Source organism: Phyllostomus hastatus, unplaced genomic scaffold (assembly GCF_019186645.2).
Source record: "Phyllostomus hastatus isolate PE091 unplaced genomic scaffold, TTU_PhHast_1.1 phas_contig_948, whole genome shotgun sequence".
Lineage (NCBI taxonomy): Eukaryota > Metazoa > Chordata > Mammalia > Chiroptera > Phyllostomidae > Phyllostomus > Phyllostomus hastatus.
The window spans coordinates 10,355,251-10,424,817 of NW_025333993.1; the positions used below are offsets into that span (position 1 = coordinate 10,355,251).

At 56.6% G+C, this 69,567-nt stretch overlaps 5 protein-coding genes across 5 annotated transcripts; 3 read left to right on the forward strand and 2 right to left on the reverse strand.

The window, feature by feature from the left end:
* Positions 1-292: 292 nt before the first annotated feature.
* On the forward strand, positions 293-472 carry LOC123827897 (keratin-associated protein 19-7-like). The gene has a single exon (XM_045852343.1). It carries the CDS (start codon positions 293-295, stop codon positions 470-472), a length of 180 nt encoding a protein of 59 aa, XP_045708299.1.
* A 6,869-nt stretch (positions 473-7,341) lies between these two features.
* LOC123827894 (keratin-associated protein 19-7-like) lies at positions 7,342-7,521 on the forward strand. Its single transcript, XM_045852340.1, has one exon. The coding sequence runs from the start codon at positions 7,342-7,344 to the stop codon at positions 7,519-7,521; it is 180 nt and encodes a 59-aa protein (XP_045708296.1).
* Positions 7,522-32,815: 25,294 nt separating this feature from the next.
* Positions 32,816-33,274, reverse strand: LOC123827954 (keratin-associated protein 15-1-like). Its single transcript, XM_045852395.1, has one exon. It carries the CDS (start codon positions 33,272-33,274, stop codon positions 32,816-32,818), a length of 459 nt encoding a protein of 152 aa, XP_045708351.1.
* Positions 33,275-42,886: 9,612 nt separating this feature from the next.
* Positions 42,887-43,618, reverse strand: LOC123828097 (keratin-associated protein 13-1-like). The gene has a single exon (XM_045852688.1). The coding sequence runs from the start codon at positions 43,585-43,587 to the stop codon at positions 43,120-43,122; it is 468 nt and encodes a 155-aa protein (XP_045708644.1). The 5' UTR covers positions 43,588-43,618; the 3' UTR covers positions 42,887-43,119.
* A 20,691-nt stretch (positions 43,619-64,309) lies between these two features.
* LOC123828112 (keratin-associated protein 13-1-like) lies at positions 64,310-65,086 on the forward strand. Its single transcript, XM_045852743.1, has one exon. The coding sequence runs from the start codon at positions 64,348-64,350 to the stop codon at positions 64,816-64,818; it is 471 nt and encodes a 156-aa protein (XP_045708699.1). The 5' UTR covers positions 64,310-64,347; the 3' UTR covers positions 64,819-65,086.
* Positions 65,087-69,567: the final 4,481 nt, after the last annotated feature.

Sequence of the window (69,567 nt, forward strand, 5' to 3'; positions counted from 1 at the left end):
GAACTCCTGCAGTCTGGTATGTGCGGGCTTTGAAGATGCTGCAATATCTTCTCATAAAAGAGATGCCACATGTTTGAGGCACTGGTGCAAGCTGAAAGGCTTTAATGGGAACAGAGACCTCATCCTCAGATGCTGGGGTTGCGTCAGCCGGGGCCACGCACAGAGACGCAGCCCAGGAGGCACGTGTCCACGGCGTGCTCTGCGCCTGGTATATAAGCGCCCCTGCCCACTCGCTGACAGACACACTCAGGACCTTGTCTTGAACAGCAGACACACTCTCTCTCCTGACACCATGAGCTACTACGGCAGCTACTACGGAGGCCTGGGCTATGGCTATGGCGGCTTTGGTGGCCTGGGCTATGGCTATGGTGGCTTTGGTGGCCTGGGCTATGGCTGTGGCTACAGAGGCTATGGGTGTGGCTGCTGGCGCCCGTGCTGCTATGGAAGGTACTGGTCCTCTGGCTTCTACTGAATGAGTCTGTGACCACCTCCAGTGTGCACACCTGGACTTTCTGGGGCGCCGGTGCACCTGGACCCACGCCCACCACCTGCAGGCTGCGTCTCCTGCCCGCATCACCCCACTGCTGTCTGACAACCCGGCTTCTGACAACCAGGGGTGGGAGGCTGGGGCACTGGATGCAGGGGACCGCTTAGCCATGGTCCTCGGGTCCATTTCTGGCAGGAGGGAGGGTCGTCCCGTTCCAGCCAAGCAGCTTCTCTCCAGCTCTGGGGTCTGACAGTGAACTTGTCTGACGGGGGCGGCCTGTTCTGAGCCTCAGTCCCGGTCCTCATGAGGAACCTCTGGGCTGCGTCAACAAGGTCATCGACTGAGGACCTGTTTTCTTCCTGTGTTGACGGAGTTTATCAGTATATTTTACGTCCTGTGCACTTCTTCCTTTTCTTCTTACTTCCTCCCTTCTCTCACCCCTTCCTCCTCCTTCTCTTTTTCTTCCTCTCCCTCCTCATCCTCCTCCTCTTCTCTCCTTTCTTCCCGACCCAAACATGGGATTTTGTGTCTAAAGGTAAAAGGGCTCTGTGATGATAATCAAACTTCAGTCTAACATTTTAATTTATGATTTGTTGGAAATTATATTGTTAATTTCAAAGCAAAGCAATAAGGAGAAACTGTCGTTTGCATGTAAACTACACTTTCTTTTTTTAGAAAACATGAGAAAACAAAATACAAGCATTATATGAAAATGTTAACAACTGTAACCTCTCGGTAATGGGTGTGTGCTATCTGCTGTATTATTTAGTCTTCCTCATTTTTGCTGTGTTTAAAATATCTTATAAAATAAAGAATCTAAAACAAAAGCAAAAACCATTTTTCTTGGCCTCCAATATTTATTGTTATTTTAAATTTGTGAAGAGTGACCCGAGAAGAAAAACAGCTTCCATCACTGTATATCTCATGTAGAAATTAGACCCATGATAAAAATTTCCTCAGAAATCCTGTTTAAGGTCAGACAGTTTCACTGGTGAATTCTTTCTGTTCAAGAGAGTAATAGAAACACCTGTATATTTTTTGCAATATCTGAAAACAAAAATAAAATGTCATCAGCAGGGAGAACCACAAGCCAGCATTTCTCATGAAGACATGGGGAAAATTAAGACGTGTGTGAAACTCCCCAGAACTTGTGAACAAATTGAACGTAGCAATGTATGACATGGGAAACACGTTCAGGACCAAGTGAGTTTCACTTGAGGAATGGAAGAAAAGCTCACCTTTAGAAAATCACACCAACGTACACCATACACACAGATAAACTCAAGATAGATAGAAGACTTAAATATATAAATCGCGACACCAAAAACATCCTAGAGGAGAACACAGGCAGGAAAATCTCAGACATTCCCTGCATCAGCACCTTCACTGACATGTCCCCTAGAGCAAGGGCCATAAAGGAAGGAGTAATCAAATGGGATCTCATCAAATTCAAAAGCTTCTGCATGGATAAGGAAGCATCAACAAAATGACAAAAGAACCAATCATACAGAAAAATATATTTCTTTTTTAAAATTTCATTTTAATTGTTGTTCAAGTGCAATTTTCTATATTTTCCTCCCATCCCAGCCCACCTACCCAGCCCTCCACACCTGGAAAATATATTTCTCAATGATACCTCAGACAAGGGTTTGATGTCCAAACATATGAAGAACACACAAAAGTCCTGACCAGGAAAACAAACACTACAATTAAAAAAGGGGCAAAGGACGAGAACAGACACTTCCTCAAGGAGGACACACAGAGGGCCCAGGGACATATGAAAGGATGCTCAGCATCACTAGCCATCAAACAGATGCAGATGAAAACCACAATGAGATATTACCTCACAGCGGTCAGAATGGCCGTCATAAACACATCAACAAACAACAAGTGCTGGAGAGGACTCGGAGAAAGGGGACCCCAGTGCACTGCTGGTGGGAGTGCAGACTGGTGCAGCCCCTGTGGAAAACAGTATGGTTTCCTCAGAAAACTAAAAATGAAACGGCCTTTTGACCCAGCAATTCCACTGCTGAGACTCTATCCTAAGAATCCTGAAACACCAATCCAGAAGAACCTATGCACCCCAATGTTCATAGCAGCACAATTCACAATAGCCAAGTGCTGGAAGCAACCTAGGTGCCCACCAGTAAGTGAGTGGATCAGAAAACTCTGGTACATTCACACAGTGGAACTCTGTGCAGCAGAAAGAAAGAAGCAGCTCCTACCCTTCTCAACAGCCTGGATGGACCTGGAGGGCACTGTGCTCAGTGAAACAAGCCAGGCGGTGAGGGACAAATCCCACATGATCTCACCTGTAAGTGGAACCTAAACAACAAAACAAGCGAGTAAAATATGACCAGAGACGTGGAAATTAGGAACAATCTAACAATAGACAGAAGGGAGGCGGGAAGGGGACAGTGGAGCAAAGAAGGGGGAGGGTCCGGGAGGAAGGTGTATGAAGGACCCAGGGACACAGACCACAGGTGTCGGGGATTGAGTGTGTGTGTGTGGGTGGGGGGTGCGTAGGGGAGGGGAGAGCAATGGGGGGAAATGGGGACAACTGTAATTACACAATAAAAAGCAAGTAAATAAAATCACAAACAGGTTAATATGTTAGTTGAGGAAATGCCCAAAACAGAATCTATCCGTAGATTATCTCAGCCTGTTAGCTCTAATGTCCTTGTTCCACCTGAGTCTGGTTCTGGTAACTCACGGCTGAGGTTTTTTCTTGCCTTTTGGCATTTCATAAATAACACGAATATTTACATTCTTGTTGCTGCTGACAGTCAGACGTGTTTTGATTGGGTGCTGGGCCCCGAGGCAGACGCCTGCCTTCGGTGTGAGGGTGGGTGTCAGCCCCCCGGGCAGCGCTGTGGAGAAGGGGGTTCTCCAGCTCGCACTGAAATCGCATCCTGAGAAGATCAATCAAATTATCCAGAATTTGCAGGAGGCCAGGTCACTGGGGCGCAGCCCGGATCAAACCCCTTCAGCCTCTCAGATTTCCAGACCATCTGCCATCTCCTGGCTGTTTGTCTGCCAGGTCCCCTGGTGCCCTCGCTCTGCACCGTCATCACGGGGCACTTTTCTGTTCTCTTTGCAACTAATTACCCTTCTTCGAAGGGGCACCCGTGGCTTCAGTCGTGTATTTATTTACACAACTACATCATGGCCCCGTTCACTGTGTGTCCCCCCGGATTCCTCCGGGACAGACAGCGCGGCAATTGGGTTGTGCGTCTGTCCCCGACCCCAGCGACCTCAGGGAAGAGCGCCAAGGGTTGGCCCGCCCTCCGGGTTCATCGCCGCATTTTGCAGAGCGGTGGTCGTTTTCATTTAGAATCGTTAACCTATGAATTTCTAGTTTAGCTAGACCTGAAAAAACAAACTAGTAAACACGGTGGAGTCCAACTGCCATAGAACATTAGGGTGGATGTTAAAGACTCAGGCTTGTTCACTCAACCTAAGGATGGGTTTGCTCAACCAGTGAGGGGTGAGGGGAGGGGTCGCACCTGGGGGTCCTCCCCACTCTCCTGCGGGTCAGGTCTGCGCTGCCCAGGTCAGAGAAGCACGTGACTCTGCCGGACAACTCACTACCAGGGGAAGGCTAGGTCTTCAGTTGTGAGTGTGCAAACCACCATTCACTTTGGTATTGTTATTGCTGAATTATTGCGTTCTTGATTATCATTGCTGTTGACCTGCTTTTGCCCACCCCTGGATACTTCTTAGTTTGACAGATCCCCACCAAACCTTTCTGTGTTTTAATGGTGGACAGCCTTTCTCCATGAGCGGAGGAAAGGCTTTGTGGAAGGAGAACAAGGGTCACACTCCTTGGATGAGGCGTCGACACTCCTGCTCGGCAGCGGAGTGACTGCGGCATCGGAGTCGGAAATCAGTGCCTCTGCCCAATGCCAGGTGGGGGCTGCATCACTGCCTCACGCCCGAGAACGAGCTTTGCTATCTCAGGAGAGCGCATCCAGGCAGGTCCCGGTGAGGATGCGAGTCCTCACCTGCACAGTGCGCCTGGCCCAGGCGGTGCAGTGACACCTGCTGGTTGACTGTGGTCCTGTGTCTTGAGCTTGACCTCAGGACCCTGAGATGCTCCAACTACCAATGAACGGCCTTTTATTCTTAGAGTGATCAACTGAAAGGGAACAAGCTCGGAAGAAAGAAGAGAAACGCAAGGAAATACTGATGTGTGGGGTAAGAATGTCTGAAGTAGAACAGAAAAATAAACGTAGAAGAACAAGGTGAGTGAGTAGCTGCCACATCCCAGTGTCTGCTCGCAGACAGGAACCGTAGTAAAGGGAAAAAGTGCCACCCAACGCTGGGTGAAAATGTTTTCATCACCCGAGTCTGACGGACAGCAGCACCCCTCAATGCAGAGAACTCCTGCCCACCGACAAGAAAATACCGGTTGAAAAAGCCCCGTCCCCCCAGGACAACGCGGTCCAGTGGGACTTCCGGAGGAAGGCTGTGTGGGTGGCCGGTGAACGTCTGCAAGGACGCCCAGTGTCCCTGCACACCGAACCAGCACACTGGTCAGCGGTCGGTGACACCGGGCCGAACGCTGAGACTGGGGGATCCGACAGGGGACGGAGCGGGTGGGACTGTGCAGCCGCCACCACCCAGCAGGCTGCTGCCAGTTCTGTGGCCACAGCGAGGACCTCGGCAGACTGCCGGGCAGTTCCTGTCCTGTGTGTGTGTCTGACGGAGGACAGGCTGCCCGGGGGAACACAGAGGGATCTCTGTGAAAAGGAGGGCATCGGTGTGATCCGTGTACGACAGCCAGAAAAAGAAAGACGGGGGAAAGGAAGAAAGAAAAGAACCTTGTCAGGACCCGAGTTCACCAGAGCAGCCTGGTTCGCAGAGGGAAGACAACACCGACCCCACCTGCAGCAGCCAAGATGCTTCCCACAGCCTCCGCGGGGCCCGGCGGGGACAGCAGCTGGGACCCTGTGTGAGCCCCTGCCGGCGGCACCCAGAGGAGGCCAGCTTCTGGGGGGTGCCGCTACTCGGGGGCGGTCAAGAGAGAAACTGGGGGAACTGGAGTTTGGTCGTTCAAGGTGACCTGAGAATACAGGAAGCACATCATTCACTCCTACATTTAATGTGTTACAATACGATTAATGTGGGGATTTGGACAACAGCACACAAATGAAAGGATGGGCTATACATATTTTTTCCCTAAAGAAATAAAGCGATTTGAGCCGATTCCCTCTTTAAATTCCCCGGGCACTGGCAGAGCCACGCACGTCTGCGAGAGGCGTGGCCTCCCAGGCGAGACCCTGGGAGGCGTTTCCTCCGCCCGGCGCGCTCTCACCGAGCCTCTGCCGCACGCTAGTGACCGGGCAGCGGTCAGCACGTCCTCCCGGGAAACGCAGCGTTCGGTAACTTCTTATAAACTCCACAAAAGATGAACAGAATTCTTGAAGTCATGAAAAGTTAAGAGGAATTGTAGATGCTTCGTTCAAGATAAGTGAACATCTGGAGGTGCTTACCACAGGGTTCGGGTCCGCCTGGGTGTGGGTGACGCGCTTCGTGGGGTAAGCCGGAGGGATTTTTGTCTCCATCAGTATTTCCCCCGGCCCCCGCCTTTTTCGCTATACATACCTGTTTTTGAGATTCTGAAAATATTCCCAGTGTTAACAGCCTCTTACTAAATTGACCAAGGTCTTTGGACATGACGTGTACTTCAACATCAAAGCTCTTAGTGAATATTTAACATTTTAGGAGTCTAGTTGCCCATTTTTAGAAGGAGAAAACTGAACTCACAGCAGGCAGAGAGAATATAAAGGCGGCTGTACGGGTGGCGGTGGGGGCGGATGTAACAGTGCGTCCGAAGGGGTGACATGGAAGCGTTCGGGGCCAGAGAGAAAGAGCAGCTGTTTCCCTTCCCCACCTGGTCCCCGGCCCGTGAGGGCGGGAGGGGCCCCGTGCTGTGTGCAAACAGACTACTGGGGGCGCCGGTCTCCCTACGGGTCCGGGGAAGGCAGGACGCGGCGCTCGGGACACCGGGGAGCCGAGTGACCTGCATTTTTGGTGGCACGGTGAGCAGAGCACATGCCAGCCAGGAGTCAGGATGTGGAAACAGGGTTGTGAATGTTTTTATGCAGCTTTGAAATAGACGTTTGATTTCTATAACCTGCCTTTCCCATTTGAACATGGTCACCCCATGTTACTGATCCAAATATCTTTTATTTTCCAAACTAGTTTGTAAAACCAAAAACAGGATATTGTTCGAGGTGGCCAATGTTAAGAATAGCAGAAAAAGGACGGTTGTATTTCCACATCTCGTCCCAAAGTTCTGTCTAAGGGTTCACAGGGGGCAGGTGGACACCCTCAGCCTCTGTGGTGTGTCTTGGCCTTGAAACCGGCTGAACCAAGAGGTATCAGGTGCCTTTGAAAGCACAGGGTTAATTGTAGCCTCCATTTGGGCAATCTGTTTCATTACACCGTCAGGGAGACATAATAGTTCAAGAAAAGCCACAGATGAAGCAATACTTAGTTTTAAAACACAGCGCTACCAAGTGTGCAAGCCCATTACGCAGTGTGCTCGCCCAGGGAGAACTCCTGCAGTCTGGTATGTGCGGGCTTTGAAGATGCTGCAATATCTTCTCATAAAAGAGATGCCACACGGTTGAGGGCACCGGTGCAAGCCGAAAGGCTTTAATGGGAACAGAGACATCATCCTCAGATGCTGGGGTTGCGTCAGCTGGGGCCACGCACAGAGGCGCAGCCCAGGAGGCACGTGTCCAGGGCGTGCTCTGCGCCTGGTATATAAGCGCCCCTGCCCACTCGCCCACAGACACGCTCAGGACCTTGTCTTGAACAGCAGACACACTCTCTCTCCTGACACCATGAGCTACTACGGCAGCTACTACGGAGGCCTGGGCTACGGCTATGGCGGCTTCGGTGGCCTGGGCTATGGCTATGGTGGCTTTGGTGGCCTGGGCTATGGCTGTGGCTACAGAGGCTATGGGTGTGGCTGCTGGCGTCCGTGCTGCTATGGAAGGTACTGGTCCTCTGGCTTCTACTGAATGAGTCTGTGACCACCTCCAGTGTGCGCACCTGGACTTCTGGGGCGCCGGTGCACCTGGACCCGCGCCCACCACCTGCAGGCTGCGTCTCCTGCCTGCATCACCCCACTGCTGTCTGAAACCCGGCTTCTGACAACCAGGGGAGGGAGGCTGGGGCACTGGATGCTGGCGACCGCTCAGCCATGGTCCTTGGGTCCACTTCTGAGCAGGAGGGAGGGTTATCCCGTTCCAGCCGAGCAGCGTCTCTCCAGCTCTGGGGTCTGACACTGAACTTGTCTGACGGGGACGGCCTGTTCTGAGCCTCAGTCCCGGTCCTCATGAGGAACCTCTGGGCTGCGTCAACACGGTCATCGGCTGAGGAGCTGGTTTCTTCCTGTTTTGCCGGAGTTTATCAGTATATTTTACGTCCTGTGCACTTCTTCCTTTTCTTCTTACCTCCTCCCTTCTCTCACCCCTTGCTCCTCCCCCTCTTTCTCCGCAGTATCTCTCCCCTCATCATCCTCTGCATCTCTACTTTCTTCTGGACCCAAACATGGGATTTTATGTCTAAAGATAAAAGGGCTCTGTGATGATAATCAAACTTCAGTTTAACATTTTTATTTATTATTCCTTGGAAATTATATTGTTAATTTCAAAGCAAAGCAATAAGGAGAAACTGTCGTTTGCCTGTAAACTACACTTTCCTTTTTTAGAAAACATGAGAAAATAAAATACAAGCATTATATGAATATGTTAACAACCGTAACCTCTCGGTAATGGGTGTGTGCTATCTGCTGTATTATTTAGTCTTCCTCATTTTTGCTGTGTTTAAAATATCTTATAAAATAAAGAATCTAAAACAAAAGCAAAAACCATTTTTCTTGGCCTCCAATATTTATTGTTATTTTAAATTTGTGAAGAGTGACCCGAGAAGAAAAACAGCCTCCATCACTGTATATCTCATGTAGAAATTAGACCCATGATAAACATTTCCTCAGAAATCCTGTTTAAGGTCAGGCAGTTTCACTGGTGAATTCTTTCTGTTCCAGAGAATAATAGAAACACCTGTATTTTTTGCAATGTCTCAAAACAAAAATATAATGTAATCAGCAGGGAGAACCACAGGCCAGCATTTCTCATGAAGACATGAGGAAAATTAAGACGTGTGTGAAACTCCCCAGAACTTATGAACAAATTGAAGGTAGAAATGTATGAAATAGGAAACATGTCAGGACAAAGTGAGTTTCATGTGCAGAATGGAAGGAAAGCTCACCATTGGAAAATCACACCAATGTACACCATACACACAGATAAACTCAAGATGGAGAGAAGACTTAAATATATAAATCGTGACACCAAAACCATCCTACAGGAGAACACAGGCAGGGAAATCTCAGACATTCCCAGCAGCGACACCTGCACTGACATGTCCCCTAGAGCAAGGACCATAAAGGAAAGAGTAATCAAATGGGATCTCATCAATTTAAAAAGCTTATGCATGGATAAGGAAGCATCAACAAAATGACAGAAGAACCAATCATGTAGGAAAATATATTTCTTTTTTTAAAATTTCATTTTAATTGTTGTTCAAGTACAATTTTCTATCTTTTCCTCTATCCCAGCCCACCCACCCAGCCCTCCCCACCTGGAAAATATATTTCTCAATGATGCTTCAGACAAGGATTTGATCTCCAAATATATGAAGAACTCCCACAACCCCACCCCAGGAAGACAAATAATCCAATTAAAAATGAGCAAAGGACCTGAACAGACACTTCTCCACAGAGGACACACAGAGGGCCCAGGGACATATGAAAGGATGCTCAGCATCACCAGCCATCAGACAGATGCAGATGAAAACCACAGTGAGACACCACCTCACACCGGTCAGAGTGGCCATCATCAACACATCAACAAACAACAAGTGCTGGAGAGGACGTGGAGAAAGGGGACCCCAGTGCACTGCTGGTGGGAGTGCAGACTGGTGCAGCCCCTGTGGAAAACAGTATGGTTTCCTCAGAAAACTAAAAATGAAACGGCCTTTTGACCCAGCAGTTCCACTGCTGGGATTGTACCCTAAACCTGAAACACCAATCCAAGAGAACCTGTGCACCCCAATGTTCATAGCAGCACAATTCACAATAGCCAAGTGCTGGAAGCAACCTAGGTGCCCACCAGTAAGTGAGTGGATCAGAAAACTCTGGTACATTTACACAGTGGAACTCTATGCAGCAGAAAGAAAGAAGCAGCTCCTACCCTTCTCAACAGCGTGGATGGAGCTGGAGGGCACTGTGCTCAGTGAAACAAGCCAGGCGGTGAGAGACAAATCCCACATGATCTCACCTGTAAGTGGAACCTAAACAACAAAACAAGCGAGTAAAATATGACCAGAGACGTGGAAATTAGGAACAATCTAACAATAGACAGAAGAGGGCGGGAAGGGGACAGTGGAGCAAAGAAGGGGGAGGGTCCGGGAGGAAGGTGTATGAAGGACCCAGGGACACAGACCACAGGTGTCGGGGGATTGAGTGTGTGGGGGGTGGGGGGGGTGGGTAGGGGGAGGGGAGAGCAATGGGGGAAATGGGGACAACTGTAATTGCACAACAATAAAAAATAAGCATATAAAATCACCAAGATAAATTAATATGTTAGTTGAGGAAATGCCCAAAACAGAATCTATCTATAGATTATCTCAGCCTGTTAGCTCTAATGTCCTTGTTCCACCTGAGTCTGGTTCTGCTGATTCACGGCTGAGGTTTTTCTTGCCCTTTGGCATTTCATAAATAACACGAATATTTACATTCTTGTTGTTGCTGACAGTCAGACGTGTTTTGATTGGGTGCCGGGGCCCCAGGCAGATGCCTGCCTTCGGTGTGAGGGTGGGTGTCAGCCCCCGAGCAGCGCTGTGGGGAGGGGGAGTCTCCGGCTCGCCCTGAAATCCCGTCCTGGGATCCCGGGGCTGAGGCTTGAGAAGATCAATCAAATTACCCAGAATTTGCAGGAGGCCAGGTCACTGGGGCGCAGCCCGGATCAAACCCCTTCAGCCTCTCAGATTTCCTGACCATCTGCCATCTCCTGGCTGTTTGGCTGCTGGGTCCCCTGGTGCCCTGGCTCTGCACAGTCATCACGGGGCACTTTTTTGTTCCCTCTGCAACAAATTACCCTTCTTCGAAGTGGTACCATGGCTTCAGTCGTGTATTTATTTAATTACATTGTGGCCCCGTTCACTGTGTGTCCCCCCGGATTCCTCCGGGACAGACAGCGCGGCAGTTGGGTTGTGCGTCTGTCCCTGACCCCGACGACCTCAGCGCAGAGTGCCAAGGGTTGGCCCGCCCTCTGGGTTCATCGCCGCATTTTGCAGAGCGGTGGTCGTTTTCATTTAGAATCGTTAACCTATGAATTTCTAGTTGAGCTAGGCCTGAAAAAACAAACTGGTAAACACGGTGGAGTCCAACTGCCATAGAGCATTAGGGTGGATGTTAAAGACTCAGGCTTGTTCACTCAACCTAAGGGTGGGTTTGCTCAGCCAGAGGGGGGGAGGGGAGTTGCAGAACCTGGGGGTCCTCCCCACTCTCCTGCGGGTCGGCTCTGACTGCCCAGGTCCGACAAGCCCTGGACTCTGCCGGACAACTCACTACCAGGGCGAGACTAGGTCTTCAGTTGTGAGTGTGCAAAACACCATTCACTTTGGTATTGTTATTGATGAATTATTGCGTTCCTGATTATCATTGCTGTTGACCTGCTTTTGCCCACCCCTGGATACTTCTTAGTTTGACAGATCCCCACCAAACCTTTCTGTGTTTTAATGGTGGACAACCTTTCTGCATGAGCGGAGGAAAGGCTTTGTGGAAGGAGAACAAGGGTCACAGCTCCTTGGATGAGGCGTCGACACTCCTGCTCGGCAGCGGAGTGACTGTGGCATCGGAGTCGGAAATCAGTGCTTCCGGGGCCTCAGCCCAATGCCGGGTCCCGGTCCTGTGAGGGCGGGAGGGGCCCCGTGCTGTGTGCAAACAGACTACTGGGGGGGCCAGTCTCCCTACGGGTCCAGGGAAGGCAGGGTGAGATGCTCAGGACACCGGGGAGCCGTGTGACCTGCATTTTTGGTGGCACGGTGAGCAGAGCACGTGCCAGCCAGGAGTCAGGATGTGGAAAGAGAGTTTTGAACATTTTTACGCAGCTTTAAAATAGACGTTTGATTTCTGTAACCTGGCTTTCCCATTTGAACATGGTCACCCCATGTTACTGATCCAAGTAACTTCTATTTTCCAAACTAGTCTGTAAAACCAAAAACAGGATATTGTTTGTGATGGCCAATGTTACAGAATACTAGAAAAAGGATGGTTATATTTCCACATTTCGTCCCAAAGTTCTATCTGAGGGTTCTCAGGGGGCACGTGGACGCCTTCAGCCTCTGTGACGTGTCTTGGCCTTGAAACCGGCTGCACCAAGAGGTATCAGGTGCCTTTGAAAGCACAGGGTTAATTGTAGCCTCCATTTGGGCAATCTGTTTCATTTCACCCTCGGTGAGGCATAATAACTCCAGGAAAGCCACAGATGAAGCAATACTTAGTTTTAAAACACAGCGCTACCAAGTGTGCAAGCCCATTACGCAGTGTGCTCGCCCAGGGAGAACTCCTGCAGTCTGGTATGTGCGGGCTTTGAAGATGCTGCAATATCTTCTCATAAAAGAGATGCCACACGGTTGAGGCACCGGTGCAAGCCGAAAGGCTTTAATGGGAACAGAGACCTCATCCTCAGATGCTGGGGTTGCGTCAGCCGGGGCCACGCACAGAGACGCAGCCCAGGAGGCACGTGTCCAGGGCGTGCTCTGCGCCGGGTATATAAGCGCCCCTGCCCACTCGCCCACAGACACGCTCAGGACCTTGTCTTGAACAGCAGACACACTCTCTCTACCAACACCATGAGCTACTATGGCAGCCACTACAGAGGCCTGGGCTACGGCTATGGTGGCTTTGGTGGCCTGGGCTATGGCTATGGTGGCCTCAGTGGCCTGGGCTACGGCTCTGGGCGTGACTATGGAGGCTACAGGCATGGGAGCTGGCGTCCATGGTTCTATGGCGGATATGGAGTCTCTGGTATCTACTAAAAAATTGCTGAAAGTAGACGCAGGTGGGAAACCTCCAAAGTGTTTGGTCCCACCTTGGGCTTTCATTCCCGAAATGCTCACCCCCCCTCCCGCTGGGAGCTGTGTACCTGTCGTCAGTCTGGGTCTGTGGACACCTGGAACCTCCCCCCTACAAAGCCATCCTCCCGGTGCACGTTCCACACCAATAACCATTCTGTCTGAACACATTTCGGTTTCCGCTTCTCGGCACCACGGCAGCGATCTCATCTGCCTTGGCAGATGCCAGAGAGCGCGTGTGTTTGTATTTGTCTAATGAATTGATAGAATATGAGTAAACTGGCGTATTGTGATGTGTCTGTTCTCATTACTCGGCACGGTGTAATGCAGATGTTTCTAGTCACCGTGTTACACAAGTGTGAGAGCACACGGGGCAGTGTTAGGACTGATGGACAGTAACTTGCCCCGTCCACTCACTCAGGGCATCAGCCTCCGTGCGTGTCCCTCAGGGTTCCCTGGAGTCACCGAGGGTGTGGTGTCACCGTATCACATCCTTCTGCGCCACTTTGTGGCGAAGTAAATGTCTCCTTTGTATGACTCTGTGTGGGGGGCGGTTTCAGGGCCCCAGTGACCTGCAGAGCAGGTGAGGGGTGTCCCGCACACCTGTCCCCCTCAGGTGCCACCTGCCGCATCACTCAGGTCTCCCACCGGACGGCACATGTGCTCCGACTGACGGATGAGCCCAGAGTTACTCGTTCACTGTGGGTCCCTTCTCGGTGGTGCGCCCGCGGGTGTGGACACGCAGGTGACGATGGGCACCCACCATTGTGACGCACAGGTGACACACAGCGTGTCTTCTCTGCGGTGCACCGCCTCTGTGCTCCTGCTGTGTGTCCCCCGCCCCTGCCCCGCCCCCGCTGAATGTCCGGCCGGACCCAGCCTGGCCCAGGGCCTTTGCTCCTTCACAGCCCGTGTCCTGAGCGGAGGAGGGGCGGCCAGGACGCGCCGCTGACTCCCTGGGCAGGGGCGACCCGCCATACTCGGGTCTGCGAGGTCCCCAGGCTGGTCGGTGGAGCTCGGCCGCCCGGCCCGGGGGCCTGGGGGAGGGCTCTGGGGACAACGGCGGTGGCGGTGGGGCGGCGCGCCGTGTCCTTCCACGCCCCCTCGGCGGGCTCTCCCTGGGGCCCAGACGTTCTCACGAGCGGACGCAGGCGTGAAGCCCACCCTCGTGAGCACGCGAGTCGGGGCCCCACCGGTTCGCCTCTCTCGGCCGCCAGACGGGTCGGGGTCCGGAGCCTGGCCCCCTTCCTTCCCGTCCGTGGTCACCCAGGAAAGTCGTCATGTGCCCAAAGGGACTCGCACTCAGGTGCCTCCCACCGGGTCGCTGCGTGGAGCTGCCGCCCCTGGAACGCGGACTGCGCAGTGGGTGGGGCGCCCCGGGGGCCTCGCCGACTGGTCAGTCCCAGGACGGCCTGTTCCGCGGTGTGTCCCTGGCCCGTCTGGACCCTGCAGTGGTGCCTGGGAAACCCTGTGTGCCCGTCTGTGCTCGGCGGGAGGGACGCCCCCGTGCGGGAACAGCCCCCCCGGAGGAACTGTTTGGACTTCAGATCCGCGCAAGGAGAGGGGGAGAGCAGAGCAAAGTGGGGGAGCTCACAGGTCGGCCGGCCGCCCCCCCGGCTGGGGGGTTGGGCGAGAGCCGGAGTGAGGGCGTGTCCCTGAGTCGTCAGACGGGGGTGGGGGGGGCTTCGCTCCAGAGGACCCTGGGACCCTGCCCCGGACGTCGCCTTCCAGCGAGGTATCGCCTGGCTGGTCCCAAACCCCTGGGACGAGACAGAAGATTCTGCCCATCACCGTGTGGTGCTTTACCCAGAAGGTGCCTCGGAGTGGCCTGCAGTTCCCTGTAATCGCTCTCTGTGTGATTAACGTCTCTGATTTTTTATCTTTCGTTGTTTCAAATTTAACACCGTGCGAAGCGGTTTGATCTCCGAGGGATGTAATACCCAGAAGGCTGAGGGCGTCTGCAGCTTGCCCTGAGAAACATGAACCGTCTCGGGCCTTGCAGAGGACCCCCGCTCGCACCGCGTGACCTGTCTCCCCACACGGGCTGAGCACCGCGCCCGCTGCGGCAGAACCCGGTCTCACCGGAAGGCCTCTTCGGATTTTGATCTGAACCGTCCAGAAGCTTTTCCATTCCATTTGTGCCCAAACACAACGAGCGATTCTCCTGAATGTTACAGCTTTTAGAAGCTTATCGTAAAAGCTGCATTTATGTTCTTGCTTTGATTGTTGAAAGATTGGGGGTCAGAAACGTATTTCTTAAAATTGCAATCGCTGACAATGGTTCTGTCGAGAGAATTTTGTTTGTGTCTGTCACGGCAGCACGACGCGTGGTCACATGGGTCTTCCTGGGGAGAGCGGAGGGACAGCTCCTGACTGAAGACGCAGGCCTTCGTGTGGAAGGAGGCACGGGACGCTCAGTGCGCCCCGGTGTGCGCGTGAAGAGCGGGCATCGTTCGGGGCCGGTGTAAACGGTGAAGGATAAAACTGGAGGGGGAGTAATTGCTTGAAACGTGGACACAAAAGGGAAAATTCTTGCCTCCCCGGAGAGGGTTTCAGAGACACAATCGCCGTGATCACCTCTCAGCACTGATCTCCACTGGTCACGAGGAATCTAATGATGAAAATCAATGTGAAAACCCTTTAATCAATGAGAAACACCCTCTTACTCTGCAAAGGCGGTTTAGGGAGTTTATTGTCGTACGTGTATACAGAGTAAAAATTCAGGCCCCCTTATCCGTCTTTCGAGTTTGAAGAAAATGTGTCTGCATGGGCACACGCAGGGTCTGGCACCAACAATGACCCCTTTTTGTGACAAAATCTTTTATGACAAAACCTTCAGCACGTCCTTCTGTAGCACAACAGGGTCACACTCAGGCGCGCCATGGGACGCTGCAGGCGAGGTGTTCAAGGGAGAACTGTGGGCACCCGTCGCGCCACCCGTCCGACCGCGCTCAAGCCGGCGTCCCCTCGGCCGGACCCCGGACGCACGCGCACAGGTGCTCCCCAGGTGTGATCGCTGGCCCCCAGTTCGGAGGACAGGTGAAGCGCTGGCTCCACCCATGGCCGTCGCGATGAACCTGGGGACTCCGGGCTTCCTGCCGGCGCGTTTCCAGTTGCGCCGCTTCCAGGCGCCTGCCGAGGGCTCCGGGGACCGTGTGGACTCGTGCTCCGGGCGGTGGCCGGTGGCGCCGGGACCCACACAGCCACGCAGGCCGGAACTGGGCGGCGGGGCCTCCGGCGTCTCCTCTCTGATGTCCACACCCGGCGACATTTCCGAAGGCGCACCTGCCTTGTGCCACCTCCTTACACGCACACACTCACCCGTGTTCCAATGCCCCTCGTCACCGTCGGTCACTGGCACTGGGACTGTCCCTCCGCCCCGCTCCTGCCCGGTTCCGGGACTCACGGCCGCCCCCGCCCTGTAAGTCCTTTGTTCCGATGGCCCCCCACGTGCCTTCCCGGCCTGGTACGCGACGCTGCTGTTACCAGCAGAACAAGGCTGGCACGGAAACACAGAAGCTAGTTCGGTTAGAGGTCGGCTCGCAACAGAGCGGGGGCCCTGAAGCTGGCCCGGCAGCTGCGAGGTCAGTAAACCTGACCGAAAGGACCCGCATGATTCCCCAAATGCCCCGCAGTCTTCCTCCCACGGCTGCCTTTGTCCTGGGCTCGGGTGGGGCGCTCGCCACGCTTCGTGATGAGATCCCATCAGCTCTAAAACACACCACCTGTGGTCCCTGCTGGGACGCCCCCCCACCCACAGGTCCCCGACGACGTCTCGCTCGGAGGCCCCTGCCTGAGCACCCGGGGCCTCGGTCCCTCCCCTAGCCGGGCGTTCTCCTCGCGCTGGCTCGTTCCCCTGGGTGCTGTGTGTGAGATCGCGTGCTCACATAGACTCGGTCCGCTTCACTCGCCCCCGGACCCCCGGTGCCCGGGGAGATGCCCGGCCCCCAGGAAGTGCTCCACAAGATGGGGGCCGAGTAAATCCGTGACAGCAGCCATCTGTCGTTCTTGATTCCTACTCCAGATTCTCCGTTACATTAAGCGTTCTGTTAATTATAACATAATCTTTGTTTTTATTGCTGTTCAAGTACTACAGTTGTCTCCATTCCCCCCCACTCTCCCCCGCACCATACCCCCCCTCGGTCCCGCCCCCCTTTGGCGGTGCCTGGTGCTGGCGTAACGGCGGACGCGTAGATCGGCGGAACAGGGCAGAGGGCCCGGCAGTACACCCAGGTCTCTGCAGTCGGTGAATATTCAACAAAGGGGGGAGAAGTATAAAATGGAGTAAAAATAGCCTCTTCTACAAATGGTGTTGGGAGATCTGGACAGCTACATTCAAAAAAATGAAACTCAACCACTGACTTACACCGCACACAAAAATAAACTCAAGGTGGATAAAAGATTTAAATATAAGTCGTGGCACCATGAAAGTCCTTGAAGAGAACACAGGCAGGGAAATCTCAGACATTCCCAGCAGCAACACCTGCACTGACATGTCCCCTAGAGCAAGGACCATAAAGGAAAGAATAAACAAATGGGATCTCATCAAATTCAAAAGCTTCTGCATGGATAAAGAAAGCACCAACAAAATGAAAAAAAGAACCAACTGTATGGGAAAATATATTTGTCAATGATACCTTAGACAAGGGTTTGATATGCAAATATATGAAGAACTTAGACGACTCCACCCCAGGAAGACAAACAACACATTAAAAAGTGGTCAAAGGACCTGGACAGACACTTCTCCAAGGAGGACACACAGAGGGCCCAGAGACACCTGACGGTGCTCAGCATCACCAGGCATCAGACAGATGCAGATGAAACCCACAGTGAGACACCACCTCACACCGGTCAGAGTGGCCGTCATGAACACATCAACAAACAACAGGTGTTGGAGAGGACCTGGGGAAAGGGGACCCCAGTGCACTGTGGAGGGAATGCAGACCGGTGCAGCCCCTGTGGGAAGCTGTGTGGAGTTTCCTCAGGAAACTAAAAATGGGATTATAATTCCATTAATGAAAAATAAGCGTTTATTTTCACTTTAAGCCTCTTTCCTCTCAGCTCTGCTTGCCCGGCAGGCCTGACACGCCCGAGCGCCAGACCCCGGGAGACGGGCTTCGCTGTGGCCGTGAGCGAGCGCCGGACCGAAGTGAGCTTGGGGCGCTGCCCTCGCCTGCAGGTCCTGAAATCGTGGGCTGTGGGACAGCAGAGGCAAGTCCGAAGGTGGAGAGTTTCCAGCCTGAGCCCCGGTCCCTGCACCTGAGAACACGTGATAAGGCGGTTGGGAGAGGGCCCCATGAGTGCCGCTGTGACTTCGCCGCCTAAGGAGCAACCGCGTAGACACCCTGAGTCTGTGCGGGAATAAGACCCACGCTTATCCACCCGAGGGCTGAGGGAGAGGGGCTGCGAAGGCGGGGTTCGCTTGTGCGCCCCGGGGTGGCTGCAGGTGGGCCCAGGGAGGTGGGGGAGAGGCCCATCCCACCTGCCTCCCCTCCCCCTCTGGGCTAGAGCAGGTGTGCTCTCGTGGCGACTTGGGGTGTGGCAGCAAGACAGACCCCGGCGAGAACACCAGACACCCGTGCCCAGGACTGGGGTGCCCCTAATTCTGTCTCCTTTTTCTGGCCAAAGCTCAACGAGGCATGGCTGAGCTGGAGTCCGTGGGGAGAACACGACAGAGCTCTGGGAGGAGAGTGTGTCGGCCGCGGGGCCACCCCTGCCTCCTGCCCTGGACCCCACGGTCTGGGATTCTCCTGGAGGGGCGGGGTTTGGGGGCGGGGCTCACAGGGTCGCCTCTCGTGTCCGCAGGGAAGCCAGACCAAATGCAGCTCAACCTGAGGCGTGTGAATCTCAGATCAACAAAAACGTGTCTTAAAAGTAAGAATGAGCAAAGCACCGCATGAAACATATTTATACCCCAGTTTGTCATTTATCTGAGATGCACGTTTAATTGGAGCTCCGTGTTTTTATTCGCACCGCACAGCGTCCTTCCCAGTCGGGCCTTTCTCCTGGTATTTTCCTGTTTGGAGCACGTTTCCCAGTGTGTCTCCAGGGGCCACCGGGACTCAGCGGTTCTGGTCCGCAGATCACGCTTCTCCTGCCCGGCCCCCCGACCTCCGCCCTGGCTTCTCCGTCCCCCCGGCACTCCTCCGGCGCTGGAAAGCCGGTCCTGAAAACAAGTCTTCATTTCTCTCCTCTGCTTGCTAACGGGTCACTAGTCATCCTTCACTCTGCCGTCGAAACCTTCCTCAACGAGACGCCGTCGTCTTCATCCCCGAGTCCGCCCCTCCTCGCGTCCCTTCCTCTCGCCCTCAGGACAGGGCCTGGGAGCGTGCGTCGCACTCAGCTGCGCTCCGCTCACGTGCTCAGCTCTCCCCTTGGTGGCTAGAGACCCAGGGACCCAGGCGGCCTGGGGGGCAGCATCAGCCCCACTGTTGGTCCCGTCCGTGGTCTGGCGCCATTCACCTGACCTCGTTAACCCTCATTTCTGTCATCCGCAAATGCCGATGACTCGGCTGTTTCTCCTGCGGCGTGGCGAGGATTCACGGAAGGGTGACGCCGACGCCGGCGAGGCACGGAAGGGTGGCCAGACGCGGGGTAAACAACAGCTGTTCGCTCTGACTGTGGTGATCACCTTTCTGCTTTCATCTCCTCGTAGTAACTTCTTTTCTCTCTTTCATTCCGTAGAAACACTTGCTCTCCCTCCAAGGCCTAGCGCCTAAAAACCACTCTTATATCGCGGCTCAGAAGGAAAAAAGCCAGTCTGGGATCAACGATGTTCTTCCCACGGGTTTTATTTTTTCTACGACTGCCCTTGTCCCATGCGGTGACGCTGGCCTGTCGCTCCTGCTCCGCGGCGGGCGGCTCCGAGGACGGCTGCATCCACCCAGCCCGACGCTCCTGCTCCGCCGGCACCCGTTCCCGCTCCCACGGTGGGTGCGGTGTCTTCCTCCCACCTCTCACTGATGGCTGGACGGCCGGACGGCTCTCAAACTCCATGTGTTCCCGTTGTCAGGTGTGTTGATCCTATGCTACACTTCCATGGTAAAACGGTAACGAAGATGATTTGCTAAATACTTCTGAACAGCTCGCATGGCACGCCAGGTGGCTTCCTAGGCGCACAGTGAGTGCACAGCGCGAGGACCACGGACTACTGGAACCCCGCCCCAGGGGTCCGCACTCAACCTCTCTCCACCGGCCTGCCTCCTCCAAGGCTCGGGTCAGGGTCTCAGGAGAGCGGCGATGTGAAAGGAAATGTCTAAGCTGTCGCCACTGTCTTTACGGCACATGATATATAACAGTATAGTAGTTTAATAGTGATACACTGGGAGAGAGAGAGAGAGAGGGTTCGTGCGCACACTGCTGGTTTCTTTGCCTGGAGACCCCTGCTGGATACGCCCGCCAAACCATCTCCCGGTTTTCCGTAGACAGCGGTTTTCACTGAGCCGCAAGAATCTGTAAAACATGTGACACCTGACTGTTCCTCCAGGGGCACCGACCTCTTTTTCCCTTAGATTGTCAGATAGAAAAAGTGACAACAGCCAACACAACAATAGCCACCTGGTGTGAATGAATCAACATCCTACCTATTATTTTAAATCAGGTTGGCAAAAACTACCTGTTCTGGTGTGTTAGCACTAGAGTGTCAGTAACTAGTTTGTGTGCGCCCCGAGATGAAGAAGGTTGAAGATCGCAGCTCCAGAGGATGAGAATCCCCCCAAATCCAATCAGATCCCCACATGACACGCGGGCCGTGACAGGTGATGCGGTGAGAACAATCCGGGTGTTTGCGGGCTCCACAGGAGGGCGGGCTGCACGTCGTCACTCCCAGCCCTCCCCGGAACGGCGTGTGCGCGCTCTCTCTCACACACACACGCCGTGCGAGCACGTTGGGAGGAAGAGAAGGCACGGATCTGGACTAGACGTCGGTGTCGCGAGGGCAGGCTCGCGGGTGGTGACAGTGGCAGACGGGGGGCCCACGCGAGTGAGTGCCTGGGGGCGGACGTGGGGGGGTGGGCCGAGACCGAAGGGAGTGGATGGGGCGTCAGCCAAGACCCAGACCTCTGCAAAGTGACGCCCCAGCTTGGGGTTGGTCTAAGCGTGTCGTGGGGAACCTGGTAGAGGAGGGTCTACCCTATTCCCCTTCCCTGCCCCCCGAAAGCTCCCTGAGTCGGCCGTGCGGCCACGCGGGGAACACACGTGTCTCCTTTCCTGAGTTCACGCCCAGCCCCCCACACGGCAGCGGCAGCGGCGGTGCCCGCGGCCGAGCTGACCCTGCGGCTCGCCCAGCGCCCTGAGAGCCGAGGGCCATCGTAGTGACCACCTCACCGGAAGATCGCGTTCAGTGAGCTCACACGTCTGAAGTTCGAGCTCCGTAGTGAGTGTGGATAAACACTGTTCTCCCCACCACCATCGCCAGGGTGAGAGACGCCACCTGTGCCCACGGGTCGGCGGGGGCGGGGGGTTGTGAGCCCTTCCCTGGAGGTCAGCTGAGAGTCCCGACCCTGCACAGACTGTCACACGCACTCCCGTGGGCCGAGCGCGCCCCGGCCGTCTCCTGGAACTCGGTGGTGCCGTGCCCTCACGTCGGGGATGGGCTTCCGGGCACCAGCCAGGGGTGGGTGCAAGCGCAGGCTTGGAGGACGGAGCCCCCCAAACTGGCACCCGCCGACTGAGGGAGCCTGAAGTTAACACGCGCCAACACGCACTGACACGTGCCAACACGCAGCAGGCCCCCGTGCTGGCATTGAGGGGACAGGGAAGGGCTTGGGGGACCCGGGCCGTTAGACATGTGCAGGCTGCCGGCCTCGCCGCGCCGCTTCGGAGGGTTTGCGAGGCCGCTGCGCAGCGGGACGCGGGGCTCACGGGTCCGGCCTTTGCCGCCCCAGGGCACCCGCCCCGCCGCCGAGACTGAGCCCGGGTCACCGAGGGCCCCGCGGCCACCACAGTGCACCAGGGGCGTCGCAGAGGCGGTGGGTCAAGCCGCTGTTTGTGTTCTGGCCGCGGCGACGAGGACCTGGGGCGCAAGGTGAGGGCGACGTTCCGGCTCCGGCTGGGGGGAAGGGAGCCCGCCCCAGTGACCAGCTCAGCACCCGCGACGCAGCCGCGAGCGCCTGGTGCTCCCTGAGCCAGTGCCGCCGTCGTCCCGTCACGGGAACTAACTCACATTTGCCGACCAGGGTCTTTAAAGGGACACATCCCCCCCACCCCCACCAAGTGGCTGCAGTGCGACTCGCTCAGTAGTTAACCGTAGAGTAAACTTCAACTTCAGCGCCGTACAGATCACCCTGCCGTCCCCCGGCTGCTGGGTCCCCACCTCAGACGGACCCCGCAGGGGTGGGGGGGGAGGGCGTTTTCCTGGGGGGAAGGAGAAACAGCCTCAGGGGGCAGCCTGGGTCTCAGAGGAGGCGACGGAGGTCCCTTGGGAGGAAGCTTCACCGAGACCCTCCTCCCAAGGGTGGCGCTCTGCGGTTCCGGGCGGCGTTCCTTATTCTGGCGTCTGAGACTGAAAACAGCGAACCAGCGACTGGGCCTTGGGAGCGGCCGGGGCGCTAGGGAGAGGCGGGGTCTCCGGCGCGGAAAGCACGTCCGCCCGAGCTCAGGTTCACTGAAGCCTCGCTGTGCGACAGGCAGGGCCAGGCTGGTGTTTACTTTTCATTCCTTCTCGAATACTTGTGATGCGCCGAACATTCAGGGCCCGGGCTGAGAGCACCCGTCTTCATGGTGAGAGACACACGTGTGCAGAAGAACTAGCCGCCTGGTCTCCACGGAGACTCAGCAGCAAGGGAACGCCGGGACGACGGCGCCCCGTACCCGCGCGGCCTGGTTGGTCGGGTCCGTCCTCGGGTCTGGGAGGCCGGTTTCACCTGCTGCTCCCTCGGCTTCGTGGTCGCGCTGGCGCGGCGACGCCGTAACCTCTGCTCGACCCTGACCCCTGCACTCAGTGCATGTCCTCCGCGCGGGCTGTGTGCGGCCGGCTCCTCCGCACTTGCACGCTTCTTCTGTGTGGAACGGATCTTCTAAGGGAGCCGAGATTTCTTGTTTTTGGCAACAAAATACGCGTCGTTCCCATGGGCACCGACCCTCCCGACCGGGATCCAGCGGTGTTTGTCGCCGTTTAAGCGACGCAGCGGGCAACGCAGCAGGGACTCAGCCTTCCAGCTCTGAGCAGAAACTGTCCTCCCGTCCCGTCCCTTGCAGACACGCCCACGGACTGTCTGTGGCGGCTTCAGCTGGGAGGCGTCCGTGGGGTCAAGGTGTCCGGCTTTCGTTCCACAGAGCGGCCCCGTGCAAACGTCCTGCCGCGTTCGCACCGCCGCGTGCTCACGCCCACGTGCTCCTGCCCACGTGCTGCCTTCGGAGTGGCTGCCCCGCGCCCTCCGCGTCTGTGGGATAAGGGGGCGGCCCAGGCATTTTTACGGTCCATGACCCCGTTTCCGCCGTCACTGCAAAGCAGAGTTTCCTTGGAAAATACAGCCAGATGCCTTATGAGGAATATTTTTGGATTAAGACAAATGGCTAAGAATTCTTACGACCATTACAGATTATTACCGAATGTATATGCTTTCATAAGTTTTTATGTTATCATAAAAACATTTCTCAAATGTTGATTATCCGTCTCTCTCCGTGGGCTGATGACCTGATAGGGAACCTGTGGGGTCTGTGAGGAAAACGCTACAACTCTCAAGTCAAACGCTTTCCCCCCCAGCTCCGCGGAAAGCACACGCCGCGGAGAAGGCCGTGTGGCCGCGCTTGCCGAGGAGCCCAGAGAGCGTTTAAATCCACGACTCGCAGTGACTTAGATGGACCAACTTTTATTTTCAAGACGGTGTCTTTCCCTTTAGGAACTGGCATTCATTGCTAAAAACACAAAGGCGGACTTATGCTTCCGGATGAGTCCGAGTTACGCGGTGCAGGGCAGCGGGGCTGCCTGGCCTCAGACTCGATCACCTGGGATGCATGGGTCTGAATTTAAATGAGAAACTCTGCTGCCTGAGACCGCATAGTTTGCAACAACACGGAGAAACCCGCAGAAACGTTATGGTGAGTGAAGTAAGCCAGACACGAAGAGAAACACTTCCTAATATAATCACGTCCACGCGGGATCTGGAAACTCCGCCCCCACGGTGAGAGAGACAGGCGGGGTCCCACGGGAAGGGGACGGGCGAAGGTCCGAACCGCCGGTCACAGGATGAGCGAGTCCCGGAGGCCCCGCGGACAGCACAGCACGGGGATTGCGGTTAATAATAAATAATGTGACCTTGAGCTTCGCTAGGAGGCCAAGTCCCCCCTGCTCTGACCGTAGAAAGTGAGGCAGGGTTAGCTCGACTGTGATAATCACTTCACAATCCATACGCATGTGAAAATATCTCGTGGTACACCTCGAAGATCTGTAACGTTTATGATTTGCCAACCACGTCTCCATAAAGCTGTGAAGAGTTCACCACTTCAATGTGCGATTTCACATAAAAACCCCTCCCCCCCGTGTCACGCACGCACACGTGGGGAGGAGGCCAGAGGCCCCTCCCGCCACAAAGTCCACTCACGCTGCTGTCCCAAGGTCACAGGCAGCGGTGGCCAAGACCACTGCTCACCTCTCAGTCTCACCGACTTTCTTTTTTTACTTGTCTCATTCCTTTCTTTTTTTAAAAAAAAAAATATTTATTTATTTTTAGAGAGAGGGGAAGGGAGGGAGAAAGAGAGGGAGAGAGACCTCAATCAGTTGCCTCGAGAACACCCCCCACTGGGGACCTGGCCCACAACCCAGGCATGTGCCCTGACCAGGAATCGAACCGGCGACCTTTAGGTTCGAAGACTGGCGCTCAATCCACTGAGCCACTGCCTTCCTTCATCGTATCTGCCTTAGGTCACATCGTCTTTTCCCCTCCACTCATACTTCTTATTCTTCCCTCTGACATTTCAACTGAACGTGTCCTTTACCAAAAGAGACAAAAAAGAACCCCTCTGCAACATGTTTGCTTCCGTAAGTTCTTCCTACGGCGTGCTGCGTCTCAAATTCATGACAGAAAGGACACAGAACCACCTCAGATGTTCTCTGACAGAACAGACAGAAACTCCAAGTGTCAAAAAGAGCTCCATTTTTTGTAACTATTATGTGTCTGCATTTGAACGAATGCACGGGGACGTTTATATTTGATTTTGAATTATGTGAGCAACACCCCTCGCAAGCAATCTACCTGCAGAACTTGCATTAGTCTCCACCAGGACAATATTAGGAGGAGTGTATTCACCCTGCAGAGCTGAAAGGTTTGGAGAATCAGAGCTAAAAGCAGGGGAAGGAAGAACGAGGAGTGTATTTCTCCCATAAGTTGATAAAGTATCCAAGTCGGATGTTTCAGCTTGAGTGTCTACCCGCCAGTGCCACTGGAATTACGAAGACATTATTTTTTAACGACGTTTCTTCTTTGCGTCCTGAAGGAAGAGGATTGAGTCCTCAGAAATCAAAATGAGAAGTGCAGAGGAAATAGAAGAACGCTCTGCTAAATTGCTTTCCCTCTTTTATGCGAATGTCAGGAAGCCGTCCCCGAAGGGAGGGGCGGGCTAGTTTCTCACAGGCACCTGCTTGCTCGCCGGGAATCCGCTCACAAGACATCTCTCATCTCCTGTTTAAAACCAGCTTCTGATAAGTTTAATAAACTCCTGTTTACACGAGCGATGTTCCAATAACACCGTGAGTGCCCTGACTCGGCTTTGACATTTGTATTAATTTCTAAACCGAAGAGAAATCTCCCAGCCCTGTCGGTCCTTACTGGGTGCAATTCTCCCCTGCTCTGCTCTCGCTTTGGTTTTTGTAGACGGCGCTACGGAAGTACGACTGCGATGCAGAGGGCCGTCCGTGCTTCGTGTTGGAGCCGAGCGCACCTCCATGAAACCATCGCCACGCCCTGTGCCGCGGGCGTACCCATCGCCCGGGGAGGCTTCCTCCACCTTTGGGGTGAGGATGACGATGGTGATGAGGATGGCGACACCGACCAGGATCTACCCTCTTAGCGGATTTTAAGTAAATGGCACAGCATTGTTAACTGCGGCTCTATGCCACACAGATCTCTGGGGTTTAGTCAGGTTTCATGGCTAACACCTGTCACCCTCTGACGGATACCCCGCCTTCCCCTTCGGTCTCAACCCCACAACCACCGTTCTGTGAGCCTGAGTCTGACGGATTCCTCATTTACGTGGGTCGTGTGGTATTTGTCCTTCTGTGTCTGTTCAATTAGCATAACGCCCTCCCGGTTCATCCGCGTGGTCACAGGTGGCGAGGTTTCCTTCCTCGTAAAGGCTGACTGGCATTCTTCTTGCACATGCCGCCTTTTCTTCGTCCATTCGTCCGCTGGTGGGCACGCGGGTCACTCCGACGGCGTGGGCCTGGCTGACAGCGCTCGGGGAACAGGGAGGGCAGAGCTGGCTGCCTCCACGTTGAGGGGAAGGCACTGCGCCGTCTGCATTCCCACCAACGGTGCGCGGGGTCCCCTTCTCCGTCCCCGACAACACTCGTTTGGTGATTTATCGACGGCAGCCGTTCCGGCAGGGGTGAGGTGACGCCGCACTGATTTCTCCTCAAGCATCTGGCAGTCCAAGGTGTGCAAGTTCATCTTGTAGGAAGTGTCCAGGAGTCTGCGGTTGCTTCTGTGGACATCCAGGGACCCATCGCTGACCCGCGGTTGAGTGAGGATTTTGCTTCACTTACTGGGAGGGGCAGAGAGAGGGGCCGTGGGCCGTTACACGGGGGAGTGGGAGACGGAGGCCGGTCCAGCTGGGAGACCTGAGAGAGGCCACCGGGATGCAGCACCTCCCCTGGGGGCAGTGTCTGTCTCGGGAGCGTTCGACGAGTGAGTCTGGCCTCATTGGTGGGCCACCACATCCATTCACTGACGACTGTTTTCAGGCTTCTTTTAATGGGAAATAATAGAGTGAAATTGGATGGGACAGAAACTGCACAGTCATCTCATACTTTTGTTTTGAAAGATGGTTCGAGAGAGAGAGAGAGAGAGAGCCAGGCTCAGAAGGGAAATGTGGGTCCAGCCGGGGTCGGGGTCCCACGGATGGAAAGCCCCTGGTCCCCGAGACCCGCCCCTGTCACCCCCGAGCTGGCTGCCCGGGAAGCGCTGTGCTGGGTGCTCCGGGTGTTCTGCCAGGGGAGCTGTGGGGGCCGCCCCGACGCTGAACAGGGAGGGGTGATGAAATGCCCCTCCCCTGGTTAGAGCCGTGTGAAGGGTCTGCTCTAACCTCACGGCCCTGGAAGACGCATGGCCCCCCAGCAACGCAGAGCCTGCTGTCTCGAACGCACTGAGTCTGCCGGGGTCCCCCCTTTCTCCGACTTCGTCTTCACCCCCGTGTCAGTCGTCTGAGAGCGACGCCGTCTTTTCCCCTCTGTAAACCCGCGGCGGCCACGGTGCCCGTTCGCACAGGGACACTCCGTCCGTGCTGGGTAGCTCTCCACCCACACTGGAGTGCCCGTGTCTTAGGGCAAGTGCGTTAAAGCGAGTGAAAACGGCAGGGGGAGGACGTGACACCAGCCAGCTGCCTTCCTTGGGGTAATAAGTGGTTTTTTAAAAACACAATATCTCCTTTAACCCCTGGACTGACCCTGCCAGGGACATGATTTCACTCAATCACAAAAGTGAGGACGCTGAGCCTAGGCGCAGAGTCACCGAAGGTCACTAGCTCCTGTGACAGATAAGTCACCCCATGGAAGAAAACTTGTAACAAAAACAGTTGAGTGGATTTCTCAGGGATAATGCGTGGAGACCGAGAGACAAAATTGTAAGTCACCTTCCCCAGAACCTGCTCAGGGGGACACTCGGACTCTGGGCCTCTCCGTAAAAATTGTCCTCCCTCCCTCCCTTCCTTCCTCCCTCCCTCCCTCCCTTCCTTCCCTCCTTCCTTCCTTCCCTCCTTCCTTCCTTCCTTCCTTCCCTCCTTCCTCCCTTCCTTCCTTCCTTCCTTCCCTCCTTCCTTTTTCTTTCTTTCCCTTACTCCCTCTCCTCCTTTCCCTCTTTCTTTCCTTTCCTTTTTGTCTTATCAGTTTAAGAAAACACTTTCAAAAAAGAAAACATTTCTATGTTTACTAGAGCTCATGACAACTTTTATTCTTAATACAGCTTGTTTAATGTATCAAATAGAAAATGGTCTCACAAGTAAAATGACTGTGTGTGCATCATATTTAAAAATAAAAGTATTGGATGGTTATACATTCACACGGAAATGCAGGGTATCTTTGGGGATTGGGGGGGGCAACAAATAAACTAAGTAAGCTCTAATTCCTTACAGTAGAGTTTGCACAAAATTGGCAGATTTCCTGATTTTTAAGGGATCAGAATAAATTTGCAATCGACGGACAGCAGCTTCACGGCAGGCAGCCTGGTGCTGTGGCCTTGAGTAATTTGGAATTTATCATTACAGACGTTCATTACCCTTGCAGTATGCAGCAACAGTAGTGGGAGCATGACGTTTGAAAGGACAAAATTAAAACGTCCCGTATTCTTCATTCCCTTGCTGGTTCTCAGTGTGCTCCCTCGGGATTCTGTAAAACCCAGCGACCAACATCACTGCGACCACAGTTAGATGCCTCTCGGAGCCCGTGGTGGCCAGGGGCTCACCGGGGATGCGCCGTGTCCCACACGGAGAGCCCGCTCTTGTCCTAGGCCGCCTGCACAGCCCGCTGGACTCTGTGCTCAGGGAGGACCCCGCTCTGCAGGGGGCGCTGCCGAGTTCTCCACCCGATCCCCCAGGTCCGCCTCCCTCAGCCCGAGACCACGTGCTCAGAGAGGAGTCTGAGACGCTTCCGCGTGCGCTGCTCTCTCCACCGAGAACATCTCCCGGCGTTGACTTCACTGGTTACTGGCATTTGGAACATAAATTTGTAGAAATGCAATTTGTTAACCATGCATGCTTTTATTTATTTTTACTCCCTGCCTAAGGTAACATGTTTTTTAAAAGTTTTAAAAGGGAACTGAGTTTTCGGTAGACTACTAAGCAGCGGTGTGATCTTGGGCAAATTAACTTCTCTGTACCTCAGATGTCTTATTTAAATTTAAAAAAATGTAGGAAAAAAATGACTGAACCCATACCCAGCCCAACTCTTTATGTTGTTTTATGAATTATAAGAGTATATATTCCTGCAACATGTACTGTTAAACATGAGCGCTCACAACATTTGACTACTGCTTTTAAAACAATATAAAAGTGAATACAGTAATGACTTCCATTTTCATAAATTATTTTTATTTTCATCTACAGCAAAACCTTTTAAACGGTGCAATCTTGTTTTCAGCCAGCGACGGAATCAGACCAAGGTAATTTGGTATTAACTGCGATGCAGGCTTTGGAACAGTTTCACTCCTTTATACGCAAACACGCTTGAGACGGTCATTAGTAAAAGCACCTGCTGCTGCTGAGACGGATGTCCGTGCCCTCTGCGGGGGTGGCATCCTCTCCAGCGGGGCGCTCCCGCCCATCGGGAGGCGTGACGTGCAGGGGACAGAATGAGCGGCAGGCCTGGAATGCCGGCGAGTGGTGGCGGGCGTTTGGCTGGTGAGAGTGCCGTCCGTCCGAGAGACGGGCGGTAGCACGTTCGTCTCTACGTTTAGTAATTCCTGTGCACCGGGTCTGCTGTGCGCTCGCGAGCCTTGTGTTAAAACAGCGTGCTGGGAGCAGCAGCTCCTGTCCCGGGAGCTCCCTCCAGGGGAGCCGGCAGCAGCTGGCAGACAGGATCTAGCCCACGAACTTTGACATGTTTCTGGTACCTTTCTGTCTCAAAGGATTCCAAATGCTAAGCATGGGAATTGAATTGCAAAATGTGAATTGCAAATGTGATTGCAAACGGAATATTGACTAAAAGAAATCAAAGTTCTTATTCAAAAAATCTGCCCCCCAAGGCGTATTATTAAATTTAGGTGAAAGAATAAATCCCTAAAATGACTACTCAGAAATGTCCGTTGATCTGTAGTTCCTGTGTAACACGATTCAAGTTTGTTAGCAGGATACCCATGGCCACGTAGACGTCCCAGTTCAAGGTCAAGCTCCGCTTCCCACGCAGAAGACAAGGGAGCACCCGTGTGCTCCGCACCTGTCCCCTCCGCCTTCCTGTCCTGCGAGTGCGCGCCGCCGGCCGAAGGTGTCATCCTCTGGGTCCTGGCCGGGCTTTACCGTTTCTGGGAAGAGTCCTCCAATTTTCGTTTCTTTTTCATGAGATTGGATCAGCCTGACTGAAGCTACAGTCAGTGTATAATGCTTTGGCAGCTGTGTGTCAATTCTATTACCTTATTACCTGAATCTGCAGCCCCCGGAGCCTGGCATAAACCCCAGCAACAGGGACCAATAAACGCCCGTTTCAGTGAGCCTGTTTTCGTGTGTTGGAAACAGAAGCGTCTCTGAGTAGAGGTTTGTTCCGGAGACACGTGGTAGACATGGCTGAAGAAGTCTCGGTCAACAAAGCCTCTTCCGGTCAACTGAACTCAGGTGCCGGGCTGCTCAGAGCGTCCAGCCTGTGGTACCGGCTGCAGAGCCTCACCGTGAAGAAAATGCAGTTCAGGGTCAGTGCTACCACTGCCACCGGGCACTGAAAGAGTGCCTGTCTCCTTTTTGTGCAAGACGCAGAATGAGCCAGACAGATCAGAGAAAGCCCTCGGGACGCCCCAACGAACCGAAGCAGAGTCTACAAGCCAGCCGTCGGTCCCCGCTGGTCCTGTTCCAAACTCGGCCGGACAGTGACCCAAGTCTTCCTGTCCTTCCCGGTCTAGGATGGTCGGAGGGTGGGTGTGATCACAGGGGAGGACTCGGAAATTCTAGATCTGCGACGCCTGTCACAGAAAGTCATCATTTTCCCCTCTAACTGTAGTTGAACAGGTCATTACCATTGTAAACACAATTTTACAATATAACTGTAAACACAGTATTATAATTACAAACACAATAATTGCAATGGTAAACAAAATCACCACTACTATATTCCTGTGCACTAGCGGACTCTATTTATTAAGTCGGTAGCTCAACGTCGGTTTAGGTTTACGAAGCATCAATACAGTTATCGGCAGCCCTCCCCCACGGCCCCTCATTCACACGTGGAGTCGTACAGCATTGAACCTCGCTGTCCCACCCTCACCCCAGACAAGGGTCAGGTCCAGTGTTCGCACTTTAGAACCCCCCCACAGGCCACGGCCAGGACACGCATGTAAATTAACGGCTGTCATCGGGGGATAATTTTGTCCCTGGAGGATGTTTGCTGATGTGTGGGGACACATCTCATCGTCACAACTGGTGGTGGTGGTGGTGCCACCGGCGTCCAGTGGGAAGAGGCCAGGGACGCGGCCGACCAGCTCAGCACGCACAGGACGGCCCGATCCTGACGAGGAGTGTGCAGCCCAACGGCGTGAGTGCCGCGGGCCGTGGACACGGCATGGAAGAGAGGGGACGTCTGGGGAGCGGGCAGGCCCCTGCGGGCTGATAGAGATGACAAGGAAGAGCGTGATGGAGAAAGGGGGCCGTGACGGAAACGAACAAAGGAGGGAAGGGTGAGCGAGGTGGCGGCCTGAACCACCCAGTTACTCTCTGTGGCCGCTCGTGTCCGGTTCAGGGTTAGACGTTTGCATGATGACCTCCGCCCAACAGGGCGCGATGTGGGAATTGATGTTTCGATCAAAGTTAGGTAAAATAGGGTGTATCGAACTTAACCCCTGAAAATTCCGTGGGCTCATCGATCATCGCCCCATACACCCATTACCACTTCGGCTGATGTAAAACCAGAATAGCTCACGGACACGGAAGCTCGGAGGGGGTCAGGCCCCCGCTGCTGGGTGCATGACGGACCGAGAGCTCCCGCTGCCCCTCTGCACCCGCTCTGGGGCGTAGGCCAAGGTCGGGGGAGCCCTGTCACGGGGCTGGCTGGGGCACTAAGGAGGGCCCGTCTCCGCGATGCAGGGAGTTCCTTTAAGGAGTGGTGTGCCGAAACTCTCTTGGAATTACCCTCAGGAGTATTATTCTAACCCAATCTTCCCTTTCCTTCCCTTCCCTTCCCTTCCCTTCCCTTCCCTCCTCCCTCCTCCCTTCCTTCCTTCCTTCCTTTCCTTCCTTCCTTCCTTCCTTCCTTCCTTCCCTCCTCCCTCCTCCCTTCCTTCCTTCCTTCCTTCCTTCCTCCCTTCCTGCCCTCCCTTTGCCCCTCCCCCTTCCCTGAGTCCCGACCTGCTCCGGCTCTGACGGCTCTCCCGGAGTCCCCCTGCGACCTCCCCACTCTCCCCGACAAGTGTCCTCACCGACACGCCTACTTCCCGTCCAGCCCCGCGGGGCAGGCCCTTCCCGGAGGCCCCGCCGGCACGCACACCGGCAGACCGACTTGCCGTCAGGGGCGCCGCCTCACCCTTCCTGTTGCCAGCGGCGCTTTTACCTGATTTCCGCCGGCTGTTTGGAAGCCCTTGTTGTCCGGGTCCCCCCCGAAACATTGGTTTTTGTCCCCGCGGGTGCCCTGGCTCTGCGACGGCGGGTGAGCACGGCGTGCACGTGACTCTGTGAGGGGGAGGCCCTGTCCCCCCGCAGCGCCAGGCTGCTCCGCAGCCGGGGCTCAAGCACATTTCCCCACGAACGCCGGACTGGGAACAGCGTTTCTGAAGCAATTAGATGAGCAAATGCAACTATGAGGGGATGTGGGTCTCTTAAGATGCAAGACATGCCATGTATTTAAATTCTCCTCTGGATTCCCCATTTTCTACCCAGCAAAACGGCAATAAAACGCACGAAACGCAGACAACAAAGAAAGGCTCTCCCAGGGCGGCAGGCGAGGGCCGGCGCCCACTCCCCAACGCGCCAGATACACGGCCAGTGCAACGCCACAGTTCATCTCGGAGAAGTGACTTTATTTGGGTGCCAAGTTTATCTGAAATACAGTTACGTGAACAAACGCTAGGAGAGAGAGAAGAGAGGAATCTTAGAAAGTAGAAGACGTGAATCTGAGCTGTGGCACAAGAATGCAAATTAGCTCTATCTCACGTGTATGGTTCAGAGAAGGTCACAGACAAGGTCACTTTGTCCACAATAAGTCACAGGCTTCCAGGAGCCGGGACGGGAGACCCGGCCAGGCCGGGAGTCAGCAGTCCTGGCTTTCGGGCCGGAGGCCTGTTCTGGCTTCAGAGGTCGCAGGCACCGCCGTGAGACGACCCGGGACGCTCAGTAAGTTGGCCCGAAGTAGCGATGGCTGAAGGCCGGCTGGACGCAGGCCGACTGGCAGCTCCTGGAAGAAAAGCAAGTGGGGGTGGGGCGGTAGAAGCTGGGCCCGCAGCCCAGAGACTGGACGTGGGGGCTGCCATAGCCGGAGGGCTTGAGGCCTGTGGGGCCGCATCCCGAGGACCCCGAGTAGCTGGACGGGCAGGGGCTGCCGAAGGCGGAGGTCCTGGGACGGAAGCAGGACGTCTGGCAGCTGGTGGGTGCGCAGTAGGCGTCCTGGCAGCCGCCGTAGAGAGACGGGCCCGGCTGGCAGGGGCCCGGCTGGCAGGGGCCCGGCTGGCAGGTGCCCGGAGAGTAGACGGCGTGGCCCTGGAAGACGGGCTCGCAGGGGGAGCCGGGGCAGCGCAGGGCCCGCCGGTAGGAGCGGGTGGAGCGGCTCCCGGAGCTGAGGCTGCAGGACATGGTGAGCGAGGCCGAGTGAGCTGAGTCTGGTGGAGTCACGGCGAGGAGTCGTTGGGCGGTGGGTGCCCTGGTCTGCGCCGGACGCTTTTATGCCCCGGCCGTGGGCGTGGCAGCCGGGGCCTCGTCGTCAGGATGCTCAATCAGGCCGCAGGCAAGATGAGATGCACCGGCCTTCAAAGGACTCTTTTACGAATGCAGCCTTTTAAAGGAGAATTTCATTAGTTTTCCGAAGCAATTACTCAGGAAGCACAGAAGCCGTTTCTCATTCATCCAGCTTGGGTGGGTGAATTAATTGTGCCGTAATTGCACCTATAATGTCGGCGTTTCATTCATCCTGGCCCTGGATACAGCCTGCTGAGGGGGTCACGCCGCGGTAACTGGGTTGTGTTTGAAGCCCCAAAACTGGTTTTTAGTCTGGAGGTGGCACTTACTTTGCTCCATTTCAGGAACCCAGACAAGAACAGAAAAGTACTCCTCGATATCTGTTCCATCTCCCAGACCTGTGGGCCTTGTAGAAAAATCACTTGGTAACAACTCTTACTGCTGGAAATACGAAATGAATGACACGTTTGAATTTTAGTTTCCTTACAGTACAAGCACCCCCGGCACTCTTGGGGACACGGAGTTATTTGTTTACTTATTCGGCAATTCACGTTCACATTCGTCATAACGTTGTACTGGGCTCCGGCGTGCAGCACGGGCTGCACAGTCACACACTTTACACAGCACCCCCTGGTATCATCGCCAGCACCGCCTGCCCCGCCCCCCCGCACGGTCATCACAATATTATTGACCATGTTCTCTGTGCTGGACTTCATGGCCCGGTGGCTGTTTGGGTCCCCACCGCCCTGTACGTCCTCATGGCTCCTCCCCTTCCACCCCGCCCCCTCGCACCCGCCCCCTCTGGTGACCGCCACTCTGTTTCCCGTGTCTGTGAGTCTGTTTCTGTTCTTCTTGTTCATTCATTCTGTTCTGTAGATCCTGCATACAAGTAAACTCATCCGGTGTTTGTCTTTCTCAGCTGACTTATCTCACTTAGCCTAATACCCTCGGGGTATTAGGGGTGTCACACTCATTGTCACCAGGGACACAGCAGCCTCGCGGTTGCCTTCCAAGGGCCGAATGTAACTTGAGGACTGTGTCAATGTAACTGCTCCTTAACAGTTAAGCGAGAGCTTGACGCTGCCGACGGGTAGAAACAAGGTGGAGGGCCGGATAAGACCAGGTGCAGGGCCGGGATTTGGCCCTCGGGCCTTGTGTTTGCCACCCGTGCTCCAGGCAAAGCCAGGCTGGCACAAATGGTGAGATTTCGTTCTTTTTTGCAGCTGAGTGACATTCCACTGTCCACATGCACTACCGCTTTCTCACGCCGTCGTCTGCCGACACGTACACGTGGGCGGCTTCCGTGTCCCCACCGCTGTACGGAATGCCGAGAGGAACATGAGGTGCCCGTAACTTTTCAGATCAGTGTTTCAGATTGTGCACATGTGTCCCCAGAGGGGGAGTCCCGGCCGGGAGACAGTTCCCGGTGTAACGGCTGACGGGCCCTGAGGTCCAGTGTCCGCGGGAGGGCCCCAGCAGTCCCGCCGCGAAGATGCCGGCGCGGAGGGATCCTGGCTCCGAGGCTGGCTGGCTTCTCACGAGAGGCCGTCGATGAGGTGGACGGTCAGAAATGCCCCATGTGCACACATTTTCAGTGATTCTTGGTCACGGCGATGCCACTGAGAACACAGCAGCAAGTACTCCCCTGAAAAACAGGCCTTTATGCTCTTCGTTCCCTCGCACAGGGCGGGGTTTTTACTGCGGAAGGTAAAGAAAATCAAGAAATCAGAAAGTGTGTCCTCCATGTAGGCTTTGCAGAAAGGTGAGGTATTTGAAGACTTTATGGCTACGCGTGAATGAGCTTTATAAACTGACCCGGGGCGGGGCATCGGCGCGAGTGATCCCACAAAGCCCAGGACGCAGGCCGCTGGGGCCCGCACGGGGCCCGGGAACCGAGACGCGTGAGCTCTGCCCGGAGGACGAGGACGCGGGCTGCTTCCCAGACTCTCTCCTGAGGCCGCCCCTGCCCCCCGCTGGCGGGCCCCGAACCCCGGACGGCAGGGCTCACAGCGGCCGGCAGCAACGGGCGGCCCCTCGAGACGCCCACCTTCCACAGCTGATCCCTGTTCAGTGCAAATGAGCTCAGACTCCTTCCATGGAGAATGGAGCTTTCCAGGTGGAGGTGACCGGGGAAGACTTGGCTAGAAAGATAAAAGGAGGGAATGTGGATACAGGGGTTTCACCTTGCGGGCCCTGGGAAGATCGAGTCCCGGTGTGGGTGGGGCGGGTTCCAAGCCGGAGGGAGCTGGAGATCGCCGCCGCTCAGTGTAGCGAATGTACGTAGTAAGTGTGTGGCACACTCACACTTTGGTAAGTGCACCCAAGTGTGGACCCGATAGTGTGAACACGTTTGAAGAGGCATGCACACCTCAATCGATACTTCATTGATTAGTTAGCGTAGTTTGTCCTCCCTGTACAAAATACATCATTCTCGTTTATTAGTCTTCTTAGTCATGAATAACAAAAGGCATTCCAGTAGACTCCGAACCTCCTCCCTGTTTTATTTGTCCATGAAAGAGTGAACACGACAACATCCGTATCAGTATTGCAGCCACCTAAATTGAATTTGCTTCCTCGCTTCAGTGCCACCCTCTCTCAGAGACGCTATTTCCGAGGAAGAACATTGTGAGATCCGCTATTAAGTGATATCGAACGTTCTTTTCTCGAGTAAATGGAGGTCTTTGTCCCCAGACACTCCTGCCGGGGAGTGCCAGGGAGACGATTTTCTGGGAAATGAATCCATCGGAGACCACGGCGCCGCAGGGAGCAGAGGCCCCCATCCCCTCCCCCGCAGCCGGCCAGCCCTCCGCCCGAGCCGCCCGTCTCCGGCCCCTGCCGCCCCGGCCGCAGAGCCAGTGGCCAGCGGAGAAACAGGACACTTGTCAGGAACACCAGGAAGCAGCTTCGTCCACTGTGAGGCCTGCCACTTCGTGAAGCAGAGGAAGAGTGTCCCTAAGACGGCTCCTTTGGTCCCCAGCACTCCGAGGTCATTACCTTATAAACTCCCTGGAGAACAAGGATATTTTCTCGAGTCTGGGCATCCTTCTAGAGGTCAAGACGGGCTCCGGTCAGAAGTCAGACCCCATGGGGCGTTCGTGCCTGCGTTCGGTGCTCATGTTCACAGCTGCTCCCCGCATCTCAGACGAAGGAGCTCTCACACCCCTACGTGCCAGAAAGCCAGTCGTGACCTCTGACTCCCAGCGAGCTCAGTGAGCGCCAAGGGGCAGAGCTCAGAGGGACCAGACCAGTGTGCAGGCAGCCCAGAGCGGGAGCTCGGGGAGGGGGGACGCCTGTGCTCCTGCCTCCCTGAGGCAGGGCCCACTGAGACCGGGTCGGAAAGGACCCCCGTGGCTCGCACACCACCCTGCGGCTGCATTTGTAGAGCAGCCCTGTCACTTCCTGGGCACCAGCACCGCCGCCGCCACCGCCAGCACCTGCTGCAGCTGCTGGGGGGCAGCGACAGAGACGGGGTCCCTGTGCACCTGGCTGTCCAGATGGGGCCCTGGTGGGGCGGGCTGTGAAAGGCATACCGATCACTTCTAATTTCGCCGGCGCCCCTCAGCCCGGCCCCGGCCCGCCTCTAACGCCGCTCTCGGGGTGACCTTCCCGGTGAGCTTCGGGAGACGGGAGGCCCAGGGGCCCAGCAGCTTTGAGGATCCGACCAGACCGCCTGACCGGACCACTTGCCTCCGGGGCACAGACAGGACGCCGCTGACTGTCGTAAACCCACAGCCACCACGCAGGAGTGGCTGGGATGGTCTTTTCAACTCCGTGAGAAGCAGAAGGTGACATGTTTTTACGTGCTTTGCAGCTGGCACACCCAGCGACCAGGGAATATAAATGTCCCAGAGCAAGACGTGACTCTCAATCTCAGAATCTTCTTATGATAAGTCACACCCCTCAACATGTCCCCCGCTGCTGCCCTGGAGACCGCCCTACTGGCTCCCTGGGGGGTGCCCGGCGCTGCCCACGCTCCTCCCGCGGCTCCCCCCACCCCAGCACCCTGGTCCCCAGCAGGGGCCTCCGTTCCCCCAGCCGCTGTCCATGGGGCCCCTCTCTCCACAGTGGCTGCCGGGTCACCTGCTGGGAGCCCAGCAGCTGCCGGCCGTCCTGCTGCGGCCCAAGGGCCCCCGCACTGGGCAGCTCCCGCCAGGCCCCTGCCCTGGGGCCCCTGGGCCGTGGGTCTCGTTGTTTCTGACCAGCGGGGTGTGGTCCCCGTGCGGCCTCATCTCTAGGTGGCCGGCCTGGCTTTTCCTGTCCAACCTGCTTCTCCGCTGGAGGCTGCGAGTCAGCGTGCGACCAACCAGCCCGCGGGCCTGGCTTGTGCCCGTCTGAGTTCGAACAGAACACCTGCGCTTTCTAGAAATTAACACCGCGCCTGCCACATCAAGGCCCGTATTATCTGTCGATCTCATGTCCCACTTTCAGCGGACAAACACGACCTTCCCTGTCACCTACTGTGGGTTCCCAGAGAGATGCCCGGCTGCTTCCCCGGTGTCACGCAGACACGCACCTCGGAGCCCTCTCCTCTGTGGCCATCCCCAGTGCATTTGCTCCGGATTTTACCCAGTGGAAGGGTGTTCTGCGTTTAAATGAAAGTGTTGTGTGGCATTCACGTGTTTGCTTAATAATAGTGTTTGTTGACTGTCTTCGAAGCTCCTTGTAAGTTACCTGGCTGGATATTTCTGTATCTTATATTTATCATTTAAAAGAATTTCCTTTAAAAAGTGAAACTGTCCCATGCCTTCTGGGTTTGGAAGCAATTATTTTTTCTTTTATGTTTATTCCACCCGTTAACGATTTCATAAGTCAAAATCTCAAAACATGCTTTTAAGACTATAGACAGACTAACTAACAACCATGGCCTTGTTCTGGAGGGAGCTAGAAACTTCACTCCTTTTATATAAAATCATTACAAAGGGCAAGGTATATGAAATCGACTGCATCCCATGCTTTTGGAAGAAAAAGTACCCATCAGATAAATCCTCAGATATTCGCACAGTTGGAGCGAGGGCGCCCAGGGAGGAGGCAGAGGTCGGGCAGTCAGGTCTGGGGAGGGTGCCTGGGCGGTGCTTCCCTGGGCAGCGGAAGCCGGGCCTCTGGGTGGGATTCCTGGCGAGGCCCAGTGCCTGTCGGCAAGGAGGCCGGCGCTCAGCCCCGCCCAGCCCTGTGAGCTCGAAGTGCTCCCCTGTCCTGTGTTTTCCCTTGTTCAGCTCATAGCACATACATGGGGGGAAAACCACCTCAGAACCAAGGCAGGTAGTCTCACGTGACAGAGGTCAGCCAGATATCCATCAGCTGAGGGCCCCTGACCAGCGGTCGTGCCCCGAACCAGTGTCCCTTGAGTGGAGGACGAGGTGACTAAGGCACAGGTGATTCGGATTCCGCCCAAGGGCAACCACAGGTCTTCGTTTACCGGGTTCGCCTCAGCATTCTGCCCCGTTTGGTAACTGTCTTAGGTTTTTCACTTTTCCCTCATAATGGTCGGCCGTTGAATTAGCCTAGGGACCGGCTGGTCACCGTTCCAGCCCAGCTGGCGGCTCCCCCCGCCCCCGCCCCCCGGCAGGACTGGCAGCCTCTGCAGGTGCAGCCTGGGAAGGGGAGCAGGGCTGGTGCGGTGACCGGTGGTGGCGGTCTGAAACCTCCTGCAACCGCCCCCGGCAGAGGGCGGGGCAGACCCGAGAGAAAGTCAGCCTCCTCGGGGGAGGTGGGGGCTTTAGCAGGCAGAGTGAGTGACGCAGAAGGCTTGTCCTGGGTGACCGCAAGAGGGACAGGTTCCCCACCCGCCCATAAATCTTCAAAGTGTGCGGAGGCCTCGGCCGGGGTCAGGCAGGCATTAGCCCACCCAGACACAGAGGGCATCAGCACCCCTTTCCTGCGTGTCCTGGGGCAGCTCCCAGCTCGGGGAGGGCCCACGGGGCCCGGGTCCGAGCAGGGGCCTGGGCATGGCATCTCCAGTGGCCTGGAGCCTAGGGGGTCAGGCTGGCAGTCACCTCTCCTGTATGACCCTCCCGAACAAGAAGTCCCCCTCGTCTGTGGTTCGAGTTCCATGGTTTCTGTTACCTACGGCCAGCCACACCCCAGAGTACTAAGTGCGAAATTACAGAAATAAACAATCTATAAGTTTTGAATTGCAGGCTGTGCTGGCAGGGACAGGCCATCCCCAAGTCTTCATGTCATCCCACCTGGAACGTGACTATCTGGCTCTCCCTGCGGGAGACGCCCCGCCCCCTTAGACCCTGGGGATCCCCCTGGGGTACCCCCCTGGGGTACCGGTCAGGTATCACAGTGCTTGCACAAGTCGCCCTCATTTACTTAGGAACGGCCCCAAAGCCCAAGGGGAGTGGGGCTGGCAATTCGGACACGCCAGGGAGACGCCAGGAAGGACACCTTTCAGTGAAAAGGTGCAAGTTCTTGCCTGAGTATAGAAAAGGAAGTCCGTACGCCAGGTCGCTAAAACCGATGGTGAGAACCAATCTATTGTCACTGGAATTCAGAAGCCGGACAAAGGAATTCGCACCCGTTTCGCCGCCGCACTCACACCCCAGAGGTCGCAGTCACAGAGAGAGACGCGCGCTCTTTGGGATGGAAAAGGCATTAGACTCGCGGCGGACCAGCGAGCGGAGAACGAGTTCCGGTCGGCGGTCGCGCGTGTTGCCCCGGGAACACCACGCCCGCAGCGGGGCTCAGCCGCGACCGCACAGCGACCGCACAGCGACCCCAGGCCGGGCACTGCCAGGGCGGTGGTCACAATAAGACATTTGAGAGAAAGAGCGAGACCACGTTCACATGACTTTTATTACACTGCAGCGTTAGAGTTGTTCTATTTTATTGCTGCTAGTTATCGCTGTTAGTCTCCCACTGAGCCTAAGTTTAAAAATTAAACTTTATAGATATGTAATCGGGACAAAAAGCAGCATCCGTAGGGTCTGGTGCTTCTGCAGGTCAGGGGTCTGCTGGGGGTCTTGGAACAGACCCCGGAGTGCAAGGGGTCACTGTACGTGAAATGTGGTGTAAAAAAGGGGCATGAAATTGAGGTTGCCTGTATTTCAAACAAGAATTAAACGCTCAAAGTGGAAGTACAGTTTACAGTATCAGGAGATGTCACAGGAGTTGGGCAATGTTACCTTTTTAGAATGTTTTTTCAGAGAGAAGCTTCCAGGAGTGACTCAGCATTTATGTGGCGGAATTTAGAGGGGTGGTGAGAATTCTGCTAAGTTACATGAGAATCCTTTTCATATTCTTTTTTTAAAGATTTTATTTATTTATTTTTAGAGAGGGAAGGGAGGGAGAAAGAGAGAAAGAGAGAAACATCAATGTGTGGTTGCTGGGGGTCATGGCCAGCAACCCAGGCACGTGCCCTGACTGGGAATCGAACCTGCGACACTTTGGTTCGCAGCCCGCGCTCAATCCACTGAGCTACGCCAGCCAGGGCTTTCATATTCTTTATTTTATTTTTAAATTTGTAACAAGAAGCTGATCATCCGCGGTGTTTTGGCTGCTGGCGTTGAATTCGTATTTGTTACCTTCTCCCGTTGAGAGTGCCAGACGGTGACGAAGGAAGCAGACGTGACGCTGACGACGGTAATCAGCGAGAGTGACACGAGGCTGCCCTGGCTCCCGAGACCCCCAGCGGTATCTTCCCGGGCGGTGATCGGACCCTTCCCTCCCCGCCCGGTACTGGTATCACCGTCAACGCAGCTCTTCTCAAAACAAACCGGTGATCTCCCCCTAAACTCCAAACCCGCCTCCAGGTCCACTCTCTGTCACGGGTACAACCACGAGGCTAAAACGCCAGGACCGGAGGGAGCCGAAGCCTGTTCCGAGACAGCGATTTCTGTGGACCTGGGGGCCCCAGGGCTCCGTGGTCAAACGGGAGTTCCGCGTAAAAACGGCAGCTGAGGACAGAACAGCCGAAGTCGCGTCTACAAGATCCTTGATCTGTGAACCTCGGCAAGCCCCTGCGCTGTGGGGCCCTTCGGCCCCTCGTGCCTGGGGCAGTCTGTAGGATGCCATGCCGGTCTGTCGCACAGGGATGCTGCAGGCTTGAACGAGAGGGCTGTGCTGATGACGCCTGGGACTTCGCCCCGCCCCGGCCCCGCCCACCCCAGGGCCCCGCCCCGGCCCCGCCCCCACCCAGGACCCCGCCCCCACTCAGGGCCCCGCCCCAACTCAGAGCTCAGCCCCTGGCCCCGCCCCCACCCAGGGCCCCCGCCCCGGGCTCCCGCCCTCTCCAGGGCCCCGCCCCTACTCAGGGCCCCGCCCCACTCTGGCCCCGCCCCTCAACAGGCCCCGCCCCTCCCCAGGCCCCGCCCCCACTCAGGGCTCAGCCCCTGGCCCCGCCCCCACCCAGGCCCCCGCCCCGGGCCCCCCCCCACCCTGGGCCCCGCCCGGGCCCCGCCCACGACACCGGGTGTCGCTGTCTTGCCAGCCGCATTCCCTTCGCACAGACAGCCCCGGCCTCAGGCTCGCACACCGCTCCTTCCCCTTTCTGCCCGGGCTTCTCCGAGGTCACAGCGAGGACACGAGAGGAGCCCACCGGCGATCCTCTGCCCGGCGATGAAGTCCCGGGGAGTCACCGCACGTCCGAGACGGCATTCGCCCCTCGGGAGGCGGAGCCGCTGGGTAAATGCTTCTCCTACTAAAATCACATCTGGGGGCGGACAACCCCAAGAGTCACTCTGCAATTCCTGAAATGCCCCGAAGGATGGACTCTCCACTGTCCACTTTAACATCAAGTGAGATTTTCCCGTTTGATCGATATGAGGCCCACGGCCTTGTACGCCTGCTTCCTGGAACCCTGCGCAGACCCTGCGCAGACAGACTGTTCGCACCGAGCTCCGGGGCTCAGTTCCGCAGGAGGGCGGGCCCAGGCCTGGACTAGGAAGGAATTCTGCAACACGGCTCGGGCGTGCCGCGCTTCGTTTGCTTCGTCTGAGCCTGGAGAAGCGTCAGGGGGGTCCCCCACCCCCTGTACTCAGCCTCCCGCCCCCCTGCAGTCGCAGTGACTTGTACCCACGTACCCACGGGTACAGACGCGGCCCTGCAGCGCCGCCTGCGGGGCGCAGGGACAGGGGCGCCGCCGTGAGCCGGCCGGAGCCAAGCCGCAGTCCCAGGGAAACCTACGCTCAGATACCAGACGTGAAGTTTTCCTCTACGTGTGAGCTCGCAGCAGACATTGTGTCACGCGCCTGTTGTCGGCGCTTCTAGTCTGCGCACCGACCTCCTGCTTCCCCCTGTCGGTGGGGACACCGGCCTCCTGTTCTGGGGAAATGCCTCCCACACCGAGAGACGCAAACACCGGCGGGAAGACCACCCTCTGTGAGGGCGCACGCGCGGTACCAGCAGCAGGAGCCACTCAGCTCTGCCAGACGGCGCTGGGCCCGAACCCGGTTTCTAAGGTTGATGGCGATTCACTTCCTCCTCCAAACCCTCGAATACGAAAACGGTAGGCGGGTCTGGAGAGCAGAGGAATGGTAATACCGCGAACAATACGCTGGGAAGCCGAGTTATATGAATTTATTAGGTTGAAACTCATTTTCACTTGCTCTTCCATGGAAATGCAGGAGCAGGAGGACTGAATTTCGGGTGTCTCATTAATTTCAGGGTCTGTCCAAGCCGGTGAGGCAAGAAACTGATGGTTTACCGATAAAATAACTGTGGCAACTGGCGACGGAATGATGGTGGCACTGGGTGGACTCGGTCCTCAGTACTTGAGAGAATCGGGACCGTTCACAAGCTCGTCAGAAGAAGCCAGACCCGCAGGACGGTCTGTAGCAGGAGGACTGGCAGCTCCTGGGGGTCCCGCAGGTCGGGCGGCGGGATCCGGATCCAGGGCCCGGGGAAGGGACCCCACAGATGCCGTAACCCTGGGGTCTGAGGCCACCGGACCCACAGCCCAGGGAGTAGGAGCATCTGGACACTCGGCCCTGAGCCCCAGTGGACGGGGCCTGGCAGGGCCTGCTCGGCACGGGGACCCTCGGGCTGCAGCAGGACGGCCGGCAGCTGCTGGGCTCCCAGCAGATGACCTGGTAGCCGCTGCGGAGAGGGGGGCCCTGCGGGCAGCGGCTGGAGGAGCAGAGGTCCCTGCTGGGGGCCAGGGTGCCGGGGCGGGAGGAGCCGCAGGAGGAGCCGCAGTAGGAGCCTGGGCAGCGCAGGGAGCTGCCCAGGGAGCGGGAGGAGAAGTTTCCAGAGCGGCAGCTGGCAGACATGCTGGCGGAGGTCAAGGTCGGCCGAGTGACAGCGAGCAGAGTCTGAGTTCAATGCCACAGTGTGGGCTGGGGTGCTTTATACTCTCAGCGCCGGGTGTGGCCTCCCGCCCGGTCACCTTTTCCACGCTTGGAACCTCGCATTCCCGCCTGTGTAATTCCACTGGGTTCTCTGTAATTGAGGATGAATAATTCCCTCTGTCTCCTGTTGCTGGGTGGGTGCATGGTGCTGTCACAGGGCTAGGCCGGTGAGCTATTTCAGTGTCAGAGTGATGTGACTACAGCCATTAATGCCTTCTAACCAGGACCGGAAGTGCCCCCCCTTCTCGGCCAAGACCCAGGGTGCTTCCCAGGCAGACGGGCTGGGGGGCTTCTCTCTAAGGGCGGGATCAAGTGAAGTCACTCTCTCTAAGTCAGCGGAATGAAGACACCCTGTTTGTCACCACAATTCCCTTCCCCTAAATTTACTTCATTCCCAGAAGTTATTTCCCACGTATTTCCTTACATAATATACTGCTTCTTAAATTCATTGGGAAAGGAAAACAGATAAGATGAATCGAGAAAGAAACTCGGTGGGTCCCGGCCGGAAGCAGATCACTGGTGACTTCAAGGGTTTTCCATCTGCACGACTTAGATAGAAAGTTCGACTTCGATGGCGCGTAAGCTCCTCGTGGGGACCCTGTCTCCTTGGCCATGTCCACTCCCCGTGAGCCTGGAGTCCCCTCTCTCCAGACGAGCCCCGCACGCAGGACCTTCTGGGCAGTTTTATTTTCAAGTCCTTTTCACACAATGTTCTCCTTCATTGTAAAACACACGCTACTTATTTAAGATTATTTTTCCACTGTAAAATATCTAAATATCTTTTCACGGAGCTCTCTATTTCGGCAAACCTGAGCTAACACGAGTCCCGACACGTTGTCCCCAGTGGGAAAGGCAGTAATCTCCACGGTGATTGGGAGTGGCAGGAGGTGTGTGGTCCTGGGTGTACGGGTGCAAGCAAACACACGCGCCGGGGATGGCCGAGGAAAATCCCTTACACTGCTTAAAAATTAAAAACCTGGAAAACAGTGAATTAAAAGGGCAATTTTATAGCATTGAGCTGTTTTAGTGCCCCTCCCAAAGCATGAGGGAAGGTGAGACGGAACACAGGCCATGACTCACATGGCAGCAGAGTAGTAAACATTAGGTAGAAATCTGGATGTATCACATCTCAGAGAGCAAATTTCAGAGAACATCAGACTTAAAATAGGTTTTCTTAAATATCAGGAAACAGAAAAGGGAAAAATAAAAGGATGTATCAGGCAAATGAAACCAACCACGAATGCTAATGCTGCATTACTAATCTCAAAGTTTGCTGCGTGGTAGGAAGTCCATTAGCCGTTTCCCAGCAACCGACCCACCCTCCTGGCAGGAGGGTCCCGTCATCTCACTCTGCACTCAGAGGGGATGATGCTGGGGCCACGCCCTTCAGGAGAGCAGCCATCACCCATGCGTGTCCAGTTCCAGGCACGCTAATTAAGTTAGAATTCAGTTCCTCAGTCGTATTTGCCACATTTCAAGCGCAAAAACAGATACGTGTGGCTCATGGATACCACATTTTGGAAAGTGAAGATCAAAATATCTCAGCATCACACAAAGTTCCATTAGATACTGCTTCCTTAGACAGACGGCATGCATGATAGCATGGCTGGCTAATATAAATTAATACCTCCCCTATTTCCTCTAGAATGCAAGAATGTTAGAAATGACAAGGCCATTTCATTTACCCCAATTCACGTATTACCATGTTTAAGGAATTTCTGTACTTTAATTTTGTGTATGCTTACGTGTATTTACACATATCTGTCCCCGTGTTTTTATGGGCAGCATTTTCTTAAGTGTACCCAATATTTTTATCTCTTCCTTTACTGATAATTCCTTCTTACATCTTCTTGCTACATTCTGGGGCCACTTCGCTTTCGACAGTTACTGCAGGTTTTGGTGCTGGAAGTCCGGGGACAAGCTCAGCGTCTGCTCGTCTGAAAGTGTTTCGTATCTGCCCTTCCTTTCTGAAATGGACACTCACTAGCCAAGTACTCGAACGTCCCCTTTCTGCAGAAATTGAGCATATTTAATTTCTTCCACCTTCATTTTTTTTCTGTTCATAATACAGTCATCGATTTTATTATTACTTTTTAAAACATAACTTATATTCTCCCCCTCTGGTTGCCTTAAATTGTTCTTTTCCTTTCTTGCTCATCAGTCTGACTTCATGTGCCTCGGGCTGGGCCTTCGTTCACATTCACCTGCACGGGTGTGTAACAGTTCGTAAATGTGTGCACTGATGTTCTTCCACTTGGAACAGTCGCACTGGGTCCGTTGTGTACATGCTGACCCTCTTGGACTCATTAATATCTTGACTTGTCAACGGTCGTTAAATGTTCATTGAACATCACTGTGTCTGTATACACACACACAAACACAGTCTCCTTCTAGGACTTCAACTGAAATGACATGAGACCTCTCCATGTTCTCTGAAGCTGCACTCAATATTTTTATAGTTTTTTTCATTTTTTATTTTAAATCTATCCTAGTGACCAATCGCTGACTCTGCCTCTATCTCTATCTAAAAATCTATCCTTTTGTTTTCCAAGTACATCAGTTATCGTTACTTTGACATCTAGATCTAATGTTTTCATTTACTGAATGGCCTGTGAGTGTGTTTGTGCTACATGAAACATATTTGGGATTTGGTCATTTCCTAACTTCCCGAAGTCTGGTGAAGTTTCCTTGGGAATCAGACTACCTCTATACCTGTATCATCTTTACACTCATCTATATCTGGAGCTATGTATCCATCTATACTTCCATAACCATGTTTGTAACTTTACCTCTATTCATAAGTGTACACATGCGTCCACATTTATGTCATGTCCACTTGCATAAAGATGCAATGCAAGGCTCATGTGTCGTTAACTCAGTCTCTCTTTCACGTGTAGCCCTAGCCGTTCGGATCAAGCATCACTGCTGTTCCCTGCATGTCCTACACGACTGTCACCCCGTCTGCCACCTGTGCCTCTTGGCATGCACAGGGGCCCCACATCTTATGAGAGAATCATTCTAACTCCTGGCTTTGAGATTTTAATTCATAAAAATCAACACATTCAAACAAGAGTCCTCAACTACCTATGGTTTGAGGAAGAAAAATATCTGAGGTTCTTCAAAATTAGTTCAAACCCCCAACTTTCTGGGACTTCACAACCTATTCCCATGTGCACACTGATCCTTTCATAATACCTGTTTCATATCCCAATCAAAACCCCAGTAAAAAACAGCTGGCACCAGTAGACAAAGCTGGGTAGCAGAACGAAGAGATTTATTAGATTATAATGATTTTTCATTTCGTACAGTTTTGGGGGGGGGGAAACAATAATACCCATCCCATCTCCAGTGGAGAGATGATACAGCAATCGTTGAATTCTTTAGGCGCATTTGGGGCCTGATGGGCAGTGAGGCCTCGATACTCAGAGAATGAGGGAGCGACTCATCCTGCAGGGGACGCGGAGACAGGAGGGGATGAGTGCAGGCAGGGATAGTAGGGACGACAGGGTTAGAAATCCAGTGAGATGATCAGTAGCAGTTGGATCCACAGGCTGGTCTGGAACCACAGGAGGACTGGCAGCTCCTGGGGGTCCCGCAGGTCGGGCGGCGGGATCCGGATCCAGGGCCCGGGGAAGGGACCCCACAGGCACCACAACCCTGGGGTCTGAGGCCACCAGACCCAGAGCCCAGGGAGCAGCTGCTGCTGGACCCCCGGCCCTGAGCCCCAGTGGATGGGGCCTGGCAGGGGCTGCTGGGCACGGGGACCCTCGGGCTGCAGCAGGACGGCCGGCGGCTGCTGGGTGCCCAGCAGATGACCTGGTAGCTGCTCTGGGGAGAGGGGCCCTGCGGGCAGCGGCTGGAGGAGCAGGGGTCCCTGCTGGGGGCCGGGGTGCTGGGGCGGGAGGACCCGCAGGAGGAGCCGCAGGAGGAGCCTGGGCAGCGCTGGGAGCTGCCCAGGGAGCAGGAGGAGGAGTTTCCAGAGCGGCAGCTGGCGGACATGCTGGCGGAGGTCGAGGTCGGCCGAGTGACAGGGAGCGGAGTCCGAGTTTGGGTGTCCCTCCTGGACGGGGGCGTTTATATGCCCCCGGCACTGGGTGTGGCCCCTTCCGGGACCGTCTTTTCCACATTTGAAGTCCCTCATTTGAGTACACGTAACTCAGTAATTCTCCTCGTAATGGCTGTTCCCCTGCTCGCTTCACTTGCACTCATGGGTGAGCGCGTTGTGGTTTCACGGTTGGGTGGCAGTGGGTTGCCCCGGTGACACACGGCGGGTCGGTGTGTGGTCACCCGCACCCTGGCCAGGAGAGCCCCTCCTGGGTACCGTCCCCCGTTCCTCGTGCACCTGCTCCCGCCGTGGCTGCTCCGGACTTTGCTTCCCGGGCGGAGCCTGAAATGCAGTCGCCTCCCGCTGGGTCGGCGGCCAAGGGGCAGACACCTGGTGCCGATGAGAGGCCTTGGACGGGCCGGCCCCGCTGGGACCGCGGATCCGCAGCGCCCGGCAGAGAGCCCCTCCTCTGACTCCCCATTAGCAGTGCTTCCCTGTCCAGCCTGGGGGTCTGCGGAAAAGCTGGCCAAAGGGGCTGAGAAGGAAGACTAGCAAAGCGCAGCCCGAGCCACTTCCTTTCTGACTGGGTGTTTCACAAAGGAGACCGTCCGTAGAGCAGGCAGAGCCCACGCCGGACGCACGTGAGGGAGAGCGAAGCGGAGGGTCAGGAACAAGGGACAGCGCTGGCCAGGGGACGGGAGGCGCAGGAGGCCCTCCGACCCGGCCGGACGGCCTGCGGCTTCTGCGGACGCGTTTCTACTGGTGAACCGTCCAGGGCCCCCCTTTCCCAGAGCGTCTCCGAGCCCCCACCCCGAATGCTGACCGTCCGTGGGCGTTTCCAAGGGCGCGAGAGAGGCTGGTTTCTCCTGCTTGTGCTACGTGACCGCTGTCCCGACTGTCTGACCGGATTGGACCCAGGTTTTGTGAGTCTTGAAGTGCATGATTTTGGAGTCCTCTTTAAGGAAAAAAATGCATTATGAATATAACAGCAGATATAAATATGAACAGTAACTTAGAATAAGAGTGATATTAACAAAGAAAAACTCGCAGGGTGACAACACCCCCCATAAATATCAGAAAGTCGGAACAATCAGGTGTCACAGTCATCACGTCATCTGTAACCTTTCGCCTGTGTCTTTGCTGCAGTCCGATCGTTTCTGCGTGACAGTGACTGTGTCAGCAGGAGTCGCGTGATTTTCCGCAGACAGAAGTAGAGTTCACCTTTTCCTTCAGGACTGCACACGAAGCTACGTAAGTTGTCCTTGATGGCACGGAAGAGTTCCAGATTCTTCCCTGGTACCAGTGACGCCACCTCCTCCCTCTGTCTTCAGTCAGGGCTTCAGGCCTGGCGACAGGGTCACCTCAGCCGGGGTGCTCGATTCACGTCCCACCCCGGTCCGCTGCCCTGGGGGTGGGGACTCGGGGGAGGGTCGGCTGTGGCCCGGGTTCCCGTGGCTTCCTGGCAGGTAGCAGAGCAGTGTCTCGGTCTGCACCCTTCTCCTCGAGGCCCAGCTCCCTGAGCTGTGGGGCCAGGAGGCTGACCTCCGGGGCTGGAGGCAGGCACAGGTGGGCAGCTCTGCGGACCCACCCACAGCCCAGGACGGCTGCACCGATGCACCAGCGGCCCCCTGGCTGCCGTGGCCCCGCGGGGGTGGCGGGGTCCTCCGGGCCTGCCTGGCACGTGCCCACGGAGCCTCGGAAAGGCTGGGCAGAGCACCTTCGGGACTGAAGCTTCGTAGGTTCTCCCTCTCTCTCTCTCTCTCTCTCTGGCCCCAGACGCCCCGGCCGAGAGTCCGGGCGTGTGCCATCGTGGCATCCCGGCTGAGGGCTCAGGGCCTGCAGGGGCCCCCGGTCACTCTCCAAGGCACCTTCCACGGCGATGGCTCCTTCCGGAGCTTTGACCGGACTCCCAGTGGTTACATTGCTGTATTTTTTGTTGCTTTTATTGTCTTTCGCCCTCTTTCAATCCAAATAAAAATTAAGAACATGTCTGACAGACTTATCACATTCTTCGAATGCATTGTCTCGTTTCTGGACAACTTTAAGACAAAGGCACCAACGGAACCCACACCGACGGCCCCACGTGCGGCGTCGGGGGTTCAGGAGTGTGACGCCACTGCGGCTCCCGGCGCTGAGCGAAGACGGCCTTTGGTGGCTCACACTGCGCGTGCTTAGAGTGTAAACGTTCTCTCGATCTAACGGACGCTCGACGGTGACTTTAACGACAGGGGGCACCGCACGGGCTTTGTAAAGCAGAGGAGTGACAAGGGGGCTGCCCTCGCAGCCAACAGCCACTTCAAACACTCACCTTGTGAGCTTCTGATTCTCTCAAGTTCTCCCGTGGGCTCCACGCCACCGGGGGAACAGTTCTCATCCCTGCAGTGGGGTGAGTGTCAGGCCTTGCTCGAGGCTCTGGTGTCCAAAGAACTTCTCGAAAGTGGTTGTCTTCTTACACGCAAGAGTGACTTTTTACTGACTGGAGGCAGGAACAGTGTTCATCAAAATAACAGTCAGTAAAGGGCCCATCCAACTCAACACCAAAAAACACAAGCCACCTGACGAGAAAATGGGTCAGGGGCCTGAACGGACAGTTCTTCCGAGAAGACCTGCAAACGGCCCACAGACACGTGAAGAGGTGCGCAGCTTCACCAGCTGTCAGGGAAACGCAAGTTAAAACTGCAAGACACCACCTCGGACGGGTTAGGGTGGCTGCCTCCGACGAGACAGGCGATCACAAGGGTGGGGGAGGTGGTGGGGAGAGGGGGGCCCCGTTCACTGCGGGCGGGAACGGGAGCTGGGGCAGCTGCCGTGCAAAAGTCTGGAGACGCCTCAGAAAATTAGGAATACAGTTTTCATGTGACCCAGCAACCCCTCTGACGGGTATCTACGCCCCAAATTTGAAACATTTATTTGCAAAGACATGTGCGCCCCTATGTTCTCTGCAGCACCATCCACAGCGGCCGAGACACTGAGGCAGCGGAGTGTCCCCCGGGAGAGGACTGGACAGAGGGGACGCGGTGCGTCTGCACAGTGGACACCGCGCAGCTGCAGGAAAAGGTGAAGCCCTGCCATCTGCGATGATGCGGATGGAGATTAAGAATATCGTGCTGAGTGAAATAAACTGGGAAGAGCTAAGGACCGTGTGAGTTCACTCATATGTGGGACATACAACTGAAGGCAACAAAGAAATTCATACACAAGGACAACAGCTTGGGGGTTACCCCAAGGGGTGGGGAATGGGAAGGGGTGGGGGGAGCTTGGAAAGGGTATAGGGGTCAACTACGTGGTGACGGAAGGAGACTGGTCTCTGGGGGACGAGCACAATGTGCACATACAGATGACGTGTCAGAGAGATGTACACTCAGTCCTATAGGAGCTTGTTACTCAGTGTCATGCCAATACATTCAATGTTTAAAAGTTGAGTTAAGAATGTTTGTCTGCAGTGACAAATCTCCAGGCTGCCCCTCTCGTCCCTGCGCCTCCCCAGCCCCTCGCTCTGGTGCAGCGGCGAAGGGAGCCACTGGAACGATGCGTCACGTGCTCTCTGGTCCCCCATCGAACCCGGCCCGCACAGCTTGTTCCTCGCACAAGTGCGGGCCTCTGTGGGCTTTCCACTAAATTCCGACTTAGTTGCCAGCATTTAGATATCAGAGGAATTCACACAAAATATGGTCTTCTGACTTCTTTTAAAAATTCTGGGTGCCTGTGCCACCAGAGTCTGAGCCGCCCCACTCCTGCGGGGTGTGCTCCCCATGATTCCCCGAAAGCCCCACCACTACCCTTCCCATCTGGCTCTGAGGCCACATTTCGGTTGCCATTGGTTACCAATCCTGCGCCATTATTTTGTTGTGTTCGTTAAGGTCCCTCTCATTGGGGGGAGAATGAGAGAGAAACCGAGAGGCTTTGGTTCTAAGACAATTTGTGAAAACAAGCTTCCTTACGGCCAGGAAGGGTATTCCTCCACCCTTACTAGAAACGCGCTGTGTCTGTGTTGATGGGTTAGAACACGGAACCTCAAGCCTGAAACAGACGGCAGGGCGACGAGACCGCCTTATCGACGTGCACGGTCCTCCGACTTAAAGCACCTCGGACAGCCACAGAATCTGAGCGGGTTTTGTGCGGCGGGCAAAGGCTTACATCAGTGGTTCCCTACCTCCGAACCGACAGGAGCACATGCCAACCAACCAGAAGATAAATAAACGATGGAGAAAAACAGACGAGCAAACACCTTGGGCCACTGCCCCGCCCGGAACTGCGATGTGTCACCTGCCCCTGCTGGAAACCATTCCCTCCGACATCGGGCAACATGTAGCGAGGCGCCAACGGAGCCGCTCAGAGCCCTAGGGGTCATACTGCTTTCCCGACAACTGTGACCGCTCTGCGCAGCGAGGGTCTCTCCACGGGTGGAAAGGACAACATTGGAAATGGAGAAACGGGGGTCTGTTTTCTGTGGATGGCATCCTAGCTCGGCGGCAATGGGCAGCCCTGGCTAAGAACATGCTGCCGCCTCTCTTCGTGCCATCGCGGCGCCCTCGCCGAGGGGAGGCTGCTGTTTGCATGTGAGGAAGATGGATTTCGTGGCATCGCTATCCGTCCTGCGAGATGCCGCATCTTAGGGTTTGAACAAAGGCGGTGTGTCTCTACCCAGGGACACTGTGCAGATGGCCTCGTGATGCCTAGCAGCGAGTGACTCACTGGGAATCCTGGCGAGAAGAGTAGCAACTGTGACAGCTAACACTGGGAGGCAGTGCAACAACAAAGCCTTTAGTCAGAAATCAGAGGCCTGCCCGCTGACTGCCCGCTGACTGCCCGCTGACAGCGTGAGTGGCACCGCGTGGTGGCCGGTAGGCGCTCCTTGATGACTGTTGATCAGAAGGAAGAGAAGGGAAGCTCCGTAGCAGGGGGCTTAGATGACAGGAGCCGTGTGAGAAGGGGTGAATATTAACGACTGTGTTTGCTCGTCCTTCCTTTGTCTGGGGAGCTGAGAGAGGGTCACTGCTCCTAGGAGCTGGTTTGGATGCTTTTCTGCCCTGAAGCGACAGTCAGATGAGATGCGGGGCCGACACGTCCCCGCTGGTGTCCAGTTGTGGTCGGGGGGACAGCAGTGAGGGGAAGGAAAGAGCCCGGGCGGGAAGCTGTCTGGGTGACCTCTGTGTGCGTGAGCCCGTCCCCTCCTGCCATGTCCTGTCCTGAGTGTCACCAGCGCCTCCTCCTGTCCTTTTTCCCAAAGTCTCTGCTGAGTGAAGGCACGAGGTGCGTGAGGCAGGTCACGCCACGGCCGTTCCCGTAACCCCCCCAGAGTGGCGCAGGGCTGGGCGAGCTTTCTGCCCGTGAACTCTGTCTCCGGGACAGGGCTGGGGCGTTGGTGGAACCCGGGAGGGGATGGCGTGGAGGCGGATGTGGCTGATCCGCGGTGCTGCTGGGCTCCTTTGTGCCGGAGCCTGTGCACGCCCGTGGGCAGGCAGCAGCCCGAGGCAGGAGTCCAGCCCGGCTCTCCCGAGTGCAGTGGGCCGGGTGGAGTGTGGCTCCCTGGGCGGAGTGCCGCTCGGGTGGATGGCGGGGACACACACGCAGCAGAGGCGGCGGTGTCCCGGCGTCCGGAGGAGACGACTGGATGGGGCCTCAGCTCCTGGGGAACCTCTGACCTGGGGACCCCCTTCCGGCTTTCTTGCTCACCAGCCGTGTGCGCTCAGTTCGCTCGCTCTGCCATTTCGCTGTTCAAATTCTGCAGCGCCTAAACTTGGCCCTGGCACGTGCTTGGTGCCCCGAGATGAACCCCTTGCACGTCTTGTCCCACTCGGAGCGGACCAAGCCGTCGCTGAGCGTGGCCGTCGAGCTGTGAGTCGTAGGTGAGGCTGTTCCTCCCCGGGGAGGGTTGTGCGCAGGGTTCTGTCTTTCTTGTCACCTTTCTTGATGCTGACTTTTCAACGTGTCCCAGTGCCAGGACTTATTTTTAAAGACTTGGAATTCAACAAACCAACAAACGAGGTAATCTCAGGGCATCGTGAAAAGAAGTGTGTTTGATCGCTCAGGACCTGAAACTCTGGTGAGTTTACGGGATGCCCGTTAGCACATGGATGTCGGCATCCCACCGGCCCGGTGACTGGTTCTGTGGAGGGGACACGCCCTTGAGATTGAGGGACGGTGTGACAGAAGGCTAAAAGCTTGTCCCCATTGTCAGGACTCCTGGGAACCAAACCCTGACGCTACCCTTTCCGGCACTGTGAGCTTGTGCAGTGACGGAGCCCATCACGCCCCAATCTTCTCATCCGTGATGTGGGGGTGACAATGGTACCTCTCTCACTGGGTAATTATGAAAATTAATGCAGTAATATATGGGAAATACCCAGGGTACTGTCTGCCAATTAGTAAGGAACGCATGTAACTCTTTGCCTAAAATAAACAAAGAAAACCATTCCCAAGTGATTCTAACTCAGCAGGGGTGTCCAACCTTTCGGTGTCTCCGGGCCACACTGGAAGAAGAAGAACTGTCTTGGGCCACACATTAAATACGCAAACAGTAATGAAAACTGATGAGACAAAAAAAAGGTTCTAAGTAAATGTACGATTTTGTGTTGGGCCGCACACGGGCCGAGGGCCGCGGGTCGGACACCCTTGCCAGGTGCCAATTTCAAGAATCACTGCTCTACATTTTTCTTGTGTGAGCCATTCCTTGGTAAAAAGAGCGAAATGTTTGTAATTCAATGAGAAACTTGGGATTTAAAAAAATACACTTGAAAAAAAATAAGAGTAACTGCAGCCCCACGTGGAAAGCACCATTTTAGGCTCCATGGGACCAGAGCAGCGTTTGGAAGCCCATGATGCGTGGCCTCGCTCAGCGACACGACAGGGAGCTGACCGCCGACTGGCTCTTCTCCTGTCCCCCCTACGTCTCCCGGCCCTTACATGTATCTCTTCGTCGCCTAGCTTTACGAAGTGGTAATGCTCTCTAAGCAAGGACGCCTTTCTGTGTATTTTATTGATGGAATAAAACTGCTCTCCTCTGGGCTTGTTTTCAAGAGTAGTTAAGTGTTTCTGTTTCCTGTTGAAATGCTCTAAATGTTATTGGTTTAATTGGTATTTTAGATCGGAGATTATGGAGTGAAGAGTTTCCAGGGCCCGTTTTAAGTTTTGCACCTTCAGTGTTACAAGGCCTCTTTGATAGACTCTTCCTCCAAAGGCAGACAATTTCAAGGCGATTTGCGCGGCGGCCCTGATGGGACTCTGCTCACCGCTGCGCGCGTCTGGCCCCGTCGCGCTCGGCTGGTCTGTCCCTACGGAGGAAGCCCCCAAGCAGACCCCCTGGGCCCCGCAGGGACAGCACCGGGTGCAGCCGTGACGTCCTACTCGGTTTCCAGCACAGAAGGACGTTCAGAGACGTTTATTAAAAGGATGCGTCTAGGCATTCCCAGTGTAGACTTTATCGCTTTTACTTGTGGCCAGGGGCCAGTGTGTGATTGTTGCTTCGTGAGCTGAGATTTTGCTGTCTGGGTCCTTAGGGAACGGACAGGTGTAAGGAAACCAGGCGTCTAGTCTGAGTGTGTGTGTGTGGGGGGCGGTGTGCCGGCCCTACTGTGCTGCACGGTGATTGGCAGAGTGGGGGGGCGGGGCCTGCTGTGCTGCACGGTGATTGGCAGGGTGGGGGCGGGGTCTGCTGTGCTGCATGGTGATTGGCAGAATGTGCTGCACGGTGATTGGCAGAGTGGGGGCGGGGCCTGGTGGGGCACGGTGATTGGCAGGGAGGGGCGGGGCCTGCTGAGCTGCACGGTGATTGGCAGCGTGGGGGCGGGGCCTGGTGGGGGCATGGTGATTGGCAGGGAGGGGGCGGGGCCCCGGCTGCGTGGCGACGCCCTGATTCCTGGCCCTGAAAACAGGCAGCTTCCTCCCATGAATGAGAAAGGAATGATCTGTCTCTTAAGTAAATGAATAAAACATACTCAGCCATGTCTGTGCAGGGGAAAATCAATCTCATGTTAATGAGCAAACTGATGAGCGACGCCCCAGAGGCCTGCACCCGGAAGGGCCCTCCTGGGGCGCAGCCGGGGGAGGGTTCACAAGGGTCTTCGGGAGGAAATCCGCGCTGCGGCCTCATTGCGCCCAAGGAGGATGGAAATTGGGAGACGCATCTAAATCAGCCTCCTAAGGCGCCTCCGGCTCTGCTCTCGGTAGAGACGAGCCTGCGGAGAGAACCCGCCCCACGCCGGCACCGGGACCTGAGCCCAGCCCGCGCCGCAGCGCACGCCTGTCCGTGGTGCCTCCAGCCCGTGGCGCTCCGCACGGCCGCCCCAGCCGACTAACTCAGCCCCGCCTCGGGAAGGGAATGGCCGCAGAGGCTCCCTCTGCCCAGACCAGACCAGCCATGTTTCTTTGAGCCTCCAGGGACCAACCCCTGCCCCGAGCGGCCCGAGGCCCTTCCCCATCAGTTTGACCTGTGTCCCCATTTCTCACAACACACTTACACATGCCTAGCCCCTGGACCATCTCTTCCCAGCGTGTTACAAAGGAATAGAGACACACCAGCCAATTCTGCAATAATTTGCTTAACTTAACATAGGAATCAGGTTCATGATTTTGCTTATTTATTTCAGTGGGTTTCGTGCTTTTGCTCAGTTCCTGTTGGCGTGAAAATGCATCATTGCTGCTTTCCCCGCAGAACACCATTTAACTGGGAGGTTCAGAGCTTCCGGAGAAAGCACACAACCAGGTGCCCCAGATGCTGAAGTCCCGGCTGTGGGCAGACTCAATTCTCTCTCCTTGCCTCTTTTCTTCTCTCAGTCTCTGTCTAAACCTGGAGCCTCACACAAGATATTTTTGCAAACCCCAACAATGATTGGCTTCTCCCCACCTCCTGTGAGATAAAGCAAAGCACAGAACTTAAGAAATGTGCTGAGAAAAGATATTTCTTTCATGCTAGCTGTTCCATTCAAGATCTAAGTGTTATCTCACAGAAGCAGGATCCAAGCTGAACCCAAGATCAGAATATAGTTCTTGTCATCCAGAAATATATTTCAGGCTCCTAGCAGAGTCAGAGCTGAAGAGAACTCGGGAATGGGTTTGGCGCTAATAACTCAGACTGCTGTGACCCCAACGACTGTTCATTGGCTCAGTCACTTGTCTATCTCTGCATTAACTCATCTGCTCAAGTCTAATAAATATCCATCCTGAGAAAGAAATTCATGAGGACAAATGAAATAATTGAATGAATGAATGAAAAGAGTGAAATTTGAAGACAAACCTGAACTTAAACCTTAGTTCTATTACTTACAAGAAATGCCTTCACATAAATTACTAAATGTTGTTAGTGCATTATACAAGGCCTGTCCAGAAAAAGTCCAGCCATTGTTAACACAATGAGAATGGCTTGCGTGACATCAGTGTGACCTGGCAGCCAAGGAGCGTGGACTGGAATGCACATGCGTGAACAATGACCACTTCACTGTACTGGTCAGTGGGGGTGTAGACGCCACTGAGTGAGCATGTGCGCTGTGTGGCCATCGCATCCAAAATGACTGAGTGAGTAGAGCAATGACTCTGCATCCAATTTTGCATTAAGCTCGAACATTCCTCCAAGGAAACTATTTGGATGATTCAGAAATCCACAGCCATAGGCAACCAGTGGCTGGCAGCGTCAGCACGACAACGTGCCTGCTCATTGTCTGCTCACTGTCTCATTGTCACAGAGTTTTTTGGTGAAACATCCAATCACCCAGGTGACTCAGCCCCGCTACAGCCCAGGTTTGGTGCCCTGAGACTTGTGGGTTTTCCCCAAACTAAAATCACCTTTGAAAGGGACGAGATTTCAGACCATCGATGTTGTGTTTTCAGGAAACCACAACAGGGCAGGTGATGGTGCCTGGGAGAACTAACTGCATGAGGTCCCACGGTGCCTGCTTTGACGGAGACTGAGGTGTCATCGTCCTGGGTGCAATGTTTCTTGTATCTTCTTCAATAAATGTCTCTACATTTTACATTACATGGCTGGATCCCTTCCAGACAGACTATACATAGGACTGCATATATCAGTTGGTTTTGTTTCTCCAGAAAACTCGGGCACACTCTCTAAGAAACAGGTAAGTTTCTACATGCTTGCTGCCCGCATCCTCTCCAACCGGGTATGCCGTGCGCTCCTTGAGTCCTGCTTGCATTTCACTGGGCGGGGGAGGGAGTGGAGCGCTTCCTGCACAGCCGGCGGCGGAGCAAACTCTCAGCAACGAACGGTCGTCCCGTGGAAGCTCACTGCAGAGACGGAAGGATCAGACGCGTTTCCAACTCGGAGTCTCGGAATGTTACATGGTCGGGACCCTCAGCGGCCACGGCGTCTCCCCCGATACACGCAGCAGCCGAGCGCTGACCGCTGTCCTCCGTTCGGTTCCCGTCAGGACGACCCGAAATGCACCAGCGCAGGGAGGTGGACGCCGTGACCCCTGGCCCCGCGCCAGCCTCTCCCGCGCGGGTTTGGTGACGCCCAGCTCTGCAGCGGTGCCGGCGCTTCGCACCGCGCCTGCTCCGTTTCTCTCCCTGGTCCGTCTGCGGGGCCGACGCGAACACATCGCACGGCAAGGGACCCGCGAGCTGAACGTGAAGCTGGGCTCCCTCTCCGGCCCCTGAGACCTCCCCCCTCTCTGACACACATCTTCACACGGACCAGGATGCAGACGGGGAACTAAGTCGTGGAAACAGGAGGGGGGCCGGCTCTTTCCCGGGCCGCCCCAAAGAGCCGGCGATGTCTGTCTGCCGACCGGCCAGCTGAACACAGAGGGCTTCCCCCGGCCTCCACCAGTGCAACGGCCCATCGGCACCCAGGGCGCGGTCTCCACCCCGAACGCAAGGTGAACAGCCGCCGCCGCCGCCGCGGTCTGCCAAACCAGGCACCGGGAGCAGGCGAGGTCCAGCGGCGGCGGGAAGGCTCTGGGGCGTCGGCAGCGGGAACATGGGTCCCCTCTGGAGGCGGTCGAGTTGAGCAGGGTTCAAAGGCGTTTGGTTTCTCTAAAATAATTTTAACAAATCTAAGTAATGAAGTTTGATTCCAATGGACATTTGCGAGAAGATGGGTATGTTAGGGTCATGAAAAAAAAGATTAAAATGGAGACAAAACCAAACAGGGAGGATGGTGAAGATGACATTGTTGATTTCACTTTTTCTGGGCTCAGTCTCTGCGCCCACCAAGCCACAGAGCCGCACTTCCCCTGCTTCCTAGCCTGACCCCCGGCGGGGGTCGGCAGGTCCGAGGACCCCCAGTCCGACTGCACGGCCGTCACGACGCTGTGGTAGTTAGGGCGCCACGGCGCGGGCGTGTGCCTGCACGGAACGGAAGGGGGGGTCCAGAAATGGATGCATGCAGACCACACGGATGGACACAATGGTGTCTCGGTGATGCCATGGGCAAGGGCGGTCTCTTCAACTAATGGCGCTGGGATAAGTGGACACCTACACACCTACACACACACACACACACACACAAGCTTGACTTGAACTTTGCACCATATCCCGTTGCCCCTTCCGTGAAGGTCTGAACTGCCCACCTGTGTACAGGTTTTTTCCTCTGACCTGCGCAGGTCAAATCCTCCTTGTCCAAGGGTCCACTGGCCGCTGAGAATCTGTGTTTGTGGAGGGCTGACTTGAGTTACGCGTGGATTTTGGACTTTGTGGGCCGTGGGCACCCCTAACCCCACCATTATCTGTGGGTCAACCGTGGCAACATATTTTTTGGTAAATTAGACTTAATTGAAACTTGAAAGCATCCGCTCTTAAAACCCGTTGGTAAGAAAATGAAAGGACAAGCCCGAGCCGCAGGCTTGGAGAGAAAATCTGAAAAGCACAGAGTGGACGAAGACCTTGGACCTAGGACCCATGTGGGACTCTCACAACTCAATGATAAGGGAGACACGACCCCAGAGATTTGAACAGGCCCCACGGAAGCAGAGACCTGGGAGGCGAGGGGCTCATGAAAGGACAGCTCATCCTGTGAATCGTGAGGCAAACGAAACTGAAATCACACGGGACACGGCTCCGTGCATTGCCAGCGTAGGCGAGTAGTAACAGCAACGACGATGCCGCTGATAACGAGCGTGGTGCTGACGAGGACGCGGAGCCGCTGCGCGTCGCTGCGGGAAGCGAGCCACAGCCACCGCGGGACACCGCTCGGCACTTCCGCACGAAGCCGCACCTGCAGTCACCGGCAGCGCCACCCCCGGCTTACCCAGGGAGGACGAGGGGCCGGGTCTGCAGCCAGGCCCACACCTGGCCGTGGGGCAGCTCTGCCCACGACACCCAGACGGGAAGGCGCCCGGGGGTCCCGTGCCCGGCCCGTGAATGACCACCCTGTGCCACGTACTCGCGGAGGAACACCGGTCGGCAGTGACAGTGGCCGCAGCGCCACTGAAAGGCACAGGTACACGGAGGGACCTCAGGAGCACCGTGCTCTGGGAAGGAGCCTGGACACGGAAGCCTGCATGAGACACAGCTCCTGCCACAGTGCGCTCAGGAAGCAGAAGGTGATCGGGACAGGAACTCACATTCGCGCTGGGAGGGGTTTGACAGGAGGGGGCCCGAGGGAACTGGGGGATGATGGAAACGCTTTGTTTCTCAGCCGTGTCGGGGGTCACACGACTGTCTGCGTTTGTCAAACTCGCGGAACCGCACATCTCGAGGGTGGGCTTCACTGTGTGCGTGCTGCACCTCGGTAGAACCGACCAAAATAGTAGCAGTAGTAATAATAGTAATAATAATAGTAATAATAATAATAATAACAACAGTCAAACGCCTGACCGGAGAAGCGTATTTGCAGGAGAAGGCCGACACGTAAAGTAAAGGATGCACGAAGAGCACCCTGAAGGTAGCTCTAACAGAAGAAGCGACTAGAAAGCTCTCGGCAGAAGGAAGTCACAGCGAAGAGAACCGAGGCCTCTGGGCGGCCCAGCCCATCGGTGCGGCAGCCGGGACCCGCCCGCCCCCGAGCCCGAGGGCGGGGAGCCTGGCGGCTGAGCAGCCCCGAGGGCCTCGGGCCCGGCAACCCCCTCCCACCGAATGCACGCTTGGCAGGAGCCCTCGGCACGGTGCAAGGTTTCAAGTGCAAATACGTCCTTCGTCCGTGACGTGTGGTGCTGAGCCACGACAAAGCGGGAGGAAGACGACGAGTAATGTGCAGCCCTTACGCGGCCGAGCTCGGCGAAGCCGCCGCGGGAGCAGCCGGGGCCTCGTGCCCCAGCCAGGCGGCCGGCTGTGCGGACTCTGGCAGCAGCGGGGCAAACCCGTCCTCACCGTGACTGCAGGAGCCCTCAGCGGGGGCGGGGGGTGGGGGGGGGTGGGCCCTGCTTGCGTCTCAGCTCGGCCACACGTAGAAGATGGGACCAAGTGTGTGCTGAGCAGGGTCTCTGTGAAGGCCGATGCGCTGACATCAGTCACGACGGGCCCGGAACGGTGCGTGCACACGCAACCCCTCCCCCCCCCGATGTGGTGGCAAAGCACACGCACGTCGGCGTCAGCATGGGTGCACTGAAAACAGCTCTAATATAGAACTACAAGTACATGCACAATGCAATTGTGTTCTTGTAACTGAAAATAACGCTAGAACCACCAACTGTGCAAACTTACAATGTGTGTGAGGAAAACCGCCTGGAACGCTCCTGAAACCCAATGGACGTGTTCCTGGGACGACCTTGAAAAGACAGGAGGGAGACTCAGGCCGGGGGTGGCCCAGGAAGGACTCCTCTCTGTCGTGTTTTGAGACAGAGAGAGAGAGGGAGAGAGAGAGAGGGAGAGAGAGAGAGAAATATGATAGAACGGCAACAGTTGCGAGTGGAGGTGATCCAGAAAACTGCTCTGGAGTTTGCCTTTCCTTCACGTATTTTCCATGGCTGCAGTGGGTTGGCAAAACAACAGTCTGAGGAGATCACGGAGGTCTGCATGGAAGCAGAGGGCTTCGGAGACCTGGGCACTGACCGCTCCACGGAACCGTGCGGAGGGTCCGTCCCGGAGACACACGTGGCCAGTCTGCCGCCGGGTGACCCCAGGGAACGGAGGCCCAGCCCCGTGCCCGGTGCCTGGAGAGGGCCAGAGGCTCTCAGAACCGGGTCCCGGGCCCAGACCCAGCAGTAACCGGGGTGAACGGGCGGGTCCCCTTCTGGGCCAGAGGGTGTGGACAGTCGCACCCGGGGGAGAGGCAGAGGGGGCCCTGCAGGCCCAGAGAGGGTGGGTTCCAGGAACCCGGGGGCCAGCGAACGGGAGGACAGGGCGATGGACGGGATCGCACGGTGTCCACGCTTTCTCCCAGGGCCGCACGTCCGCCCGGCGGAGGGTGTTCCCACACCCGCGGGGACTCCGCGCTCAGAGAGCCAGCGTGCGCTCAGACACGGGCTCGGTTCGCGGGGGGCTTGGAGCAGCAGCCACCGCCGCCACTGGGGCACCCAGGCCAGCCTGGGGGCGCCCCCGGGTTGGTCTTCTTCCCGGCAGTGCTGGTGTGCCCCCACTCATAAGAGGAAAAAAGACGTTTCCCATCGCCGCCCTTTTCCTCGGACACACCACGCGGTGACTCTGTCCTCAGACGCTCAGCCGCGCCCCAGGAGAGCGCGGGAGAACCTCGCCCCGTCCCGGACAGGCCACCCAGGGCCCGCTGGGCGCTGCTCGAGGTCCCACCCCCCCTCCTTGTTCCTCCCCGCGGGACACGGTCAGGAGCACCCGCCTGTCCTTCATCAGCATCTGCACGGAGCGCACCGGAGGCTCTGATGAATGAAGCCTTGACCTAATTAGGAGTGGGTGGGGGGTTAATTAGAATTGACTTAGTCCCCAGTTATTTTCAGGTTCACTCCCAGAGGTGGGAGCTGGCCTCGAAAAGCAAGAACTTCTGGATCTTAAAAAGCCTTTTTAAAATTTTTTTTCAGTAGAATCCACTTGAGCAGGATGAGAGACAACGAGAGAACTGTCCCCTGGGGAAATGCAGTCAAACGCGGGGAGCCCAGGGGGCGTGTCCTGGGCGTGGTCCCTGGGGCGCCCCGCATTCCCTCCGGGAGTCGGAGCGGCCGTGGGAGGGGCGCCGGGGCGGCGGTGGGGGGTGAGCCGCACTGGGCGTGGGGGAGAGCGGCAGGCAGCCTGGCCGGTGTGCGCCCGCAGCAGGGCCGTTGGCCGCCGGTCGGAGAAGGACCGCCCTCCGCACGGAGGGCCCGGAGTTCACGCCCCTCGGTGAGGCCCTGCGCAGCGCCGGGTTCAACAGGAGGCGGAGGAGCCCACCCCAGACGCTCCCGTTCTCCTCCTGCTGCGCTTTCCCCCCATGAATCCAAGAACTGGCTTCTGGCTCTTGGGCTAGAAAGTAAAACATACGCCACAGGTATACAGTTCAGTGATGTGTGCAGCGCCGCTCGAGAATACACTCCTCGGTGCAAATGCTCCTAAGAAGGGTAAATAAGGCTCTCCTGCCTTATATAAACACGCCTAATAGATTCGGGCTGACGCAAAGTCAAGTCAAATTTGCTTTTGTCTTCGCAGAGTGTTGGAGTCTTGACTGTGCATAAGGAGCCTGTGTGTGGTTCAGGTCTTAATTTTGCCCCTGTCTCACCGAGCCATCAGGAGGAATTTACTGGACGTTTCTGAGACGGTTTCTCCAGCGCGGACGGACCAGAGGGTGTTGGAGCCCCGCGGGGCTCTCATGCTTCAGGTTCATCGCTGCGGAGAACGGTGCCCACCCCTGAAACGCGAGTGATCGCAGCTGTGAGCGCGTGTGCCCTTCCGTCGGGGACCTAACGCAGCAGACACCGTGAGCCGCCGACACCGCAGGCAGAGGCGCACGTCTCCGGTGAGACAGGCCTGTCGGAAAGCACAGGGGACGCCGCTCCAGCGAACCCTTCCATCCGAAGCCTCACTGACGGGGCCTCGGGGAACCCTGCTGGCCCCCCGCCCTTGAAGTCCGTCGGCGGGAACACCGAGGACGGGGTCTGGGCCCCTTAACGCCGACCTCCGGCTCCGGAGGTCGGGGAGTCGAGTGTGTCACGGGGAAGGCGGCCGTGTGCCAGGCCGAGGGGCCCACGGTCGGTTACGCTCCGCCGGCGACCGTCAGGATCCCGTGGGTCAGGTCAGCCAGAGGGCGGGCGGAAGGCGGCCCTGGTTGCTGGGGCTCCTGCGTGTGGTGCTGGGGGAGAGCCACGGTCGCACGCCGTGAAGAAGACACGTCACAGGTCAGGCAGCGGGTGACCAGGGGTGTCCCCGAGGCCAGGCCCCCCGCCGTTTCCCGGGGGAACTGTCTGAGGGCGGCCACCGCGCGCCTGATGCCCTGGCGGGAGGCAGGGAGGCTGACGCGACTGCGTGTGGCGAGAGGACGGCCCACGGGCCCGCAGACAAACGGGGGGGTGGGGGGCGCGTGTGCCCACGTGGCCTCCAAGGGCGGGACGCGGGACATTCCCGGGAGGAAACGGAGCGGCTCCTTCCCAAGCGCATCCGAGTGATTCACGTCCAACCAACCACGTGACGATGCAATGAACGCGACCTCGGCAGTGACCTACGGGGCCCTCCCCCCGTCCAGCGGCGAGCAGGAAGCGCCGGCCAGGGACACACCCAGGTCCGTGCGGGTATATAACGTGCAGCCCAGACCGTGGCATTGAACTCGGACTCCGCTCGCTGTCACTCGGCTGACCTCGACCTCCGCCAGCATGTCCACCAGCTGCCGCTCTGGAAACTCCTCCTCCCGCTCCCTGGGCAGCTCCCAGCGCTGCCCCAGCTCCTCCTGCGGCTCCTCCTGCGGGTCCTCCTGCAGCTCCTCCAACCCCGGCACCCCGGCCCCCAGCAGGGACCCCTGCCCCTGCCTGCAGGGCCCCTCTCCCCAGAGCAGCTACCAGGTCATCTGCTGGGCGCCCAGCAGCTGCCGGCCGTCCTGCTGCAGCCCGAGGGTCCCCGTGCCCAGCAGCCCCTGCCAGGTCCCGTCCACTGGGGCTCAGGGCCAGGGGTCCAGCAGCAGCTGCTCCCAGGGCTCTGGGTCTGGTGGCCTCAGACCCCAGGGTTGTGGTGCCTGTGGGGTCCCTTCCCCGGACCCTGGATCCGGATCCCGCCGCCCGACCTGCGGGACCCCCAGGAGCTGCCAGTCCTCCGGCGGCCGACCGTCCTGCGGGTCGTCTGCCTGTTAGACCGGCTTCCTGACCGTCCGACCACAGCGCCCCCTCCTCTGCTTGGAGCTGCTCCTGCGGCCTCTCCCGGGGGATGGGGGGCACCCGGCCGCTCTCCCCACCGGCTCTCCCCCTCGCTGGCGTTCACCCTGGCTGACAGACGGGTCTTTCCAACAGTGAAGTCCACGAGTGATCGAAACACCGAGTCCAACGTCTGTAATTCTGAAACAACTGCTGCAGATCGACATAAACTCTCCTCGCGCCACGTGTTTGACCCAATAAACTCACTCCTGCATCTGATGTGTTCTCATCGGTGTTTGCTGGCTCTCAAAGCTCGGTGACCTGTCTCTGGGCCCCAGACCTTCCGAGTGAGCGCCCCATTTCCCTGGGAAACGGCGGGGGGCCTGGCCTCGAGGACACCCCCGGTCACCCGCCGCCGGGAGGATCCGACGCCCGAGGGTCGGCCCACCGTGGGGGCCGCAGGCCAGCCGTGTTTGCCGCGAGGACCCCTTCCACGGGCAGTCACCTTCGGTTCTGAGTGTGCATACTCAGACCAACAGGCGTTAGAGCTCACCCCAAGTACGCCAGCGAGGCGATGAGATCTTTACAAAATGTCACGTAAAACACTTGAATGAATCTAAAATAATGGCAGGAAAAGAGAGAAAACGTGGAATGCCAGGAGTTGGAAGGAGTTATGGTTCTCTCTGAGAGTGCGGGCAGTGGGTCTTCCAGTGTGAATGAGTGTGTGTGCGTGTGTGTGTGTGTGTGTGTGTGCGCCTGTGTGTGCCTGTGTGTGTGTGTGTGTGTGTGTGTGTGAGAGAGAGAGAGAGAGAGAGGGAGAGAGAGAGAACGAGGGAGACAGAGCCAGACACGGAGTTCTAACGGTGAGAACCACGCGGGAGTTACAGGGAGGGAGATGTTGTCTGTGGTGGAAAGCACGTCCGTGTGAATTACCGACTCACAGAACGGTTATAGCCTGGGTGGTGCTCACTGAACTCCCCCAGGTAGTGGGGGCTGCAGACCGCGCCCCTCGGGGGGGACTTGCCCGCGGAACGGGGGGCTCAGTCGGGGGAGTGTGATGCTCTAAACCTCGTCACCCGCCTGGGTGAGGGCCTTGGGGCCCCGGCCCCACGGGGACGGTCTGACGGAACCAGATCCTTGTGGGGTGAAACTCAGGTCCGGGACAGGACACGGTCTGTGTGTGTTTTCTATTTCCGTCGGTCATGTGTCTCCGCGGCCAAACGCAGGGTGGGCACCCAGTTACAACTCCTCCACGCCCGGTTCACCGACAACTGTCCGTGGGCGGGAGAGCGGCCGTCACCGACGACCACCCACTCCAGACGTGGGATCCGAGCGCTGGCCGCTGTGCCCCCCCCACCCCCCCAGCTCCTTCCTCAGCCTCTGGCTCAGCCTCTGGAATCCGAGAAAATGGGCCTCTTCCCTCGCGCCCTCAAGGAGATCAAGGCCTCAGCGTGGTGAAGGGGGGTGTCCCGGGCTCCGTGCCCACCAACCAACCCGGACTCAGGGGCGGGAAGTGAGGCGGGAGACCGGGGGTTGGGGGGCCTGGAACCCCGGTCCTCACCGTCCCTCGAGCCAGTTTCTCGGGTCCTTGACGCGCGTCACTTGCACAGGCCCGTAAAATCGTCTCTTGGTTTGAACTAATTAGGACGATTCCAGCGGAACAAGGTGTCTGCCGCTCACACCCGAGGAGCAGCAGCTGTTAAAAAAGCGAGTCACTGAGTGCGGAGCGCTCTCTGACGCGGGTGCACCGGAGCAGGTAGCGTCTGTATCGGCCAGGCGGAGAGGGCCGGGGAGCCCGAGCGACGGCTGGGCGCGGGGGGGGGGATTGCACGCGCAGTGCTTCTCTCCGACGACCACCCCAGGGTGGAAGGACGGGTCTCCGGGCACAGAGAGGGTCTCGCTCTGGAGCGACCGGGAATTTCTCCGTCTGACGCCGCCGGGAGGGGCGGGGCCAGACAGCACCGCGGGCGGGGCGGCGAGGTCGGGAGAGGAAGTGCCGGGTTTGGAGAGTTCAAGTTCAGACTCCCCGAAGGGTCACGTGAAGATCGGGTTTCAGGAACCAGACTGGACGCGTGAGTGCCCTTTGCACCCTGTCTCCCTGTAATGTGTCCTTAGTGTCTGTCTCCTCACCGCGAATTTCCAGCTGTTTTCCCGCCGATCTTGACTTGCTTCTGCTTCCTTCCTCTGTCTCCCGGACTTCTGACCTCCCCTGCCTCCCCGGCGCCCACCTCACCCCGGTCACTGCCCTGTCACACCGCTCGTACAGGGAACCAGCCCCACTCTTTCGTCAAAGCGCAGACCTACTTCGATAACGTGGCGTGCGTGTAAAATGACAGAGTAGACGTTTCCTGGTTCTGCCCCTTTGCACTTTCTGACAATAAAGGTCAGGGATCGGTGGAGCAGTTCTCCGCGTGCCCCAGACACCCGTCTTCGGGGGGGTTTCCCCTGGACTCGGGGTGCGGGTCACACCCTCGCCGTTCGTGGGTGCCCGGTGTTGGGGTGCTTTGATCCAGGCGGAGGAGGGAGGGGCAGGCCTGGCCTGCGCCACTGAGACTCGCTCGGGGCACCGCGATGTCAAGCATCTGCAAAATGATGGTTAGTTTATTAAATACGGAGAAAAGGAACTGTTGTCTTTCCAGGTTCACTTGTGAGCTTTTACCGTATCCCCTCGTGCTGCTGACGTTGGGTCAAGGTAACGAGGCAGAAAGCCGGCAGAGCCTCCTCCAAAGAGCCGGTCCCCACCGAGACCCTGCCTTGGAGAAGCTTCTAGAGACCACAGCCGCGGGCGCGTCAGGGGAACCTGACAGTGGAACCAAGGCCGGGGTGCCCCCCGCCACGGGCCCTGCTCTCGGGGCCACGGCGCCATCCCTCTCCCACGACTCCGTGGGGGACGCCGACAGAGAGTGGCCCCCGGGGCTCCCGAACCTCAGAAGGAGCGAGCCAGCGCCCGCCGAGAGGCGCCACCCTTGCCGTTGGCCTCCGAGGACCGAGGACGGCCGGACCGGAGGGAGAGGAGATCCCTCGCCTGCCATCGGCCAAGCCGCGCAGATCCCACACGCCCCACGTGGGCGCCGGCCCCCGAACGGCGGGTCCCTTGGGAGGTCCTCACTCACACGTTGGCAGGAACCCCTTCCTCCTGAGATGCAGCGACACCCGAGCTGGCTGGTTCCGGGGGAGGACAGGGTCGGCCTGTGAAGGGGACAGAGGGGCGGGGCGGCCAGATCTGGGGAGCCGCGGGCGACCCCGCCTGCCCCCAGGCGCCTGGCTGTCCTCCAGGCGACGGACGGCGTGATCCGCGGGATGCCACCTTGGGGTCCCCACCGGGAGGGGCTTCGGCGTCTCTCCGCCTCAAACCGTTCCTCAGAGTGCCCAGTGCTTCTCTTCGTCCCTCGTGCATTGCTCAGCCTGTCTGCTGGGGGGAGGGGCCCGTTCCATCTAAGCACGTGCGTGACTCCTGAATCAGCGCCAGGTGCAGCCCGCTCCCCAGCTCGGGCGCGCGCTGGCCGTTTGTCTGGCGCACACCCCGGACCCGCCCCAGAGTTCAATCTCCTGTCACGTAGAAGGGAGACACCGGTGCCATGTAGACCGCAGCACTGCAGCAGGGAGCAGGCGATAAGATGTGTGCAGCAGCGCGGAGGGCTCCTCGAACAGGACAGCACGCCATAAATGTGAACTGTCACGAGACTGTAAATACAGGCGGCTGTGCCCCAAAAGTGAATGCGCACGGGCCCAGCACTCTGGTCGTGTGGGCCGTCAGCACCACGTTCTTCCACGCGGCCGAGAGCTGAGCCGTCTCCTCCCAGTCTGTGAACACTGCGCACGCCCACGAGAGGACAAGGCCGTACCTCCGTTCCCTCCCAGAGGCACGGACGTGTAAATGAGCACGTTTTACTCCCCTTCCTCGATCACTTCTATTCCAGGGGTAACCCAGTTCCGCATTTCCTTGTCATGCCTTTTTCTGTCTGTGTCTGTCTGTCTGTGTATCATCCATCCGTCTGTCTCTGCAAACACCCCCTCCCCCACCCCCGAGCACGGTGCCGCCTCTCTGCCTCCCCTGCCCCCCATCCCCCAGCCGGTCCCGCCTGCCCCTCCCGCCCCCACAGTCCCGCGCGTGAGCGAACGGGCTCTTCAGGCAGGATGACCCCTCGCACGGCAGCGGGGGACACGCTGTGACATTGCTTTGACACTTGTATTTGTTCGGCAGTTCTCAACGCTCTTGGAGAAAATAATTTAGTATTTATTTTACTGCTTATCGGCACAGCCCCTCAGGGGCCATAACAATTTCACACACTACAAACTTGATAGTAGATTGGTTTTTTAATGTATCTGGGCTGGGATTTCCATCTTCTCAGCTGACACAATTGAAGTCCACTTACACGAGGCGTCCCACGTCCATCCAGCTGGTAGAGAGAGCTGAGCGGAATTATCTTCCCACAAAACTGCTTTGGTCCTTACGGCGCATCGGGACCAGGCGGTGGTATCTCTCCTCTGACGCACCGTTTATACCACGCGTGCTTGTTGCTGCTGGGCACGAGGGCATGCTGCATTACACGGCAGGTCACGAGAGGAGCGGCCGGGGAGAGGGGCGCAGTGGAACACCACACACGCCGCAGGGAGGGCAGGGCACAGCCGGACCTCGGCCCCCTGCAAACGACTGGTGAGCCACCCGTCAAACCGGCCACGAGGTGACCGCCACGCGGGCCTCGGCTCCGGGGCAGAGCGGCGGGCCGGCGTCCAGCCCCAGAACAC

What these genes read in the sequence shown, in the direction of transcription:
- LOC123828097 (XM_045852688.1), bottom strand. Translation starts at nt 43,587, where the DNA reads ATGTCTGCCAGCTGCCGCTCTGGAAACTTCTCCTCCCGCTCCCTGGGC.
- LOC123827954 (XM_045852395.1), bottom strand. Translation starts at nt 33,274, where the DNA reads ATGTCCTGCAGCCTCAGCTCCGGGAGCCGCTCCACCCGCTCCTACCGG.
- LOC123827894 (XM_045852340.1), top strand. Translation starts at nt 7,342, where the DNA reads ATGAGCTACTACGGCAGCTACTACGGAGGCCTGGGCTACGGCTATGGC.
- LOC123828112 (XM_045852743.1), top strand. Translation starts at nt 64,348, where the DNA reads ATGTCCACCAGCTGCCGCTCTGGAAACTCCTCCTCCCGCTCCCTGGGC.
- LOC123827897 (XM_045852343.1), top strand. Translation starts at nt 293, where the DNA reads ATGAGCTACTACGGCAGCTACTACGGAGGCCTGGGCTATGGCTATGGC.